Source organism: Taurulus bubalis, assembly GCF_910589615.1.
Source record: "Taurulus bubalis genome assembly, chromosome: 18".
NCBI lineage: Eukaryota > Metazoa > Chordata > Actinopteri > Perciformes > Cottidae > Taurulus > Taurulus bubalis.
Genome location: NC_136606.1, coordinates 5,242,101 through 5,303,048, shown reverse-complemented (window position 1 = coordinate 5,303,048; position 60,948 = coordinate 5,242,101). Strand labels below are relative to the sequence as shown.

At 40.7% G+C, this 60,948-nt stretch overlaps 5 protein-coding genes across 5 annotated transcripts in view; 2 read left to right on the top strand and 3 right to left on the bottom strand.

Moving 5' to 3' along the window:
* Positions 1–400: 400 nt before the first annotated feature.
* On the bottom strand, positions 401–5,338 carry LOC306750943 (coiled-coil domain-containing protein 106-like; the record flags this gene model as incomplete). The annotated part of the gene is made up of 4 exons (XM_079234433.1): positions 401–780; positions 2,931–3,137; positions 3,231–3,443; positions 5,131–5,338. 4 exons carry the CDS (start codon positions 5,336–5,338, stop codon positions 401–403), a joined length of 1,008 nt encoding a protein of 335 aa, XP_079090559.1.
* Positions 5,339–10,676: 5,338 nt separating this feature from the next.
* Positions 10,677–20,848, bottom strand: LOC306750747 (annexin A13-like; the record flags this gene model as incomplete). Its single annotated transcript, XM_079234220.1, has 14 exons — positions 10,677–10,823; positions 11,029–11,141; positions 11,595–11,670; positions 11,922–12,023; positions 12,110–12,178; positions 12,430–12,509; positions 13,954–13,987; positions 14,116–14,286; positions 14,409–14,503; positions 14,610–14,685; positions 18,597–18,719; positions 19,698–19,786; positions 20,683–20,738; positions 20,820–20,848. The coding sequence occupies 14 exons, from the start codon at positions 20,846–20,848 to the stop codon at positions 10,704–10,706; spliced, it is 1,233 nt and encodes a 410-aa protein (XP_079090346.1). The 3' UTR covers positions 10,677–10,703.
* Positions 20,849–22,319: 1,471 nt separating this feature from the next.
* lrrc34 (leucine rich repeat containing 34) lies at positions 22,320–25,612 on the bottom strand (the record flags this gene model as incomplete). The annotated part of the gene is made up of 9 exons (XM_079234219.1): positions 22,320–22,671; positions 22,741–22,867; positions 23,307–23,462; positions 23,566–23,720; positions 23,804–23,899; positions 23,983–24,111; positions 24,670–24,756; positions 24,889–25,150; positions 25,521–25,612. 9 exons carry the CDS (start codon positions 25,610–25,612, stop codon positions 22,495–22,497), a joined length of 1,281 nt encoding a protein of 426 aa, XP_079090345.1. The 3' UTR covers positions 22,320–22,494.
* Positions 25,613–28,649: 3,037 nt separating this feature from the next.
* On the top strand, positions 28,650–33,987 carry LOC306750891 (uncharacterized protein; the record flags this gene model as incomplete). The annotated part of the gene is made up of 7 exons (XM_079234370.1): positions 28,650–28,915; positions 29,331–30,343; positions 30,889–31,048; positions 31,682–31,860; positions 32,531–32,617; positions 32,802–32,927; positions 33,602–33,987. 7 exons carry the CDS (start codon positions 28,650–28,652, stop codon positions 33,985–33,987), a joined length of 2,217 nt encoding a protein of 738 aa, XP_079090496.1.
* A 19,522-nt stretch (positions 33,988–53,509) lies between these two features.
* pld1b (phospholipase D1b) overlaps positions 53,510–60,948 on the top strand; it is a gene marked incomplete at both ends in the record, with an annotated part of 16,543 nt that continues 9,104 nt past the window's right edge. Inside the window, 14 exons of the mRNA XM_079234574.1 lie at positions 53,510–53,648; positions 53,751–53,914; positions 54,414–54,556; positions 54,693–54,804; positions 54,896–54,961; positions 55,053–55,111; positions 55,436–55,528; positions 55,768–55,920; positions 56,550–56,699; positions 57,357–57,440; positions 57,895–57,976; positions 58,534–58,644; positions 59,184–59,366; positions 59,883–60,102. Coding sequence (XP_079090700.1) covers positions 53,510–53,648; positions 53,751–53,914; positions 54,414–54,556; positions 54,693–54,804; positions 54,896–54,961; positions 55,053–55,111; positions 55,436–55,528; positions 55,768–55,920; positions 56,550–56,699; positions 57,357–57,440; positions 57,895–57,976; positions 58,534–58,644; positions 59,184–59,366; positions 59,883–60,102 — 1,759 coding nt within the window. The remainder of the gene's footprint in view (positions 53,649–53,750; positions 53,915–54,413; positions 54,557–54,692; positions 54,805–54,895; positions 54,962–55,052; positions 55,112–55,435; positions 55,529–55,767; positions 55,921–56,549; positions 56,700–57,356; positions 57,441–57,894; positions 57,977–58,533; positions 58,645–59,183; positions 59,367–59,882; positions 60,103–60,948) is intronic.

Below are 60,948 nucleotides of genomic sequence, written 5' to 3'. Positions count from 1 at the left end.
AATGGAAAATTGACCATCCACCATTTTGGAGTAAAATGACAAGAGGAGTGATTTGTAAACATAACATAATATATGAGCACTGCCATCTTGTGGGTGTTTCTAACACTACACGCTCCTGATGTTAAATAATAAAAACATATTGGTGACAGCAGCTATTACTCATCTTGTATGGCTATTGAGTACAAAATAGACATCCTGAATGTGTATATGTGGATACTGAGATGCATAAACTGGAATTAATAACATGTTTGTTCCCCTTGAGGCACACATGTAACTTAACAGAAATGTCACATAAAACATTTGAATCCAGCAGTTCAGGTTGGTGTAAAAACAAACAAAAGAACATGTATTGTTGTGAAGGCATTATGTTTCACCCCTCCTCCATGCCTTGAAATGATCATCAACCTATCAAAATGCTCTCTGCAGCGCCCCCCAGCTGCTGCAGGTGAGAGTGCAACACCCTCGGCCTCTTCCCTGAGATGGGCAGCAGCTCGCCGGTGGCTTTCATATGGTCTATTTTCCTGGACAGGTCGGCGTCGCTGTCGATGACCAAGGTGCACCTGTGGGCGTAGCTGACCAGAGTCTCTTCTCCTTGGCGGAACAAGCCCACCAGGGGGACCATGTCTTTGCCGGCCAGATGGAGCTCGGCGATGGAAGCCGTGTTGGCGATGGTGTTGCGGTCGATTCCCAGATGGCGGAAGGCTTCGCTCATGCTTTTCTTCTTGATGAAGGCCGACAGGACTTGTTTGTAGCGGTGGATGACGTACTGGACACCCGTGGCTGGGTGGAAAGAATGGGACAAGGCTTGTTATTACATGGTTATTACAGAAGTGATGACATCGTAGTTAGTCATTGCAAACACAGTCTTGATCAACATGTGCAAAAACAACTTAAAACTTTTAACTTAAAGTTTTTTTTTTCATGCAATCAGTCTTAAAGTTTGATATTTTTCCTCACCTGAACTCTACTTTCCCATCTTTTTGTGTCTGTGATTATTGATGACAACATTTTTTTTTTTTAAGTATTTAGAGAGAGCGCTGCAGCCGACTGTAATGTAATCACTCGTCAATGTTACTGCTACTGACAACATTTTGGAGAGGAACCCTCCCGAGAAATACAACTTGCAGCTCGTTTAGTTGTCCCTCAATACTGGACCAATTTAAATTAAAAAGTAATTGGTCCAGTATTGAGGGAGAACTCACTTCTAAATTGTGGTCCTCATTTGTCACTTTGACCCAAATATATGAGAAAATAGGGTTGAGGTTGAGAAAGTTACCTTCTAACAATGTGTTACCCACCAACTTCCTGTCTTCCATCACAGTTTTATGTGGAATATTTATTCTCTCCACACCCTTTTCTAATTCCATCCAAATTCTGACAAGTACAAAATATTCTGATCTGCATTTCATACACATTTTGAAGCGGGATGGAATCTACAAATATCGAACATCACACGTTTTTTTTTTTGCTGTGACAACTTTAGATAAGCCTGTCACGACAGTTAGATTTTTTGTTGATGACGTGCTGTCCCAGAGGACATTTTAATAACACTGATATCATAGCAGATCATGTCTAAAGTTTACCCTTTAAAAGAGCATTTATTTTTTAGAATATTCAGATTTTTGAATTAGAAGGGGAAAAAAGAAAATAAAAACATATTCTAAATAAATAAATAAAATCACAACCAAACCAATAAATAAAAAATGGACTCCCAAACAGTGTTCCCTCTAAGCTGTACGCGTGCGCGGCCGCGCAGGCCAGTCGAAGTGGCCGCGCAGTAGATTTTTCAGACCGCACAAACGGTTTTTTTTCAGGGGTTAAAAATATTTTTTGCGGCAGTGTTTCTGAGATAGGAGTGAGCCATCTTCACAATAATAAGATCTTTGATGTGACGTGTCGAGTCTTCTTGGCCAATCAGCGTCCCGTTTCTCGACATGCGCTCTCTGTACCTCTGCTAGCGCTCTGCCTCCGTTAGCACCCCCCACCCCCGCTGTCCTCCTCCAGGCGCCAGGAGTGAAGCTCGCCCAGAGCGCCACATGAGCTCGGGCCGGCGCTGTTTAGGCTCCTCTTGGCGGGCCCTGCTCCAGCAGCTATAGGCTACCATGGCGAAAAGAAAGGCAGAGCAGGCGCCCCAGAAAAAGGTCTGCCTAACGTTCAAACATGAGTGGCTAGATGAAATAGTCCAAACTGACACTTTCAGACATATTTAAATATGAAGAATATGAAGTTATTAAATTGTTTATATAGGCTACCTTTAGGAAAAATTTAATAGGCCTATAATTATTGTTAAGCACTGCATTAGCATTTTTCTTTCAATGCAGTTCCACTTAAATGTTGTACCTGCTGAGAAATGACTAAACACCTTTGATACTTTTATTTTTTATATATATCATTATCAGTCATAACCAGTGAACCAGTCATAACCTCCCCTTATTGAAGTTCAACAAAGATCCTTTAAGTTCAACTAAACTGACTGGTAAAACACCATCATTAAAATGTTCCCAAAGTCCAGCCATTATAAAGGATATTGAATAAATATCAACCTTGTATACATATTGATGCATTTGCTGTCATCTCTTTGAATCCCCTATGGCTAACGCAGGCTTGTGGTCATTTTTGGCAGGTCGCATGGTTGCGAATTGCTCACAGTGCTGAAATGTGCGCTCAGAAAAAAAATTTTTTGCTCAGTGCTGAAAAAAATTAGAGGGAACATTGCTCCCAAACTCTGCTACTAATTATGTTTTCATGTTAGTGAACTTCTTATGTAAATGAACACACATGTTAACAGGCAATATGGAGTTCTCCTTCGATAGGTTGATAATGTAATTATTGTGATAGGCCCAACTGTAAATAACACGTATATACATGAGTCGTTAAGGAACAGTTATAAATGGTCAGTGACTAGCTTAAGGACTAGAAACGCGTATCACCTCTCTTCCTGCTGTAGTCCTTCCCTTTCTTTGATCTCTTCTTGTCCTTGTGGTGTTTCTTCCTCCTGTGTTCACTCGAGGCCGCCGACACTTCAGAGGATTCTGACGCCTCGGAGCCGCTGCCGCTGCCGTCCGAGGAGCAGGAAGAAGCTCTTTCCCTCTTCCGTGATCTGTTCTCCGAGTGCTGCACTTTGCTGGCTTTCGGAGCTGCGCGCGATCAACAACGACATAAACACACATGAATAAGAGCGTCCAGTTCCGATAACACGAGTCAAACACTCCTGCTCTCTGGACACGGACCTTCGGTCAGCGGACTCGGGGACGCGAAGGTCGGCACGACTCGGTTGCATGTGAGGTTTTCAATCTGGCTCCTCAGGAACTTGCGGTCCTGCATCAGGTCGTCCACCTGTCTCTCCAGAGCAGCGATGCGCTCCTGTTTGCTCTCCAGCATGCACTGGAGCTTGGTGATGGTCAGCAGCACCCGCGGGGGCAGGCTCTCTACATGTGGGGCAGCTAGAGGGAAGACAACACAGCCATGTGGCCGACGTTAAAACACACCGCTTATAGTCACATTGTGTAAAAATAACTTCTTTACAGGCTTCAATTACATTTGTAGTGTAAACCAGGAACCGTACAAAGTATTAAAACATGAATTAATCATCATTTTGACTATGAGGCATGAGTCTGATCATCATTTTTGCTCTTTAAAGCCACAATATTTTACACTATGTGCCAAAAGTAATGTAAATACTGTATGGCATGAAACAAAAAGTGTCCACTTTTCTTGCGACGCAAATAAAGCTGAAACTTTTTGTTCTGTTTTTTCGAGTTGCTAAAAGACAAATTGCTAAATCCATAAATAGGAAAAAGTATTATTTGCAAACCTCCTCAGTAAAGTGAACTATGACATGAAGCCCCATTTGCAGCATGTGGTCCACATTTTAATACAGACTGTGTTCACTCTGCAACAGGGACCACAATGATCTTAAACAGGGGCTTAAAGGGATAGATCAGATGTTTTGAAGTGGGGTTGTGTGAAGTACTTATATCTATAGTCAGTGTATTTGCCGACAGTAGATGACTGCTGGCACGCTTCCAGTTCCCAGTAGAAGTACCAGCACAGAAGCAAAGCATTGCACTGCTGTGGATCGCAACACTTATTTTAAACACAAAAAATAAAAAGACCCGCCTGGAAAATCCTGTCGGTTTAAGTGTAAGTTATATTCAGAATATTTATGTTGCTTCTTCCTTGCTGTGAGACAGCTATGCAGTCTGTTTCCGGCCGTTATCTAAACAGTGATTTTACCTCTGCAGGTCTACCTCTGATCATTATCGGACCAAACTTAGAAGTTGTCAAACGCTTGTTATCTTATGTAGTTTTTAAGATATTGATCAATTAACTTAAAAAAAGGAGTGGCTCAGCACACAACCAGACCTGAGTCAGCACTCGTTGTGCCAATCATCACAAAACATGCAGGATGTGTCCACGAGAGTACAGAAAACATACAATATCAAATCGGCTACTAGGGGGCGCTAGAATGCACAAAATGAGCACAACACAAATCAAACTGTTTGTCCAATCATCACAAAACATGCAGAATATGTTTCGTGACAATGTTGAACCGTTTGTGTAAAAGTATTTTGAAATCAATAGATGCTATTAGTTCCAAACATCACCAAACTTGCTGGATATTTAATTTGAATTAAGCTGACAAAACATGAACCCAAAATGCCAAGAAATATGACTGCCGTGAGTGTGCAGTTACTGAAAGGATGCGTACGTTGTCGTGATGAAACAAGTGTGTGATGTATTGGTCTCACTTCTTCTTTTGACTGAATTAAACCAGCTCAAGTGACTCTCCTCAGCTTTGTGAAGCCAGAAACCTGCGTTGCTGCTGCCTGCGGCTTTGAATTTGACAATTAAGCTGCTTCCTTCTGTTGCGCGAAAAAAAACAAACTTGAACCCAGAAGGTCCACTTGCAGCTATCTTTTGTTTGTGTTATTGTGTTACAATTACACAGACAAACTTACCGATGGAGGCGGAGGTTGACCAGCAACCCTCGTGTTCTGCCTTTTAAATTGGCTGTTTTTTTCAATGGACTCTGAGAGCATAGATGGATATAATAATCTGAGTTTGCCCTCGAAAGAGGACGACACAGTCTTATAAGATGCATGCGACAAAGCTGAAAACTGCTCTCACCAGACATGGCGCTGCTGGGCGTATTGTCTTGAACGGCATCGGCCGAGGCTCCCGATTGAAAGTTCTCCCACTTGATGATGCGCAGGTCATCCTGCTCCTGCTTCAGCCAGACCGGAGAGGTGAGTCGGTCTTTGCACCTCACGGAGCTGGAGTCGATCTCCACGCAGGGCGAATAACCGGACGGCTCCTGCTGCCACACGGACGCCATCGCTCCCGACCTGAGGAAGGACGAGAGGGGCGTTACACGGGTCATGTGATGGAGATGTGTCAGAGGCTTTCGGTATACTTATTATACTTATAAGATACTGAACTTGTCTAAACTAGCCTGAAAAAAAACTGCAAGGGCAAAACAAAAACAACTTAATTGTACTGGAAAAAAATAAACAATTTTGAATTAATGGTCATTTACTGAAAGAATATTGTGTAAATAATACCCAGAACAATTTACTTTGACTTCAAAAACTGTTCATTTGGGGTAAACTACTGTACATGAAAGCAGGGAGAAGAAAAAAAAAAAGTTCAATATCCGTTCTCCTTTCATTCTAGTTCTAGTTTTGGTGCAACTTAAGCCCTCCATTGACCACAAGTAAGTTAAAAATGTAAAATCTGTATTGTGGTTGACAGTCTAGGAGTTCTATCTGTTTAATTATGTAAAAACAAAGTAAGATGACGGGTTGGTGAGATGTAGAAAGCCAGGAACACTTTGTCGATGCCAAACAGCACACAGAAAAGTCTTTTTACCGATTCACATCTCGTAATTATGAGATCTGAATCTTATAATTAAGAGATAAAGATCTCTTTTATGAAGTACGGATCTTGTAATTATAGGATGCTCCATCAAAATTATAGAGATGTAAAACTAAAACATGACTCATCGAGCTTCAATGCATGAGTTGTGCCTATGAAGGAATACATTGAACTCTTGAATTGCTACGTAATGTTGCTGCAGCCTGATTATTCATCACGCTATAAATATGTAGGCGATATATGAATATAGGCGATACTTTAAGACAGGAAGTTGCTCTGCTGTTGGAGAGGTTTGGTTTCTTTTCGGATCCACATGACTGAACGATCAAATCTCATTGATTCTCTGAGAGATCCCACAACAGAAGGTCATTTCACACAGAAGCACGGTGCATTCAACTATGAAAAGCTGAGGTGTTATCTAGTCACTATGACAAATGTAACTTATCTTATAGATACAGGATAAAATATCATGATCACAAAAACAAGAACGAGTGTATATATTGTGTATACTCCCACTATTAATGTTTTTATCATACATTTATTGCAGGCTTTGTTTTGACAGCTGTTACAAAACATGGCAGTGTCGAAATATTTAGAATAAGGAGAGTAAATTAGCTCATGTGAGTATACAGAAATCATAATTCACCATTTCTGCCAAAAGGTCTACGTATAAAATGTAAGTATATGACAGTATAAAGTACCAGTTGCAATACAGGTGAAACGCTTTTTTAGGGAAACCGAATCTAACGGGTTACAGAATACAGCAAAACAAAGTTAATTAAGAGATACTTTCCCCATAATTATGAGATAGTGAGTCATAATTACAAAGGTTTGTGACTTCAATGTACTTTTAGAAACCCTCACAAGTTATGTACCTCTGTTTTCCAGTCTCAGTGAGTAAGTATGAACTACAGTAGTCCAAATAGGAATTTAAAGTAGACTACTTATGTGCAAAAAATACATTTATAAAAACAAAAAACAGCAATGCTTTTGATAAAGGCTCTAGTTAAAGCTTTAAGTAGGTTACGTTAATATGCATTCACACATATATTATTTACTTCTTCATGCAAAGCATTCATTCATGCATGTGAATCTTGATGAGAAAAGCATATGAACCAACAGCGACTAATGAACGTATCTGAATACAAGAACAATACATTAATCTATGCAGGGACTAAGATGTTTTCCTCGTTATAAGAACAGCGTTTATATTCAGCATGTCCTGCATTTAAATAAACATGTTACAGTCTGCATTAACTGCAGTTCCATGACATAGTCAGGTGTGACCCATCGGTTGATGTGGTGAACTGTTCACTAATGATGGACAAACAGTCCTTTTATTTCTGCGGCGTGCAACGCTTTTACCTTTTGTGCTGAATAACTTAATATAACTGAATAATTGATTAATCCTGAGCCACGTGAGTTCATGATTTATGAAGCATAAATACATTAATTAGAGCGGGATGAATCATGCATCAGTTAGGCATTCATTAAAAATGAGCAGGGAAACCATAGTTTTAGTGAATGTATTTTAGAAGCAGGCTGTTTAGACTTATAACTGATATCCGGTATGGTACTGTGCATGTGAGTCAGAATAAGATGAAGAGAAAGCTTAACTCTTTTATTCCAGACCATTTCAATTTGCAAGATAGTTTTTCCCTATTTTGTTATTATATTTATTTGTTTCTATTTGTATATATTTATTCTAGTGGGGGGAGAATAGGTCAAACAGCCAAGAAATGTCCTAATGTTTAGTCCCTGAGGCTCCAAATACGCTGAATCCTTCAATTCCCAGAATGCAACGCAACAGCATTCATACACGTCCTTATCTTCTGAATTACTTTATGATTTCTCAACGATAAGCAACAGATACACAGCTATGCATGTGTACTTTCACCCATATTGCACTTCTTAACCATAGATGGTTCCCGGCTGCAGAGTACACAGATGAGGTGGTGCATTCAGGTGCATGATACCTGAATGCACCATTGCAAATCGCATAACAGACAAAAAAGAATGGTTTTATCTGCTTGTTTTCGTCTGCATCGATGTGACAGACTCCACTATTCTTTAACATGTGCGAGCTGCAGCACGTAAACACACCATACTGCATTGATTAATCCGGCTTCAACACCTGACACAATGTGGAGTGAATTACTACCGCAGCCCGTGAAGGAATTTAACATTTGCAACCACTAATTAAGTGCGATAATGCAACGGCAAAGTCAGCAGGCCTTTTATCTTTATCTATATTGATTATATTGCAGGAATACTAGGTTTAAATCATTATATTTAACATGACATGCATTATAAGCCCTTATAACATTGTATAGTCTGTTGTTTAAAGGGTCTACCGTTCCTCCTTGCAGTGGTTTAATTAGCTTCCACCAAGATGGATGCTAATGACTATAATTACCTGCTAAAACGGGGGAAAGGAGCCACACAGCCGGTGAAACACACACAGAACAACGTACCTTCAAGAGGGTCCGGCGGACACAGCCGGTGCTGGAGGGTTTCCCGTGTCACTGTCGCAGTTAGTCTCAAGTCTCACTTCGCGTACAATGCCCCAGTTTTTTTATTATTTTATTTTGTATCAAAAAATATAAACACAGACGAGTGGAGAAACGCGAGACTACAGTACAACACGCATGTCTGAGGGAGGGGCGGCGCCGAGGCGACTGTAACGTTACGATGCCTTCACGGGAACAACTGAAAGTCGTAATTCTCCCGATCACTAGTCAGTAAATCGAGTTTTTATTGTTGTCATTATACAATACGAGATTGTACATGGAAATTCAGTTGTAGCCCGTTATCACGCCACACACATATAACATGTATATGTACACGTGTAATATTAGTATAATACGAGGTAAATTATGTTATAAAATGTCATGTTTCCCCTTATTCTTTCTCTTTTATTTCAAATTTGCATATTTCCGATATTTTTGAAGGCAGCAATGCAGCGGTGACAGGCTAGAAGGGGGCAAATTAATGAAACAACTCAATGGCTATTAGGCCTATCACTTCACAAAATATAGCTTTCTACAGAGTGAACAATTATTTTAGGATTTTATATATTTCAAAATGTCTTTTTTTGTCAATAAAAAATGTATACTGATAAGTTTTTATTTATTTATTGGTATTACTTCCCAAGAGTATCACAGTCAGAGATAAAATAAAACCAGACATGATGATGTTACAGGGAACTTTATTTGCTTTAGACTAAAATTCTTTGGCTATAGAGAGACAACAACTATTCCAACAACTCCAACGGATGCCCATGTTGCAACGATCTCATGTACAGCAGTACATGTACCTTGTTGCTCACAATAGTGGTACTTTTAACACATCTCAGCTGCCTTATAGAGACACACAAATTATATCAGACTGTCCAGATGTTAAATGTTTCTTCTCATATACTCTCTGGCCTAAGCAGTACACTACATTATATATATATTAAAACACTCTACTGTGTTAGTCGTAAAATACAAAACAATATATTTATAACAAGGTGAGGTGTATTTGGATTTGTCAAGTTTTTCTCGTCCTCTCGTCTGCAAATTAGAAAATTCTTAACATTGCATATCTTTCACGACACCGACTAAGATTCCTTCGTTTCATACGTTCACATTTCTTCATTCTGACAACACAAACTTCAAGCCACATGGAGTGATTGCATTAGTTGTAACAGCAGTGAACCATAACGGTCACTGAGTTTGGGGCACGGAGGGTGAAAGATATAGGATTAAAAAAATTAAACGTGAATAAAGAATAAATTGATCTAAAACAGATTAATACTTATATGATGGTGATAATCGTAACACTCCTATCTCCTTACTTTAATAAATGCAGCAGCAGAGAGACATACTGACTGTTTTTTCCCACAGTGTACAAACATGTTTACAATGTTATTATCCTATCGAGTTGCACCAGCTGATCAAATCACACTCGGTTTAATAACATCAGTGTGAAGACAGTTGGCTCCTGGAAATGTTTAAGTCTTGGTGCTCGTTAACAGTGACGGAGACTTTCTCACCACTGTGTGTAAATGCTGGTAAGTGTGTTAAGAACTGGAGCTCCAAATTGACTAAGAAATGGGCGATGCAAATTTCGTGATTAACGTCTGTGGAAAAAAGTTTAAAAAGAGAGCGACCCACATTCCCAGTAGCCAGGTTAATAATGATATTACTTCCACCCTCCTGCTGCCTACATGATGTCACATGGAGAGACGGAGCAGTAATTAGTTTGTTAAGACAGAAAACAGCAGCGCCCTCAGTATAAACATACTCTGCTGTCTCTGCCTCGGTTGTCCAGGTCCAAAATCTGCTAAAATCCCCAAATAAATATAAATAAATGATGTCATTAAATGTAACAGAAATAATATAAAAAATAAATATTAGGCACTAATTAACTGATAAAATGTGATAAATAGGTATTTTGGATTTAATTAGATTCTTCATTTATGAACCTTTGTATGAATTCCCTATATAGGGGAATTAACAATAGAAGAGTATATATATATATATATATATATATATATATATATATATATATATATATATATATATATACATACACTATTCTATTTTTTAAATCTATTTATTCACTATATATATATATATATATATATATATATATATATATATATATATATCATATAGAAGAAAAAAACTAATATCTATGTGTCACATTTTATCAATAATAATACATTTTTAATACAACTTTTGGTACATTTAATGGCACATTAATTAATTGTTTTAGTCATTTATCTATTTCTGATTTTGCCAGATTCGGTCCTCCATACATCCTGCTTAACTCTCAGACCTTCAGTGGCAGATCGCCAGGAGGAGGCGTTTAAAGTCTCCGCCGCACTCGTCCTTCAGGGCCTCCTTCAGAGAAACATCGTATTTCTCCAGGTACAGATCTTTGATGGTCTCCAAATCGTACTGTTGAAGAAAAAGCAATCACGCGTCAATCAGTGCTTTGATTCTCATTCTGTGAAACCTGATTTCTCCCAGTAACCCAGCAGTCAATACATTAATTAATTATTGATAAAATAGCATAACGATGTGGTTAAGAATGAGGTCAAGGCTGTGATGTCATGTCTGTAGCTAAACTCTGCTAAAAGTCGTGATGTCTTTCTCCACTTACCTCGGAGCGAGTCACGATGATGCGAATGAGCGTGTCCTCGTCGGTGCCCGCTCCCGCCATGGCGTCGTTCAGCCGCCTGGCGAAGTAGAGCTGAGGGTTCTTAGCAACTCTCACTGAGGGGAGGAAAGAAAGGCAGCCATTTAATTCCATTGCAAAGCAGGGGATTATATATCTAAATGTGCTCAAGACTTCACATGAATTAAAATCACGACACATGATCAGGAAGAGACAAACGTGTTGTTGCCCCTGTTAGCTAACCTTCCATCAGATGCAGTGATACAACATTAAAGGGATGTGGGAGACAACGCTCTGCGCCGGGGAAAGCTCCAAAGTGTGTGGTGAGCAAATACGACCCTGAATACATTAAATATTAACTCATAATGGCAGGTAGTCATGGGTGTAGGCAAGCAGAATATTTATTTTGGTTGTTACAGTGGCATGACATATATTTACAGCCCAGTTTAGCCTTTTCTCCTTTTTTTTTTAGGAAGGTGGTCCTAATGAATTCGGATCAAAGATCAAGTATATTGTGTTTTATTATTCAACACGGTGCATTTCATACTAACCAAGAGCGATGTAGCATTTCTTCAGCGTCCCAGAAGTCTCGTTCTCAAGGGTGTCCAGGATCTCGGTTCCAGAGAGCTGTGGAGAGGAAATTACTAGTTGAATCAAAGCACTGGCAATGCCTTTAAAGTACAACGCTTCATTCTCCTAATCCTATAATTGAAGCTGTTCGGGACACTTTAAAGCCCCATGAGAGTCCGTCTGCGCTACACTTCTCGAGGGTAATATAAAGACGCCGGCCCTGATCAACTCACATGCTCGTCAGGTCACGGACACTGACATGTAATATCGCCGCAGCTATCTATGGACGGCGCGACACCAAAACCTACCTGCTCGTATATCTTGAAGGTGGCCTGGAGCTGCAGGTAGTTTCTGGAGGCCAGCACGAAGCTGAAAGTGGACTCATCGGTTCCAAAGCAACCCTCGCCCGCCTGCGTTGAAAACAGCAAATATTAATATCTTCCAGCGTTAATGAATCTGCGATGAGGATATTGTGAATTTAATATTGAAACGGTACCTCAAACAGGCCGGTGGCGTCTTGCTCCGCCAGCTCCTCGTCCACGTCGTAAGTCTCATCTCTGTCGCCCTGGAGGACGAAGAGTGAGATGACTTTATCTGTGCGGCGAGTTCGACTGAAGCAGCTGTATCTGGCCTCCGTTTTGCTACTGAGAGGCTGTCTGGACTGTGGCCAGCGTGTGTGTGTGTGTGTGTGTGTGCGAGTGTGTGTGTGTACATAGGGAACGGTCGGGCCAAGGGAGAGTGAGCTCGATTTCAGTCCCAGAGCGGACGGGAGGATTTCTGTTACGCGAGTGGAGTAGAAAACTAAAGGCCATTTACCTGCAATAGAGCCATGAGCAGCTTTCTTACATCCCCGCTTGTGTCTCCCTCAATATCGGCTTCAAGATCACGCTCGTGCACTGAAATGTAAACACAAAAGGGTCAGATGAAATGACTAATACACTGTTTATTTTATGTCTCGGTATTTAAAGGGGAAGTCCACCCCGACAGTACTCTTGTACCAGATACAAGTCGATCATGTCCAGTCGTTTTTTTATTTATAATAACATTTTGGGTTTACCCACTTTACCTTAACCAGCCTTAAGTTCATAATTACCCTATTTTTGTCAAGGCTGACCTGATTTCCCTTTTTAAACATCTCAAGTCTTGTGACTGCAGTGTGTTTTAGTTCATCCACACCACCAGTTAGTATCTTAGCCTTGAAAGAATCCTTCACTTTATTGAGAAAACCAAACATTTACACATAAATGAGAAATTCCATTGTTCTCCTGCCCTCACTATGTGTGTGGATGCACAGCTGTGCAGTGAGCTAAACACACCTCCGGTTACAGTCGAAGGCGGCAAATTGCTTTTGAAATTTTCCCATGCAAAACTGCAAAAACAGTACTGGACAACAAATTCAATGATAATGTTTACACATCAGAAAAAAGACAAAATTACATTAAAAAAAGAGTTAGCTAAACCAAAAGGTACTTTCAAAATGAATTAGTACAGGGACGAGGAAACTGGATTCACATGGTAGAGTCTGGAGCTGTGTCCAAAATCACTCCCCTGTTCACTCATTCACTACTTCCTGTATGAAGGACACTCAATAGTTTACTCAATAGTGCTCTCCAGTGAAAGCTCAGCATTACGCCCCCCCCCCCCCAGGAAGTACATTAGATGAAGTATTCTAGTAAACATACATATAAAGTCTCCAGGACGAATGTTAAAAAGAGAATATAGTGGCTAGCTCGGTTAGCAGTGAGCTAAACATAGAGAGTTCTCAATTGGCGAAAAAAACCTTTGAGTAATGAACAAAGTAGATGTTAGTGAATAAAATCCGTCATCAACGCTGATGTCGGTACCATGCTAACATGCTAGCTAACCACAACCAGCTAACCACCTCATGAGCTAATTTAGCAGCTTTACCCGAGTCTTTCACAATCAAAAATACATTTTTAACTTTTTATACAGGATGCCTTAATATAAAGTGACAATGATAAAGTAGTATATTTGGAATATATTTAAAAGAATAACAGTATTCCTTCCACACGTTGCTACTTGCTAAGAAACTCCTGAGTACTGAATGAAGATGTTGATAAATGAATCAGCACTGGCGTTGTGAACAGGAAGTTGCAGCAGGATGGGTCTTGACTAAACTAAATGTGACTGTACTATTCCTGTCCCTTTAACTGAGTAATGTACAGTATGTTACGAGTGTAAATGAGTCACAATTACTCATTTCCCCCTGGGTTCATAACACAAAAAAGGGAAATAGTGACCTTTAGTAACAACGGGGATGAATGAAAATGTAACAACTTATAGGCGCCGAGTAGTTAAGTATATTTAGCAAGGGCTTACCTTGAAAGTAGCATTCCTTGAACATGGCAATGTCCTGTGGGAAACAAATATACAAAATTAATACAAATATTGTCAAAAACAAAAGTATCCAAACTCAATGGCACACAGACTGCTGGAAAATACGTTCTTAAATCATTTGGCGTTTTTAAATTAGTGACTGACAGCGTTGGTGGCGGTGCAGAGGATCTCCACCAGGACGTCTTCATCGGTGCCCGCTCCCTTCATGGCCTTCCTCAGCTCCTTCACGGCGTAGATGACGGGCGGGTCCAGCATGGCGAGGATGGCGTTCTCAAAGTTCCCCGACAACTCTTTCTTCAACACGTCCACCAACTCCTGTCACACAGGGACGGAATTAAATTGGGATAGGTGATTAAAAGGGGCAACGGAAAGAAAAATGGTTGTTGTGGCAAAAAGAAAATTACACAGTATTCTGTGTATTATTGAATGACACTCACATCATCATACTTTTCAAAATAGGCGTTTTTAATTTCCTGTCGCTGAGCCGAGCTGCGGTTTGCCAGGATGTCAATGATGGCCTGCTCATCAGTTCCTGTGGTGGGAAAACAACACACAAAGAAAGATGCAAAACAATGATAAAACAATGCAATAATACTTACAAGAGCGTTACTAGAACTACTGGAACATTTCCAACTCACCGAACCCTTTGCAGGCTTTGCGGATGGCTTTGATGTCAGCGACGACGTCAAAGTCCTCGTAGTGCACGATGGTGGGCTGAGAGGAGAACAGAAGATTGTTATTAACCTTAACCTTAATAATACGGTTGTATGTGATCATTTGTTTAATTAAGTGCAGAGGGGTTAATGGTAGCTATGCAGCAGCAGATGGGGGAGGGGAGGGCGATGACACAATGCGTTGGTTGAGGAATTTGAGGCCAGAAGACTTTAAACAAACTTGGTGGGGGCCCGGCGGTCGCAGCGTGCCGTGCAGGGGCCAACACAGGGTCTGGGGAAGACTAGATCACCCCGAGAAGAATTATTGTATGCCACTTTTTCTGTCCCATAACAAGGAGACTGTTTGGTAAATTAACTTTCATATTGTTATTGTGATGTAATCAATGTATTTATATGTTGGAAAACCAGTTGCTCTGATAATTGGATATTATTTGAAGTGTAAACCACTTTTAAAGTACCCTCTAAAATTATGCATTCAAATAAAGCTTTTTCTCTCTCCACTTTAATTAAAGTTACCAAGGAGGTAAATGAATTAACACATGAGCACAGAGGCACCAAAAAGACACCCTCCCCCATCTTTGCACTTTGGACTCTTTCCCAAAAACACCATGAGCCGACTCCCTCATTCATCCACATACAAGCGCGCGCGCACGCACACATCACGGAGCCGTGATGAAGTCCGCAGGGGAGTGGCCCTCTTCCTCTGCGTAAAACCCAGACGCGGTTGTCCGTCACACGGTGTCATTCGCTTACATTTAAAGAAACACCCCAACAAAAAGTCTGAAACCGACACGAATTGCTCTCAATGTCCGCTGGAGATCCTAAACACACTCATCACGCAGGTTGAATATCGGCGACAATGTTGCCGATCCATGAAGTCGCTACATTTTGCATTAAACACGTCATTATTTAGCGGATTTTCCAAGATTGAAACCCGTTAACTCGACACTGTCGCTCACACTTGGAGCAGAAACACAAACTGCTTATTATAAGATTATTTTCTCTCCATATATCTATCTATATATATATATATCCATATCCATAAATCAGTGCGTTTGTAACGCACACTCTCAGACAGCGGTACCTACTTGACAGTTGCCCATTTTCAGGATGTTTTACTGCCGGCTGCCGGGTGCTCTGTTGGTATAAAGCGGTGGAGTAAATAGTTCTCGGTACTGAATGTCTCGCGGATACGCGCTTCGGCCCGGAGCAGCAGAAAGCAGCGTCTGACGTCACCACGGACCGTTGGTTAACCCTTTACAGTCCACGACCACTGTAGTATCCCATGATGCACCTGGACAGACCTAGTGTACAACATGGCTGAAAAAAGTACTAGTACTACTACAAGTACTAATGTCACAGTGTAGAAATACTCTGCTATAAGCAAAACCCAATTTTTATAGATTTCATGTGATGTCGTCACTTTACTGCTTTATTTTATGATTGATATTAATATGTATATATATATATGTATGTATATATATATGCATGCATATATATATACATACATACATACACACACAAATATGTACATACACATACTGTATACATTATATATATATATATATATATATATATATATTATGTATACAGTATGTGTGTTATATGAAATTATCCACTCACTCTACAGTAGTTTTACTTTTGATACCGTAAGTATAAAATGTCAGAAATTACTTCTGCACTTTTTCTTCAGTAAGATCTTCAATGCCATACCTTTTACTTGTAATGGAGTATTTTTTTTTTTACCATAACTTTTATTGAAGTGAAGGTTCTATATACTTCTATCGCCACTGTCTTCCACAAGAGTGGATGTGGCTTTAGCTCATCTTGAGTTTTAACATTGAGTCTATAAGAATATGCCACATTCAAAGCTAAATATAAATAAAAAATAAAGTGTGTGTGTATGAATATATATATATATATATATATATATATATATATATATATATATATATATAAATACATATATATATATATAAATACATATATAAATACTGCTGACCATGACCTCTGACCTTCCTGGATATGGGTTGACAGCTCATGCTCTCATTTCTCCACTGTTCAAGCCAAGTTTCCCATGTTTGTAAATCAAGTCAATTATGTATTTATTTATCATTTAGAGGAAGTTCTAACTTGTTGAACAGTTTCTCTGCTTTAGTGCACACCATTTGCATCTGACAGCAATGGCCCAAAAAGTTCAAATCTGGTGTTCTACAGTATAATTACCGACCATGCCAGCCTACGCTCTCACCATTGGTATTTCACTGAACCTTACAACTGTCCCTACATCATAATTACTCACCCACTCAGGAGGAGAGCGGCTGCCCTTTAGCCCATGACGACTAAATGCATGCAAACTGCTCCAATCAGGTGCTCGCTAACACCAACAAAGCCTTGCAATTAGACGAGGATGAGTCATCTCCCTTCACTGTGTGATTATCTGGAGGATCAATCAGGGAAACTTTTTAGACAGTATCTAAGTCGGTGTAGTCTCTAAGTTTCTATCAGTATCGAATGCCACGATGTGACTCATATTCAGGATAAGATGGTGATCAGATCAGATTTTTAGTGATCTTACAACAGGGGAAACTCATTTGTTACGGCAGCTCAAGAGTCCAAAAGGATACATGTCATGCAGTGATGAATACAAACTAAACCAAAGAGAGAAATAAGTAAAAAATACTTTTGAAATAACACAACATAGCTTTAAACACTTTACACATCTCAATTCGCTCATAATACACACATGGTGTGGAGCATATTTCCCCAAACTTTAACTTCTCGATCGTTGTTGATTGTTGTTCTCAGTCACGCAGCTCAGTTGTTGAACATCAGAGTTGTAGACTTGAGTCTCACATGGTCCCCATTTAAAGGAGTAATTTGACATGTTGGGTGTAATATGCTCTCATGATTGGATGCAGCTGCTTCCTTAGCTTAGACGGACTGCGTTTGGACAAAGACAGCTAGCTGTTTTCCCTCATTTCAAGTCTTTATGCTAAGCTAAGCTAACGTGGAGCTGGCTCTAGCTACATGGTTACTCTACAAATGTGAAAGTGTTATCAATTCATCTCATGTAAAATGGCAAGTCCATGGCAAAATCGTGGCGTGGTTTCGGTGGACAACGCTAGTCCCAAAATGTCAGATGATTCTTGCTTGAACTTGACTGCTGAGCTGCATTGTGGGAATTGTAGTAATCAATACTAGAGACTAAACAGTCACAATATGTCAGCCTCTCCTGTTGCTTATGGAAGTATACTACTGTTAATATAACAGTAATACATGACGTGTCCTAAATGACTTAAATACACGTCTCGAGAAGAATCAACGAAGGCCACGAGTCCATTCCTGGTACACAAAGTGGAAAATGTTGCTGTTGCAGGCACCTGTTACTGCAGCAACACATGCACCGTAAAGAGGAGGCTCACTTGTTTCGTATTCTCCAGTTGTTCGTACTCCTTAGGTGGAAGTTTATTGACATTTTTCTTTTGCCGCCATCAGAATTTGCTGCTGTAACAGCCCAAATACCTGGATGGCTGCAACACTAACATGACTGGAAGACCAAAGTCAGAGGGCACCGTTTGCCCGGCTGCTCCGCAGCTCCCAAAGGTCTCAGGTTGGGGATGTTATGGTGTTCGTTTCACAGGCGGCAGAACGGGGGTCTGGAAACAAAGACGGCATTCATGAGCGCTTTACTTGCAGAAACATTTTTGGGGGCGGCAAAGCTCTGCAGGAGGCTGAAGTCTCAATGGGAGCAAAGAGGTTTTTTGTTTGTTTTTTTACTTCTAACTTTCTTGTCAATACCGCAGTATCAATGCATAAAACACAGTCCTCATTTGTTACGGAAAGCTTTGGCTGCAGACTCTCTCTTTTCGTTTTTTCTTTCCTTCCTTTAAGACACTGGGCTTTTGTTGCCTGGAACAATGCTGGACTCATACCCGGTGCTTTGTTCACCTGCTCCTGTGGCAAGATCCCGGCGGCGCGGAGGCATCCGCTCCGCCTCGCCGTGCCCAGGTGGTAGTTTGGCGCGCCGCTTCCCGGCATCCCCCAGAAGGTGTGCTGCATGGTGTCATTGTGCTGCAGGTGGGAGGAGAATTATGAAACCTTTAATAAACTTATCACTAATCTGGCCTATATCTTATCATGAAAGTACAGTGTCCTAATTTATACTTTTATTACATTATTATTGTTAATAACTAACCTTTTGCTCGTCAAAAACATTTCTATTTCTCTCCCTTTCCATCTGTTGTTTCCTCTCCTCTATCTGCAGGCAAAGGTCTCTGTAATACTGACTTTTGATATCCTAAAGAAAAAACATAAACCTTCTGTAACTACTTCCTGCATCAAATGTATTTTAATTGTCTTTATGCAGAGAGCAGAAGATAAAGTATGACCTCTCTGGTGATGTTGTTCTGGTTCAACCATTGTGCTCCATGCTGATGAGCAGCTGATACTGAAGCCTTTTCCTGGAAGAAACTCTCAGCTCAACCGTTTGCTCATATTTGACGTTGTTTCATGAACATAAATCACTACTTCCATCTAGTGGCCATATGCATGAAATGCAGTTTAAAAACGCCTTAAAGAATTGGTCTGGCAGATCCTGTATTTTTATTATCGTCAACAAATCCAATGAAAAAACTAAAACTAATAATCAATTGATCCGACTAACACTTAGTACCTGTATAATGTATTACTCTATATCATGTATTGTACCTCCAAAAACTATTAAAAACAGGGCAGTAAGCCACACTGTTGCACTAAAATGTGCATTAATCCTCTGATAAAATTATTCACTAGAAATATTGCCTCGTTAAAAAAAGGTTTTCTGAAAACTAAAGTACTTAACTATTGTAAAAAATAATATAACTTTGTATCATTCTTCAGTAGGGGCCAATGTGTTTGGGGTTGAGCGTCTGGATGGGGAACGTTTTGAGAGACGGACCGGTGCGTTTGGCTTTTTGTGGGATTTGTTAACAATAAGCTTTCAAACTTTAAGCCAAGGAAAAAAATGAAAAAAACATGGCAGCAATTTGGTGCATTTGCTCTGAAACATACGGTGATGGATGCGTGAACTGAAAAGGTCCTCCTGGGGTCAGTGCTCTCCAAACACATGGTCCCTTTGAGTGTTAGTGATGGCAGAGGAGCTGAGGGAGAAGAATACACAGGACACCGTTAAATTCAACTAAAATATGAGGTGGCATTTGTATTTGTACATTGTATACCCCTGTAAGTTTGAGAATATCTAGAGTCACTATTTTAGTCCTTTATCAAGCATAAACTGCCAAAACTCTCAAATGTGAGACCTCATTTGCTCGTCTACAATTTCTCAACAATGGAGTAAGCTCCATCTTCTGATGAAGATCATGTCATATGACCAAAAGCACCAGAAGAAGCTACTAAATGAACCTCGTGGCGAGATAGTTCTCTCATTTTATATAATCAAAAATATGTGCACTCCCCGACGTTCCACCCAAATTTGATTGTTGGATCATCTCATAAAAAACAACAATGGGCTTTAACATCCTCCACTGCTCTGGTTTCATGTTTCCACCTCAGGAACCCAGTAGCACCACTGGTTTGAGGTCCGGACCGGTCGAGTTCTTGTCCACATACTTTTGGCCATTTGCTCGCTCACATCACGCTTGTTTCACCTCCTTCTGAGGCCTCGCACATGCAATAAAGTTTCATTTTTATCTTGTTCATCCTTGAGGAATCTTTTCTTTTGAGTGTTGCGAGACACATATATATATATATATATATATATATATATATATATATATATATATATTGAGAGTGAATGACTAACAGTGTGTGAATGATCTCACATTGGTCCTCGAGAGAGGTCTCCTCGCTCTCATCACTCGGCCACCTGCATGCCTGGAAGCAGAAGCAGAGAAGATAGAGCACAGTTACCTTTTGGATATTGATATAATTGGGTGATTAAGACCGATGACGTCAAATGAAAGCTTTATTTATTTTTTTTACTGAATGAACGTTTGCTTAGCCTTCATTCACACGCGTCGGTGAGGCTGTGACTCACCAGCGTACCGGCCCAGGGCTTTGAGCTCGGCGTCTGTGTTTGTGCTGCAGCGATCGCTGGTGAAAGACGGAGTGAATTAAAAAGGCCACTTTCGCACCTAAGAAATCAAAACACATGGGATCATCAGATGAGTGGACCTGCCTTTGTCCTTTGTCCTCATGCTCATCATCCCTGTGATGAGCGCTGATATAATCACATGCATTCACTGAAGTCTATTTCAAGTACATCTTTACTGTTGGAGGACTTTTACCACTGTGACACTCACACAACGGGTCTGGATGTTTTAACCCCCGTTGACTCCTCACTCGTCACCTCCACAGTTCTCCTACCCTGTGGAAATCACATAGATCAGTGCTGACTATTATATAATTCACAAGAAAAGTTTAGTGATTTACAATAGATAAAAAGGTGCCACAGTGCAAAATGCAGTAAAATATCAGAGTTAATTTAGTTAAAAAAAGTCAGCTAATTTAAAAAACAAATAATTTCAAAGAAAGATTAGTTATGGGGCTTTTAATGTTGATTAATTATATCTCATAAATATCATTAATGTTTCTTTACTAACGGGTCCAAAGCAAGTTGAGGATCCCCGACATACATTCTCATGACACCGCTTACTTTAAACTGGAATTACAGTCAGGCGACAATGTAGTGAACATGTGTGGGGGAGAAAAGCCTATTGTAAGTTATTTTATTCCATTTCAAATGTTTACGATCAGGTTGAAACTCAAACAGCGAGTTCAGGTCAGAAAACAGCTTCATGCTTTTCATCATTTGTTGTAAAATTTAACAAAACACCAACATCTTGGAACTCAAAAACAAACTGTGAAGTTAAAGCATAATATCTTAGATTTATTTATTTTTTCCCTAGTAAATCCCATTGTATATGAATGCAGACGCAATAGCATACAAACCATTGCTGATGCAGCTGGGCACTGAGAAAAGTGTGACGGTGACTCCATGGTTTTCCTGAGATAAATACACATAGAAACACTATGTTATGCATCATAGTGTCGATCTTTGGGGTTATTTTTTGTGTTTTCATGCAGCACGTGAAACTAAACATTACATTTACAAACGGAGTTAGGTTTGAGGGATTATTAAAGCCCAAAACACGCAAAACAACACATTGTCCGCTGGTGGTGTCACATATTTACCGTTTTTGTTGTGTTTCGAGTTGAAAAGCTGCACCGGAAACTAATTCGAGGAAGATTGGAGCAGAATTCAGTTCGTAAACGTTTAAAAATCTGCAGTGATGACAATTTACGTCAACAACTCAGGACGTCATGACGTAACGATCTCCTGCCGCTAGAGGGCGCTGGTTTACACATAGGATTATTAGATGGAAAGAACTGAGAAGGTCCTCCTGGGGTCAGTGCTCAATTTGTTTTTCTTTTCTGGAGGTTGAAAACATTTCAAATCAGACAAGATGTTTTGGGGAAAAATGTTTTATTCTTTTTATATATATATTTCCACATAAAACAACGACACAGAAAGTACATAACACCAAATTAAACTAAGGGTTTATATATATATATATATATATGTGTATTTATTTATTTTTGTAAATAAATAAAATTAAATGCATTTCACAAAGTTATATCGTTATCATGTCACCTGATTGATATATTTCTTGTTACTGAGGGAATAGATCGAGATAAGTAGAATCATTTTCTCATAGACTTCTATACAACCAAAAATAACTTTTAAAACTCAAAAAACTAATCTCACAAGTTTGAGACTTCTGAAATTAATTTTTCTGGTTTAGTTGCATTGTTTTATTGGAGTTTATTGACGAGGTTTTGAAGCCCATCAGGACTGCAGGGAAACGAGCTGCTGGCTCTCAGCGTGAGGCGTGGCGGTGAAGTCGTGGCGTCTCCTCAAACCGCGGTGGACCTCAGAGAGGAACACCCGGCCGTCCACCATGTACGCACTGATGTCCGCCTGCTCCGGATGCAGGCGGCCGCTGGCGATCAGCTCCCCGAAGGCCTGAAGAGGGAACGCGAGAGTTAAAACATGACGGACCAGCGATGGGCCGGGACGTTTTGGACATGTTACCTGACAGACGGGCTCCTCCAGGTGGTTCCCCCAGACGTAGAGGCGGTTCAGGGTTGTGTTGGCCGTCAGCGCCCGAGCCAAAGACAGCAGACCCTCCGTCCTGATGTTGTTACTGCTGACAGACAGCCTGAAGGACGGAAAGGGTTTATCTTCTGTGTATGCTTCCTTAAAATAAGAAAAGACCGGATACTTTCTGCTCTTCAGACCTTTAAAAAATCTTAAATTAAGTAAAAACTGGATTATTTCTCTTCTTCAGACCTTTAAAAACAACTTAAAATTAATAAAAACTGGATTCTTTCTCCTCTTCAGACCTTTAAAAAGCCTTAAAATAACTAAAGACTGTATACTTTCTCCACCTCCGACCTTTAACAAACCTTAAAATAAGAAAAGACTGGATACTTTCTGCTCTTCAGACCTTTAAAAAACCTTAAATTAAATAAAAACTGGATTCTTTCTCCTCTTCGGACCTTTAAAAAATCTTAAATGAAGTAAATACTGGATACTTTCTCCTCCTCTGACCTTTAAAAAGCCTTAAATTAAGTAAAAACTGGATGTTTTGCACTCACTCTCTCAGGACGCACCCCGGCCAGGCGATGGCCTCGCTCAGGTACGCGGCTCCTTCATCCTCGATCCGATTGGACGACAGATCTATGACCTCCAGGGTCGGGTTCCTCTTCAGCATGTCGGCTAGATGGCGCACGCCGTCGCGAGTCACGCGGTTACTGCACACGACAAGAGACATGGTCAGGTGGGAGAGCGGGAGGGTTTTAAAAGGCTGGGGGATGTGGAGGATGTTAAGAGCGTGGAGGATGCTTGTGTCGCTACCAGCGGAGGTCCAGGTAGCGCAGGCTGCCATTGAGCCGCAGGCCTTCAGTCAGCCTCTCCATCCCCGTGTCCGTCATCTCCATCTTCCCCAGGTGGAGCTCCACCAGGCCGCCGTTCACCTTCAGCATCTCAGCGACGTGCACCGCCCACTCCTCCTGCGGGGACGGACGTCTGGACCCAATGCCGACCTTTGTATTCGCGAATCCAACGTGCTCTTTGATGCTCTGTGCGTTCGTACCTGGTGGCTGAAGAGCAGCGGCCGGCTGATGTCGACACAGCGGAGCGTCTGGTTGCTTTTCAGAGCGATGGCGAACGCGATCACGCTCTGAGTGTCCTGATGGGGCGGAGACGTCCCACAGATCAAAAGGAAGTACTTATTTTAGAGCATTCAGATAAGATATAACTATCTATATTTACCAGGTCACAGTTGGCCAGCTCCAGCTCCCTCAGGGTGCTGTTCACCTGCAGCATGCTGGCCAGGTGCATCGCTCCTCTGTTCTCGATCTTATTGTTGGACAGTCTGAGAGAGAGCAAGGTGCTGTTACACTACAGGGAGAGAGAGAGAGAGAGAGAGAGAGAGAGAGAGAGAGAGAGAGAGAGAGAGTGAGAGAGAGAGTAGCGCGTAAACACTGAATAATGACCCAAAATGTCACTTTGAATAAAAAATGTCCGACTTCCTGTCAGGTTTTGGGTATCCCTCCAAGAGGCTTTTAAAAAATTATATTATATATTTATGTTTTTTTTACAGATGAGCACGGAGCTGCAGACAGGAAGTCAGACGGCATTAAGAGACGGACCAACAAGTTGTTGTTTTCGTCTTTTCCTGTGGTTAGTTTGACAAGGTATTTAGTCCGATGGGAAACAGGAAACCAAATATACGAGTTGAATTGTAAACGTATACCCAAAAAATGTACTATTTGCAGTAACCAGATTCTGTAAAATACAATAAAATTCTGAAAACATGAAGGACTCGGCTGAGACCAACAGTCACGTGACAAGGATTAAGTGAAATTTCAACTGAACTAGAGGTGTGTGTGTGTGTGTGTGTGTGTGTGTGTGTGTGTGTGTGTGTGTGTGTGTGTGTGTGTGAGAAGGTTATAAAACCTGAAGGCTCTTGGCGAGAATTTCAGCTCCATCGCTCTGGATGTCGTTGAACATCAAGTCCAGAGAGAGCAGAGACGAGCCGTCCTCCTGCTAGGTGAAAACGGAAAAGAACATAATTAATATGAAATATGACCCCAAAAAATACATGAATAAATCACATGGTGTCACATCAACCATTTAACCAAATCTACTTAATCACATCCTCCCTTTCCTGCTCACCTGTAAGAGGTCAACCAGGTGCCCAATCCCTTCATCGGTTATGTTGTTGTACCTGAAATCAAGACCTGTTGGTACAGAGAAAACTACTTTTAGAACATACATAAACCATAAATAAAACTGTCCTACTGAGCTCAGGTGTTGCTGCTCACCTGTAAGCCTCTTGTTGTTTCTCAGACACTTTGAGAGAGCGAGAACGTCTTTGTCATGGAGTCGCTGAGCGTCTCTCAGATGATGGTTTCCTGGCAGCTTTATTGTCACACTACTGCCAAAAAAACAACAGCAACAACACTTAAATTGACTTCATGAGCAGACATTAATGCTGCCTTCAGGTGTACTGCGTAACAGCTTGATTCTGATTCTGATCTGAAACCTGACATGTTGTGTTGTGTTTTTTTTTCTAAATTAATGAGTCAGGACCAAAAGTAAAACCTGGCATGTGATCTATGTTTTTGACAGATGATTTGCCCATAGCATATAAGTATTAGTAATAACATTGTATTCATAAACTGTTGCGTAGCCTTAAATGATACCGGTATTAACCAGCAGCACATGAAGGCAACATTAACCTAAACTGTTCCCTTTTAGCTGAAAACGTTACCTTTCAGTCATTTAAATTACATTTAACTACTTACTCCGTGGCCGTGGTCTTCTCCAAAGCTTGTAAAACGAGTGGATTTACGTCTATCACGTGTTCCGCGCAGAAAGCGGCGTAAACCTCGAACATATTGGTGGAGTTTGGAGGAGTTTCTGTGGCAACAAGAGAAGACGGCGTCCCTCGAAGGACAAACGAGAAAATTATTTCTAACTTTCAATTGTAAACCAAAAAAAAGCACCATATATATATATATATATATATATATATATATATATATATATAGGATAGAATAATAAGTAAAATGCACAGTATATACAAAAAATAGGATGGAATCATAATAAAAGATGCATAATATATACAACAAAATAGGATAGACTAAATATTAAATGTAGATAATTATCTAACAAAGCAAGCAAAACAATAGTGCACAGATGTAGCCAAACAGCCAACAGTATAACGCTGTTATAGTTGATGAATAAAGCCCCAAAATCTTAAGTAGAAGCCATGATCTTAAAACAGTTGTGGATTGTTGTGTCTGTGGATTAGTATGTGGATTCATTCAAAGTGAATTGTGAATTTTTGGTAGTCCCATATTTTTGCTACAGCACCTTGTACATTATACATGCATTGTCTATTTTTATAATTATTCTATCCTATTCTTTTGGATACATTGTGCATTTTTATATTGTATTGCTTACCTGTATGCTGCTGCTGTATAAAATATAATTATATATATATATTATTGTGTGTATATTAATATATAGATAATACTGTAGTAAATATAATATATATACATATTATTATTATTATTATTTTTTGCTGCTGCTGTCCATCTACACCTCACTCTCGTCCGTTTTCCGGGGCGGTGTTCATCTTGACCAACCCAACTCGCTTCACTCGAACGAAGTCTCGCGAGAATCCCCGACGTCACGGGATAATGGCTGCAGATCGCGGATATTAGAAGGTACTTTTCTTCCCCTTGCTTTTATTTTACTTTATGCCGAATAAATAACGGCGCATTTACGTGTGCGATGCGCCGTAATCGACGACGCGTGTGAGCGATCTGTCGAATTAAATAGGCGTTTCTGACATTTTGAGCAGAGTTACGTCGACACACCGCCGGCACGAGCCGTCGAACCTTCGAAATAAGAGCACAATGTTTTCCGCGCTTTTTCGGCCACTACGACAGCCGTTGGTTTCGCACTTTTATCGCCCTGGTTACGCCGTTAACCGCCACTGTCGCACCTCGGGTGGCAGGTTAAGTCCATGAAGGACTCACCTGTCCAGGTGAATTGGGAAACGGCCACTTTAAGTGCGTTTAATGTGTCTACGACGCCGCTGCTAACGTTAGCTTCGCCCTGAGGCCCGCTACGGGAAGCAGGCGGGAGCTTTTATTTTCCAAAACTACGTTTTACATCTCACACCTGTCAAAGCTGAGGATTCAGAGAGTTACACCCATCCATTAGTGTTTGTAAACATGATACTTGCTTTTTAAATATATATGTATATACTTTAATTATGGTTTGTGTCTTCTTGCATGTCCTGATATTCTTTTTGTTTTTTATAGCCACAATTTAAGAGTTAAAGAAAGCGGAGGCGGTGAAGCAGACACACTACTGAGAGTAAGTTGACAAAGACACGGTAAAAATAATAATATTTATACATGTAATATATATATATATATTTAAAATAATATATATTAATTTAATACAATAAATATATTTATATATATATATATTATTTTACATTATTGTATATATGTGTGTACAATATTGCAGATATAAAAGTACATGAATACAAAGACATGAAAATGAAAGAATCATAAAAATCATAATACATCAAACTAAATGCAACAGTGCCCTCTTGCTCAAAATCGACATAAGTAAGGATTAACCTGTTTTCTTGTTCAGTGGTTTTCTAGACGTTTAGAGGACAGAAAGCTTGAAGCGGTTGTTTTTACGGATGTGAGACGGGTCCTTTCCGAATACTGTGAGACAGGAGATGGAGCCAGACAGCTCCATTGTTGTCTAAAAATAACGTAAAAACAACAAGCAGAGAGCCACACCGTTTCCTCCTGTCTGATCCTTTTTACTAAATACAGTAGCCGGATGTTTAGGGAAATTATTGAGCCTTTTTTTATTTATTTTTTTATAATTAAACTTTTCTATTTGTGAGCTGTGTTTAAATCTTCAGTAGAAAGTATTGAAAGACAGACCAACATTTCGTCTTTCCACCGGATTTATTGACATATAAAAATCAAGCAATATAAAATAAAAACGGAAACTTTATTTGTTTATTTTTTTGGATTTTCATCCTCAGTTACACAAAATGTACCCTTTTGGTGTTCAAAATGTCTCAAATTCTTCCAAAGTAATTAATCGACTATTACAAACCGCCATAATAGTTTTGTAGTAATAAGACAGCTGATTAACATTGTGTAATTCTTATCAACACGTGTTGTTTGATAGACGTTACAATACAATGTGTCACGGGAGGCTCGGAGAGTGAGGACCCAAATGCTGATGCGTGGAGCAAAAGTACAGTTATTCTTTCCAAAACAGGCAGGATTCTAAAAAACACAAAGCAGGATTCCGGCGGAACGGAAACAAAAGCAGAGACACAAACGAGAACACACACAAGCAAATACTCAGTACAACCCGACCAGGGGACAGGAGACAAACAGGGTTTAAAGGTGAAGGGAAGGTGCGGGTGATTGGACACAGCAGGAACCAATCAGCAGACAGGGCAGGCAATCAACAGACAATCACAGCGGCAGGAGGTGCAGGGGAACAGAGGACACACGAGGCAAGGACTTTCAACATAAAACAGGAACCCAGAAAAACCCAAACTGTCACACAATGACATTCATTTGTCTTTGGCTGTATAAGTGCAGCAGACGTTGAGATGTTTTCAATCAGACTAATCAAGACCATCCCATTAAACAAACTGTAAATATCTTGTAGCAGCAATAATTAAAAAAACATTGTGTTTTCCTTTTTGAGGCCATTTGTGGTTCATGAAGCTGATTTCCTCCCAAAATTCTAATCTCCTCAGTTGATTGTATCGCCCTGCAGCGCCCCCCAGAGGACAATAATGCCACTGTGATTTTTTTCATCCCTCCTCTCGTTGAGATAACTGTCTCTTCCGTCGTTCCCCAGCAGCAGAGATGGCTCAGGTCTCCAATCACGGGAAGCTGCTGCTGCAGCGCCTGCACCAGCAGCGGGAGATGGACTTCCTGTGCGACATAACCATCATGGTGCGAGACGTGGAGTTCAGAGCCCACCGCAACATCCTGGCGGCGTTCAGCAAGTACTTCTCCACTCACGCCGAAAAGGGCCAAGACGTCACCACGCTGGACCCCGATAAGGTCAGCCGCTACGCCCTGGAGAAGCTGCTGGAGTTTATTTACACCGGTCAGATGAACCTCAGCAGGTAAAGCGCCATCAAACACACCGTGGAATTCTTTTTTCTTTAGGACGTAAAATAAAAAAAGACACGATCATCCTTTATTAGTCCTGCAGCTGGGAAATGTACAGGATTTACAGCAACAGACATAGTAAAAACAAACAAGATGACAAAAACAAGTGTTATAAATAAGCAAATAAACAATTTAAAGAAACAGTAAAGAATCCACAATAACTAAACTATTATATATACAGACGGAATAACTATTATTGCACATTTATTGCAATACAATTTACTGTTTTTACTACTGTTTATTATATTACTTGTTTTCATTTTATTTGACTATGTGTCTCTTGTGTGCACAATTTCCCCACTGCGGGACTAATAAAGGATTGTCTTATCATATCTTATTGCACATGATTTGTTCAATGTTTGTTTCCAGCACCAGACAAGCAGCTGTGCGTCGAGCCGCCGTGTTCTTGGGAATATCTGAAGCCACGAAGTATCTGGTGGAAACCCCCCACTGGTCCGAGACGTCCCAGTCAGAGATAGATAAAGAAGCCGGTCTCTCTCCTCCCAGCCCGACCTCGCCCGGCAGCCCTCGCTCACCGCTCCCCCTCTCCATCGTCTCCGTCGCTGGGGAGAGTCGGGAGGAGGGGGCTGCGGCGGCGGCGGCGGGCGACGCGGAGCCGGGCGACGAGGCCGGCTACGTGGACGTCGAAGCGGGCGAGAAGAGTGACGCCGAATACACCCCCACCACGCCGAAGAGCACCGGGAGAGGAACGGGGCGGAAGAGAGGCAGGCCGAAGAGATCTAGCGGCGAGAAGGCGGAGCCGAGCAGCTCGGCAGACGGCGCCACGAAATCCCCGGTTTACAGGGGGAGGGGGCGGGGCCGAGGGAGGGGGCGGGGCCGGGGGAGAGGCAGGGGGAGGGGCGTCGTCAAGGCCGAGGCTCTGGAAGATTCTGACGGGAGCGTGAAGGATTTCGGCGACTTCTCCGAAGACTGGAGCCCTTCGCAGGAGGACGACGGCGACTACCCGGCAAAGAAGCCCCGGCTGAGCCTCGTGGAGGGGCGGAGGGGGCGGGGCCGCGGGAGGGGGCGGGGCCGCGGGAGAGGAAGAGGGCGGGGCAGGAGGAAGATCGTGGAGGAAGTGGAGAGCGGCGGGCTAGGGATGGACGACGACATCATCGGAGACGAAGAGGAGGAGGAGGAGGAGGAAGATGAGGATGAGGACGATGATGACCTGGGGGGAGTGGAAGTCGGGGAACAGGATCCGTCGGAGATTGACGAGCTGTCGCTGTCGTGCACCGAGTGCAACAAGATGTTCAAAGACGTGAGCAGCCTGCGGCGGCACGAGAAGATCCACAAGGGCCTGAAGCCGTTCGTCTGCATCTTCTGCTCCAAAAACTTCCGGCAGGCCACTCAGCTGAAGACGCACCTGCGCATTCACACAGGTGAGCTGACCCAGGACCAGCAAGTCACCTGCATGGGGATTAGCAGGAAGGGAATGACTTCATTCCCATCTATTTGCCAGTAGTTTTTGGGGGATTTATTGATTTAAACATTTAGCCTGTAACTTAAGTGAAATAAAGATCAGCTCGGTTGGCTTTAAAATAAATAATAATAATAATAATAATTTATTTAAACCGTCATCTCGTAACTGGGATCCATAATTTTAATTTTTTTTATTAATCAGTGCATCATGTCACACCGCCCGTAACAAAGAAACGCAGGGTCTTCTGATGGAGATAAAATAAGATGATCCTTTATTAGTCCCGCAGTGGGGAAATTGCAGGATTACAGCGATCCACAATAGCAATGTTATATATATATATACAGACAGAATAAAATGTATAAAAATGTATTTATATTGCACCCGTTGATGTGACTGAAGTGGACTCAATCAGGACTGCGGTGTTTCCAATCGAGTGCATCAAGCCGACGTCCTCGAGGGTTTTTACGTGTTCTCCTAACTCTCCGTCTCTGGCGTTCGTCGCAGGCGAGAAGCCGTTCAACTGCTCCAACTGCGACAAGTGTTTTGCTCAGAAGTGTCAGCTGGTCGCTCACCGCCGGATGCACCACGGAGAGGAGAAGCCGTACACCTGCGAGCGCTGCGGCTTCAAGTTCGCCACCTCGTCCAACTACAAAATACACATCAGGTACTTTGAGTGTTATTGTTATTATTTATTTGATGGTTTGTTTGTTTGTTGTGTCATGTATTTTGTATATTATTATTGTTATTATCATTTATTGATTTCATTATAGTTTATATTATTATTCATATTTCATTTGTATTATTCAAATATTGTTTTAATATTATTATCATTACTGTTATTATTAAAAAATATTATTATTAAAAGGCACAGCAGCGGCTTTTTGCATTAAAGTTCTAAAATAAATGAGAAGATACTTTTAATTTTATTGCAGTAAAGACAAATAGGCCTCACCCTGTGGTTATTTCATACACATTAGTTATTAATTTAATCACCAGAAAACACGCTGCAGCGGGATGTATTTATCGTTTTTGAGATATGAAATGATCTGTGTCTGAGATAAACAATCATCATGTTTGAAACAAATAGAAATAGAACTTTAACCGTAATAGTATCATCAATATATCAACATCAAATAATTAAACCGATGGTTGTTCTTTTGATTTTAGCATTTATCCGAAGAGTGTTGGGAGTAAATATGTATGGTATAGACGCATCCCGGACTTTTTGATTGTGTGTGTGTGTGTGTGTGTCTGTGTCTGTGTCTGTGTCTGTGTCCGTCTGTCCGTCTGTCCTCAGACTGCACAGCGGGGAGAAACCGTACGTCTGTGACATCTGCGGCCAGGCGTTCGCTCAGTCCAGCACGCTGACGTATCACAAGCGGCGGCACACGGGAGAGAAACCGTACCAGTGCGACCTGTGCGGCATGTCGTTCTCCGTCTCCTCGTCTCTCATCGCGCACGCCCGAAAGCACACGGGTGAGCGAGTTTTATGCTTCCTCGATTCTTTATTTATTTATTTTTTTTTTTACTGAGTTGAACGCTTTAAATTCATTTATTTTTAAAGACGATTTTTTTTTTAAATATTTTGTAAAGAAAGGTTAGGGTAGAATATAAAAAAATAAATATTTATAAACAAAATGTCTATTTAAAGACAACGTAACAGGGTGACCTCTCTAGTTAATAGTGCCAATAATGTCATTCATTACCTGATTTTCCTTTTAGTTTAGAGGATAAAATAATCCTAATAATAATTTTTATTTCATATTTATGTTCATTCTCATTATGTATTATCGGCCTCATAGCCAGTGTTTTGGTTTATGTATTAAAAGGTTACAGAAAAGTAAATAAAAAGTTTAAACGTAAAAAAAAGAATTGGCTAGAATTTCTCAGTGACTGTGAACACAGCATTTTGTTTAATATTTCATATATGTATATAATAATAATAATAATAATAATAATAAAAATCATATATTTTAATGGTAGAGCACTGTTAAAGGTACTCAAGGCACTTTACATGGTAAAAACAAACTATGGAAGCAATAATAAGAGAGATGACATAACAATAAGAAACAAAACAAAAAAAAACTTAGCTAGCATCACAAATGTCATAAATATTATATAATAAATATGTGTGTTTGTATTTCAGGCGAAACTCCGTATAAATGTTCACAGTGTGACGGAAGTTTTGTGACGTCTTCCGAACTAAAGAAGCACATGAGGCGACTTCACCCAGGTGAGTTTTTTAATTTAAGCAAACAACGTTATTCAATATCAGGTCGTGTGCGGTGCCATGAAAGATCAGATAATGTTTAAACACAGGGACTCTAATTCTTGTTTATTTTTGCCGTGTGTTTTATTTTAAAATGAAAGGAAACTGAAATGTTATTTTAAAACGTTGTCTATGTGTGCGTGTGCAGAGGGGAACAACGGAGTGCAGTGTCTGCTGTGTGGAAACCGCTTCGCCAGCGTGAAGAACATGATCAAACACCAGGAGAAGGCTCACGCGGATGAAGTGCGGCAACACAAGGAGAGAGCCAGAGCAGGTGTGTGTGTGTAAATATGTAAACAGTTGTGTAAATGTGTTTGTATTTCATAGTAATAGACAGAAACGATCAAACTTGCAATGTTTATATATATTGCCACTATATCTCCTCCCATTTATAGAAATGTTTTAGAAATGTTCATATTTCATATTATTTTATTTGTGAAAAACACAAATATTTAGATTTATAATAGATTTAAAGTTAAACATCAGCTTTGAGTGAACATCATTAAAAAAAAATCTAAATATTTATAAAGTTAGTAGTAAGTAGAGGTACTTCAAATAAAAAATGTCATATCCTATTAACTTTATTTCTTCTTTCAACCATGACCAGATCCACTCCTTCCTTTCTTACCTTTCACAATAAAAGCCCTGTCGCTGTTCACCAGAGAGATAACTCAAATTAACTCAGAGCATTGTAGCTTAGACTATACAACTTGCAATATACCTTTTTATTGATTTAAAATATTGTCGGTTGAGTCTCTTGTGTGTGTTGTTTATTCGTCACGTCTCCGGTGTGTAAAAAGATCTTTTTATTGACGTTTTTTTTTTTGCTCGTGTTCAAGGAAACCGAGACCGAAATGGAAGAACACTTTACCTGTTTGGTAACTTTCAGTTTTTTGTGTGTGTGTTGTGTCTATTTGTGTGTGTGTGTCTGTGTATGTGTGTGTCCAGTCGTCCTCCTGGCTTCCAGTCATCCGGTGACATTCGTCCAGAGCAAACTCACCCAGGAGAACCGAGGCATGGCTTCCATCCCGGAAGGCGGCGAGCCGGCGAACCCCGAGCCGACCACCCCCGACCCCAAAGCCGCCGGCGACGCTGCCGCCGCCGCCGCCATTCAGGACTTCAAGTCGGAGCCCACTCACACCGCCATCACCGCCGCCGTGGCCGAACCCGACCAGGTGACCTTCGAACCCGACCAGGAGCAGACCATCAACTCCGACACGCTGCACGCGCTGGTGGAGCAGCTGCGGCCGCCGCCGTCCCCGGCCCAGAGCCTGGAGCAGATCGTCATCATCCGGACGGTGGACAACGGCGAGCACAACCCTCCTCAGCAGTGAGTCTCGGCGGGGCGGAGCCCTCGCGTTCAGAGGCGTTCACGGACACTTTCATTACAACGTGGTGTTTTTTTTTTTCTTCCGTAATAATGACGCTCCGCTCGCCAACGCCGATGGACGTGAACAAACGCCGGTGAAACGGGGGGAAATTATCGAACAAATTCTCCGGCGTGAACGTCCATCGCCGACTTCCTGTTTCAGCTTTGACCCATCGCACCTGCCGCAGCCGCAGCGAGGGATGATTACCGACATTTCAGGTGCACTCACTTTTATATTCACCTCCAAATAAGCCTGAGTATATTGTTGTTATTGTTGTTATTATGCGCAGAAATGACGGTGGGTTTTCTGGTTTTCACAGAAAGCATTTGGAGTAGTTTTTTTTGGGGAAAACACACAACACATCTAGTTCCTGGTCGGGGACTATCGGGGTTTCGCTCTCTTGCTGCTTCCATTCAAACTGCAGAGTTGTGTCGACAGTATTTAGACATTGGCGTCATTTTGTAATCTCTTCATCTCACCGACGCTGATCCTGATGGGACGATTGAGAGTCTGAGATTCTTTTTTGACGAAAACGGGAAGTTTTAGAACGATCTTTGTTCCCGCTGAACACCAGATAAAGCTTACATTAAATAAACGTGTGAAACTTCTCCGCTGTACGTTTTCTCCCCTCGTTGCTCCTGATTTTCAAACCTCACCGGCTCCTTAATCTCCACTAATTTACCCCCCCACCCCACCCCAAAAAAGCCTAGAGGCTAACAGCTGATATGATCTAATATCAATAAACGTTTATCAGATATAAAACGCTCACATTGTTTTCATAGATGACGTAGTCGGTAGGCGACGAGCGATGATTTTATTAGTCTCAAAGTGTTTGAGTTGTGTTGTTTTTTTTTATTTTGTCATGTGATCACCACTCTGGTAATGCAAACAAGCGTTTTGTTTCAGTGTTATATAGTTTTTGTTTTATTTTTAAAAGCAGCTGTTTTAGCAGAAGAGTTTGAAAACTGCATTATATTTCTATCAACTTTAAACTTTCTTTCTTTTTTTCTTTTTTGACAAAAATCGTCTGCATTACTTGTGTACATAAATGTGAATCGCTTAAACAAGTTCACCGCTGTAAAATTAAAGTAAAGTCAAGACGGAAAGGGTCGATCAGACGTGTGTTTTGTCTCCGTGACGGCTGAGAATAAATGATTATGGATGACGGTTCTCTTCATGACGTTTCTTTCAGCATCGACTTGGTTTTTATTTGATGTCTTTGTGGTTTTAAAAGCATTTAGAAACAGAATAATTTTAACTTCTGTTTAAAATGTTCAACTTTGATGTAAAAAAAAAAAAAAAAGCTACTCAGAGTTAAATACAGTTATAATTCAATACATTTGTAGTTTAGCTTTTTATGCAAGGACTTTATATAATTGAGATAATTTCCCCAAAACATCGATTACATCCCTGCTTTTACTTTTGGGCAGACTTTTTTATTTTGAAAATAAAAACAAAGTAGTCGTTGAGGAAGGAAAAAAATGAAAATAGTAAAAGTATAGTGTCCAGATCATTTAATTCAAATACAAACATTCTTTTGTTGTAACAAATGAATGTGTTGTACATTCAAAGTAATAGAATATATTATATATATATATATATATATATATATATATATATATATATATATATATATATATATATATATATATATATATATATATATATACATATATATATACATATATATATTTCACTACACAAGTCAAGTTTACTTATAGAGCTCATTTCATAAAAACACAGAAAACATCAAAAAAAGAAACTCATAAAAACACCGATTGACATTTTATACACCAAACAACTGAACAATTAACAGAGAAAATAATCAGGTTCTGGTTCTCCCCTGACCCCCTTTCCCTCCAGGGGGGGGGAGGAGGAGGAGGAGGAGGAGGTCCGAGGCCCGAGGCTGCAGGTGAACTGCGTTTAACTGCGTTTGCATTATTCTTGGTGTGAACATGTTTAGCAGCTGAAAATGCAAATCTGAGAGGATGTTGACCACTAAATGAGATTAGAGTGACAGAAATGTTAAGCAGCTGGATCAGGATCAGCCTGTTGACGCATCACATGATTATCATTTTATACATCAACCAAACAGGAAGAGTTAGACTTCCTGCACTATAGTGTTGCTGAATGCACTTGGACATTGTGTGTGTGAGAGTGAGAGAATATGAGATAACAGTTTAACTTTCTCTAAAGTCACATCTATGAGGAGGATGATGATGATGTGGCCCAAATAGTTTGTCTGTCTTTCCTCCTGCAACATTGAAACAAATCTAAACTTTTAAATCCTTTTAGTTCTCAAGTTGAGATCAGTTGGAGGACAAACATCTTCCTGACGTCATTGATCCAGTTTTGGACACCAGGAATCTGAATGAACGAATGTTCTTTTTAGCCAGGCAACAAACATAAATCATTTTCCCTGTTCTGCTCCCTCCTGCGGATAAGAAACTGGAGGAGAAGCCAACATGGAAGATGACACTGATTCTGACCCTGGAAACTCATCTGACTTCCCGGTGAAACTCCCACATTACCAAAGACTTGTGAAGTCAGGCGACTGGATTTCTGTCTCTCTCCTCCTCCATCTTCACTCCCACATAAACACAGAGCTCCTGGCACATTAATTACGGGCTCCAGCTGATTGCAGACGTCAGCTCTGCAGAGAAAAAGAACGTGTGTGTTTAACAGAGTGCTTTCTCCCCATAAATCCTGGTCATGCTCCTTTAATATTCCTGCAGGAGAGTTAAAGTGCAGCAGCACGTTCAGTGTTTCCTCTCCTATGAAGACAAACCGCTGAGGTGTTTTTATTCATCTTATCTTCCATATGCATCATGTATTTATAAACATGAACTATGTGTCTCTGCTTCTCAGAAGCGGCAGGCGTGGTTTAGTGGAGGAAACCGCTGGAGCAAGTGCATCCGGAAGTTGCCCTTTTTGATTTTTAAAATATAATTATTTTTGTTTGTTTGTATTATTATACTTAACATATTGAATCAAACACGGTGTCAAAATACAAAACAACCTTTTTTTTGAAGAGTGTCTGATATTCAGTGTGGTATATTTATTCCAGTATTTTGCATATAGCTTGCTCAATATTTTGGGGAAACTCATTTGACTTCACGTTTGATGCAAATGAAAGACTCAGACTCAGTTTGGATAAGAGAATATTTTGCTGCGTTAACTTAACACGATAACGGATTCATTTAAAGTTTCTGACACGGAAAGAGAGTTTTATTTTTGTCGCTTTAGCTTTAGTACTTTTTCTAACAATTTTGACAACATCGATAATTTTAAAATGTGATCAAAAAGAATAATAATGGTAATACAAAAATCATAATGATAATATCACTCAAAGGCAAATCACATGACACATACCGACTGTTAATAACAAATGTATTTATATTATTCGTTAATAATCTGTTGTTTTAGTTGATTAGGATTTGTTTTGTTTAAATTAGTATTATCACTGTTGATCATTGTTATGATTAATATTATCAACATCATTGTCGTCATTATCAATATTATTATTTGTATTTACCATTAACAATATCATTGTTGTTTTTAAAAATTATTTTATCAATATTATTATTTATAATTAGTATAATCATGGTCGTTGTAGTTATTATTACTGATATTAGCATTATATATTATATTATTATATTATTAAATTGTCATGACAATGTGGAGACGAGAAGCTGAGAAATTCCAAACCTTCTGGATCCACTGACCCCGAAAGACAGTTTTATTTTGAAAGTGCATCCACAGGAAGTCCAGTCGCGGCTCACTGTCGTGGCTTTTACAGAGCTGCTGGATGTGGTGACCGCCTCAGAGCTGCTCCGGTCACTCAAACCAGCAGCTGCTGTCGCTTCAATTCATATGAGCAGGTAAGAAAACATATCCATCATTCCACCGTTTACCTGGGCGGTTAAGCTCACATTGATCCTTCTGCTGTCTGTGTGTGAGTGTGTGTGAGAGAGAGAGAGAGAGAGAGAGAGAGAGAGTGTGTGTGCGTGCGTGTGTGTGTTTAGGGTATTTAACCACATCACTGTTTGGTGAAGTTTGCTCCTGTTGAGGCAGCGCAGGTGCGTAAAACGCGTAATTAGTGGTCATTTGCGCGTAAAGTTGGCGCGTAACGAGCGGAACGGCGACGTGGCGTTGATGTTGCGGTAGTCTCTTTCCCTGCCTCTCTCTCTCTCTCTTTTATATAATTTTTTTTGGTGCGTGAAGGCATCTGTCCTGCTCCTCCGCAGTGGCGTCGGTGTGCGGCTGGATCGCAGCGGCCAGATGCCGCACTCACTGCCTCACGAGGATCCGACGCCCTGGCCGGGTTTCCACCCCTAGGAGGATCGGAACGGGTCAGACCTGATACGGAGGAGCGCGCGCCGCTTCTTCCTTATTTCCACTCGTCGATACTAAAGCACTTCCTCCGAAATCATTCAGGTCATGGACCATCACGGCTCATGTCCTCCACCGACACCTGATATCAGAGCTTATCGATCCCGAAACGAGCCCTCTGTCAGCTTCGCCTCACACTTTTAATTTGAAATGTTTCCTCCTGACACATTGATTGAATTGAGATGCCTGAAGCCAATAAGACAACCAGATGCATTGTGGGTCGTGGAATTCTCCACATTAGAAGAGGAATGTTTGGTCTGCCAGCACCGCGGAGGAGACGTGGACAGAATAAAGGAAACACTCAGTTTAACAGTTCAACACAAAATGAACATTATGATGTTATATTTATATATTCATTTAATTCATTTGTTGTACTGCAAACTTTTTAAAACTTATTAACGATACTTTTTGCCACAATTTTAAGGATACAAATCATTTATTACATTTTTTCTTTAAATATGAATGGTACATTTTAGTAAAAAACTAAATATTTTCACTCAAATAGCATGTGTTGCATGTTTGATTCATTTAGCTTTCGCTGGAAGATTGATCTACTTTGGGGATGCCAAACTAACACGTCATCCAGGGTTTCGCCCTGAACTCGTGAACCATTTGTATCTTTATAATTATAACTTTTCTGCAGCTTACTGAATAATTAATCATCCAAATCCCTGACTCATCTCCTCTCATGATTGATTCAGTCAGCGGAGGACTGACTTTAAAACACTGAGAAGAGGTCTGAGTGGTGATGTGTTTAGGTCGGCATGTAGAAGCTGAATCCACCACCAGGTTGTTTGATTGTGTCTTAAACCAGTTCATGAACAAATGTTAGTCTTTCCAGGTATTTTTTTTTTAAATAACAAAAGTTGCCTGCCTCAGCCAAACAAACACTTTGCATCGTGGCTCCAGACTGGTGCTTTTCTCGCTTTCGACTTCCTTCCTCCCTCAATAAATAAAAGATGTCAGTAGAGTTGTAGAGCGGGAGGAGTATTAAAAGTTGTATTTAATGACATCTTTAAACTCGCAATAACCTGCACCAGGAACAAACTGTAGACACTTTATTTCCACATCCAGTAGTTACTGAGCAACATGATGATTCATTCGGAGACTTTGTGTCCAATGTTCTCTCTTTTAGCTCCGTCTTCATTCTCCACCACCTCCTGATAGAAATATCTATCTCTTTATCTGCTAAATGCTTCACTATGTTCACTAGCTGCTTTCTAGCTGAGCCTGTCGGCTGTTTGCTGCTGAGCAGGAAGAGAACAGAGGCTTCTTACAGCTTCTTCTCTTAGAAAACGACGTGATGAGAGCCGGGAGAGTCAACCAGAACAGTGAAGTTGATGAACTGACTTTAAAGCTCCGTAAAGACGAGAGGAGTTGCAGATTCCAGACTGTTCTCACACACTGTTTGTCCTTTACCCGAGAAAAGTAATCCACTGTAATTTTTATAGAACCCACTTAATCAGTGTGTATGCAGATCATGTAATGGTGAGGTGACGTATGTCGGGGAGAATCTGAAGTTCATTTGAATGAAGCTGTATTAAGTTTTAGCAGGTTTTTACAACGGTTAATCTTTAGCTGCTGGTTGTTGTTGTTAGCAACATGGATGGATTACTGACCGGGCTTACAGGGTCAAGGGGTCTTACTCACAAAATCTGCTGGAAAAAAAACCTCAAAAACTATTTCAAAGAGACGCTTAATGACCACAACACAACTACAAACAACCCAAAACTACAACAGAGTAAAACGAACCGTAAAGAGACACAATACGACTTCAAACGACCCAAATGTACGACAAAGAGACGCAAAAAAACATAGAAATTGAAAACATCTTTATAAGGGATGCAAAACGGTCACAGAGAGACAGAAGAATTGCAAAAGATTAGATGCAAAATGACTAAAAATAGATGCAATGAGATGCAAAATTAGCATAGAGGACAGGTGACTACAAGGAGATGCAAAATGACTTAAAATAGATGCAAAAAGGCCACATAAAAATGTAAAATGACTAAAAATGGACTCTGAGAGTTTTGGTGTCTTGGGGCCCCTTTCATGTCTGTTCTCTGGTCCCATTGTCTCATAATCCGTCCGTGGTCAGGAGTGCTTTAAAGCTCTTTGAGGTGGCTTCCTGAAATGCACCTTGGGAGACTTCTTCTTCTTCTTCTTCTTCTTGAGTTTGTACATCCAGACGCATTGCTCTGCAGACAGGACCTCCGTTACAGTGTTGAAAGGCGGCTGCAACACCTGCTGTGGGGCAACTCCACGGCCGGTTTTTGGGGCCACGAAGACGTTGTTGTAACACCGCTGTGAGACAGGAAGTCTGAGGAAAGAGAGAAGAAGAAATAAGAAGGTCTTCTTTCTTTTCTCATTTGATTAACATTAACACATGAGTGGATGGGCGTGTCCATGAGTGACGAGTGTTTGAGAAGGACCTGCTCTTCCAGTCTCAAGTGTGAGTCATTTTAATTTGTTTTCTCACGAATTCAATGGGGCAAAGTTCTCCCGAGGAGGAGGCCGACCAATGGGCTTGTCTGTAGCGCTGTGCTGCTCAGGTAGAATACTGTGTGTGTGTTTGATCATATATTCAGATAATGGCTCTTCCAGCAAACATAGTGCACGGCCAAAGAGTGCTTAATTGACTTTGTGGGTGTGAGTGTGTGTTTTAGTACCCAACACACACTCACAGATGGACATGGGAAGCTGGAGGCGCGGTGGGAGAGGTCCGGCTTTTTTAATCCGTATTTTCAGCAGTAAAATGTCGTTAAACGAGAACGAGGAAGACGAGACCCGACCGGGACGACTTGAACGAGCAGCTCATGGAATGTCTGCAACAATATAACCTGTAGACGAAGTCGGAGGAGCCTCGGATGGTGACCCCACTAGAGGCCACGTTAATGTTTGGAATTCGAACAAAACTATTGGTTTCAGTTCAAATAAAATAAGAATGTTTGTTTCATAGACTAAGATACGTACGTAAGTGAAGTATTAATGTAAATAAAACAACATTGACTTTTGGTGGTGTCCTGGGTGAAAGTCCTGTGCTGGTTTCACCTCTGTTCGTCCACATTATTTTGTCCATTTGTGCAGGAATACGAGATCGGAAGCGTTTCGATTGACTCTTAACGGGTCTCAACATGTCGACTGTGAACCAGGTGGACATTACTCCACAATATCTTTACATGTATAATAGTCATTTGATGATTTATGAATGATCAGAATGGTAAATACACCAGTCGTCAAGAAGATGATTTCACTTGTATTTCCCCAAAGAGCCGTCTGTGAAGTCTGACTTATCTTAACTGAAAACACCCTTTTTAAAGTCGTATAAAAATCATTGAAAGCACCGACGACGCCAACAAAAACAAAGCAATAAAGCGACAGCCGACGAGGAGAAAGTAGCCGGTTTTGCAACCGATCTTAAATACTTGTATTCCCTTCAAAATCCAGTGCGAGGTGGTATTTCCATAATCCCACAACCGTACTTTAAATGGCTCTGAAAGGTTAAATCTGAAAGTGACTGTGGATCCGCGGTTACGGAGCTGATTGTGGAAGCTAAAGGTTTGATCTCATCTGCGGTGTCGAGTTGAATCAACTCTCCTTCGCGCTGAAGGACCTTCCCATCGGAGAAAAGCGACTCCCACTTCTTTCCCCCGCTCCCTCCATCATGTGCGGATCTGAAGTGTATTTCCAGCGTGTTTACATTCTTCACAGTCGTTAATCAGAAGGAAGTTTAGTCAATGTATTGATTCCAGCGCTCCACCGTGAGCAAACCTTTCTTAACAATCGGGTCACTGCCTGCAGGCTGACGGTCTTCAGTCTGCTGCCGAGCTTCTCACTTGTTGCTGGAAACGATCAGAGGCTGTTTATAGACGTGAACGTGTGGATGTGGACGTCTCAACGTCTCTCATTGGTTTGTGGCCATCGCCATTTTTGAAGTGAGCATTTTTAGATCATCCTCTCTTACAACGGTTCGTATGATATCCGACAAAGTTCAAGAAATCCAGCAACCGTGTCAATTTCTGCTCGTCTTTTCAAAATAAACTCCCGTCTTTACAGGAAACGACTCGTGAAATACTTAGTTAGGTTGAAGAAAAGATTGTGAAATAGGTTATAGAAAAGATTGTGAAATACTTAATTGGGTTTTGGAGAAATAACGTGAAATACTTAGGTTAAAGAAAAGATCGTGAAATACTTAGTTAGGTTAAAGAAAAGATCGTGAAATACTTAGTTAGGTTAAAGAAAAGATCGTGAAATACTTAACTAGGTTAAAGAAAAGATCGTGAAATACTTAACTAGGTTAAAGAAAAGATCGTGAAATACTAAGTTAGGTTTAGGAAAAGATTGTGAAATACTTAGTTAGGTTCAGGTTCTTAGTGGAAGAACTGGTATTTCAGCGGCCTGCGAGCGTCATCGTGTTGCATTTAATGTCTCGCAAGGTTGTGGGAGAGCCGAATGCCTTAAATCTCCCAGTCAGTTAAGGACACAGTCTGTTCGACTGGTGGTTGAACCAATGGGACATCTGGGTTATCTGACCGGCTCTGACACTCTAAGATTAAGAAACAGGAAGTGTGTCGCAAACTGTGAGTTGCACGTTAGTCGTATTCATCAAATGGTCCAATGTTGCTAAAAAAAGATGAGCGAGCAGGATGATGATGATGAGGCACGTGAACATTCAGACCTGATGGTGGTGAGGTTCATCCTGAGCAGGGTAATGAGACACAGACACGCAGAAGACCCAACAACCTCCCCGACAGTATGAGACGCTGACCTTTTGTGTCTCTTTGTAGTTACGCATCTTGCTGTGGTTGTGTATTTTTTATTCATATTTTGTCTGTGGATGTTTTGCCCATTTTGATTGTCATTGTGCGTCACATCGTTTTTTATCTTGTCTCATTGTAGTCGTAGAGTCTCTTTGTAGTCGTAGAGTCTCTTTGTAGTCACTTTGAGTGTCTTTGTAGTCACTTTGAGTGTCTTTGCAGTCGCTTTGAGTGTCTTTGTAGTCACTTTGAGTGTCTTTGTAGTCATTTTGAGTGTCTTTGTAGTCGCTTTGAGTGTCTTTGTAGTCGCTTTGAGTGTCTTTGTAGTCGCTTTGAGTGTCTTTGCAGTCGCTTTGAGTTTTGTAGTCGCTTTGAGTGTCTTTGTAGTCGCTTTGAGTGTCTTTGTAGTCACTTTGAGTGTCTCTGCAGTCGCTTTGAGTGTCTTTGTAGTCACTTTGAGTGTCTTTGTAGTCACTTTGAGTGTCTTTGTAGTTGCTTTGAGTGTCTTTGTAGTCACTTTGAGTGTCTTTGTAGTCACTTTGAGTGTCTTTGCAGTCGCTTTGAGTGTCTTTGCAGGCGCTTTGAGTTTTGTAGTCGCTTTGAGTGTCTTTGTAGTCGCTTTGAGTGTCTTTGTAGTCGCTTTGAGTGTCTTTGCAGTCGCTTTGAGTTTTGTAGTCGCTTTGAGTGTCTTTGTAGTCGCTTTGAGTGTCTCTGCAGTCGCTTTGAGTGTCTTTGTAGTCACTTTGAGTGTCTTTGTAGTCACTTTGAGTGTCTTTGTAGTCACTTTGAGTGTCTTTGTAGTTGCTTTGAGTGTCTTTGTAGTCGCTTTGAGTGTCTTTGTAGTCACTTTGAGTGTCTTTGTAGTCGCTTTGAGAGTCTTTGCAGTCACTTTGAGTGTCTTTGTAGTCGCTTTGAGAGTCTTTGCAGTCGCTTTGAGTTTTGTAGTCGCTTTGAGTGTCTTTGTAGTCGCTTTGAGTGTCTTTGTAGTCACTTTGAGTGTCTCTGTAGTCGCTTTGAGTGTCTTTGTAGTCACTTTGAGTGTCTTTGCAGTCACTTTGAGTGTCTTTGCAGTCACTTTGGGTGTCTTTGCAGTCGCTTTTGGTGTCTTTGCAGTCGCTTTTGGTGTCTTTGCAGTCGCTTTTGGTGTCTTTGCAGTCACTTTGAGTGTCTTTGCAGTCACTTTGGGTGTCTTTGCAGTCGCTTTTGGTGTCTTTGCAGTCGCTTTTGGTGTCTTTGCAGTCGCTTTGAGTGTCTTTGCGGTTGTTTTGAGTGTCTTTGCAGTCGCTTTTGGTGTCTTTGCAGTCGCGTTGAGTCTCTGCAGTCGCTTTGAGTGTCTGTAGTTGCTTTGAGGGTCTTTGTAGTTGGTCTTTTTGTAGTTTTTTCTTCGTCTCTTTTAGTAATTTTCTCTTTGTATTTGTTTTGTGTCTTTTCGTGGCCATTTTGAGTCTCTTAGCTGTCATTTTCTTAGTCACGACTCCCTTTTTTGTGTGCAGATGTTCTGTCTTTCTTTATCGTGTTTTTGTGTCTGTTTGTAGTCGTTCTATTAATTTTTCGTCTCTTATTAGTCGGTCGGGAGGCTCGGTAGGCCTCTTCCACGAGAGGATAAGAATGTCTGAATGTATTTCATGGCAATTCATCAGATGGTTGTTGAAATATTTCAGTCTAGACCAAATTGGTGGAAAATATAAAATGTTTCTAATTTGATAAATATGAAGAAAAAAAACTAGACACTTTGTTTTCTTTAAAATAATAAGTAGAAATATACTTTGAAATTAATTTATTATTGGAAACTTTATATTTTGTATACATTGAATTAGTGGCCTGCCTTTTATAACTCTTGGGGTTTTAAGTTATTAGCAGTCACTTCAAACAGAGTACATTTTAATTGTATGTTCTGCTCTTTCCTCTACACGTATAGTCAGTCAGCTCTTTATTTCTGCATTTCCTTTCCTGTACTTCTGCAAAGCGTGAAACCCCCCAAACTGGAAATACAAGATGTTCTGCAGGAGTGAAAGGACTCGCTCTCTGAATACTTTTACTTCTTTGAATACTTGGCGTAATCGTCTACATTTTTCATTTCATCTCACTTCAAGGGGTGGAGCCTGGAATAATTACAGACTTTTAATGTGTTTCATTATAATGAATGAATGCATTTGATGCACAAAAAAAGCCATATTATATAAATACATATTTAATTAAAATGTTGTGTTACAGTCAAACAAATGAAAACATCAATTCAGGAAACAAATGAATTAGGCCGACACATTTTAAACGGCCTTCACGACTTAATTTCAATCACAACTTGTAATTCAGAATGTAAAGACAGAATAAGTTAATATAATTATTATTTATACAAGATTTCAGACATCACCACTCCAAAACAATGACGGGAAATAAAACCCACGCTATCTGCATAGCAGCACGATAGAAGACTAACCAGCTGTGAGTCTGTTTTACAAGCTTTGTGAAAATGTATATATAAATGTGCAAATTACACATTAGAATATTAAATATGTGCTAAACATGAACATTGGATAAAGGATGTTGATATATTGGAGTCAAAGGTTTTTACTGAGGTGATTATGGGATAAAAGAATAATAATAAAATGTAGTATAAATGAGGCTCTGACTGCTGTGTGAACAAACCCCTCTGTAGAAAGCTTCAGAATAAGAGTGTGATAAGAGTAAAGTTTGGTGGATGTAAGAGCTGCTGAAGAGGAGATTTCTGGATCAGAGTCTGAGAACAAACTCATGGAGAGAAAACGTCCTTTAAACAGCTGTTTAGTTACATTACACTCATTCTGAAGAAGACTCTACTGGTGAAGAGGATAAAACATTAACTCATAGATATCACCATGAAACTTCACCACTTCATCCCTGACATTGAGAGTCGTTATTGTATTACACGTTTTATGGAGTGTTATGTTTAAATATGCAAATGAGTAGTATGCAAACATCCAAAGTAGTAAAGTAAATGTTTTATTTCCACGAGTCTGAAAGACGTGTTCAGTATTGTGCTTTGATGCTGCAACACATTTTCAATAAATTATTTCAAACAGACACATAATCTATTGAGTGCTTTCTACCACTAAGATTATCTGATTTATTACACAGTAAACAGTCCATGCAGGGGACCGAGCTGACCACTAGGTGGCAGTGCCACACAATGCCTTTACCAAATCATTGTTCTGCATCTGAGACTCTACTCTGAAATGTTTTTAGTGCATTTGAGTTTGAGAAGTTTCTTCCCCGCAAGGCTTTCCAAGAATTAAAATAGTAGATTTCTGTTCAGTTTTTATCGCGTTCTGAGCCCTTTTGATAACTTAATTATAATGAAATTCCAGTTAAATCCCCTAATCATGCAGAAAGAAAACCACTGCATAAGATAACAGCTGTCATGAAACCAGTGGAGGCACTTATCACTAAAGGATGAAGCAGGAACAATCAGCTCAGGATCATAATGGAGCTGATTGCTGAACGACGGAGACGATCGATCACGAAGCCGCTGCATCAAATGTCTCTGACAGCGTAACTCACTTTGTAAAATGCACTTAGCTCATGCATCTCATGATTAAACCAAGTGTTGTGTTTCTTAAGTAATCATGTGTAGTTAATTTGAGTAATTTAAACGTCTCGCGACCTGTCAGTTCTGCTGAAAATATTGGACTTTTTTGTTTGTTTGTTTGTTTGTGCATAAACAATCAAAACTGATGAACAGGTGAACAGTTTAAAGGGTCCAATACCTGCAGAACTAAAGACACTCCAACATCACACCTGCTACACACACCTGTTCCCTTTCACAGTTACTCGATAACACATCGTTTCACCTTCAGCATTTAATGATCCGTCATCCGACTCGTAAAAAAACAACTTCAAGGTTTTGGAGCCCTTTGTTGCTTAGGATGAATGCACAGAACGAACGGGGGGCAAATTAAGTAGTGCGAGGGCACAATTTGGTCATTTGAGGAAATTGGTTATTCATTTTAGAGGCCGAAATACTGAAGTGAAGGGAGGAAACGAGTATAGTGTGAGTGAGTGAGTCATTTTAGGAGATTATTAGTCATTTCGAGGGCAGGAACTACTGGGACAGCAACCAGACTCCATAGAGAAAAGTAGCAATTTAAGTGATTGTGCTTCAGACATCTGTCTGCACAATCTGACACATTGTTTCCATTCTACAGTGTGTGTGTGTGTGTGTGTGTGTGGGGGAGAGGAGGGGGGGGTCTGAATGCTTTGGTCCTTGTCTGGAATGTCAACAATGAGTTGTTCTGTAGAATCCACTGGTTGAGCCAGTTCTCAAAGTTAACATTAAACCATATATCTATCTCCATGTTCATAAATGTATCTAATACAAAAACATCATCATGACATTTAAGGACTTCAGCTTTAGGAAATTGCAATATTTTTAATATTTTGTAGTATGAAATATTATATAAAAGCTATCATTAATAATTTGACAATGAAAATTATCATTAGTTGTGTCCCTAGTTTTAGCAGTAAATGTTGCTAGTTTTTGAAATATTCCAATTTGGTTTCTAGCAGAAAAGTAGACTGAGACTAGAATTGCGTACTATATGCTAAATATGAAGCTAGTTAGCTTAGCTTAGCATGAAGGCTGGAAACGGTCTGCAGCCAGACAAGACATTAATGTGTTAATTTATGGACATTAATGGTGATCAAAAGCTGAATTTTCTCTACGTTTAGCCTGTGATGAATATTTAATTGAATTATTTCCAATATTGATGAATCTGCCGATTGCTTTCTGGATTAATGGTTTGATCCTTAAAATGTCAGAAAATGGTGATAAACGCAAATGTATTTGGCCAACAGTCAAAAATCCAAATATGTCCAAATATGTTATAGACAAAGAAAAGCTGCAGATGTTGCTTGAGCTCAAACAATGAATCGATCATCAATACAGTCGCAGATCAATATTCTGTCGATCCAATCAATTGATCAAGAATTGTGGTTAAATTGAAAAGTTGGTTGGAATTTTCTTGAAGTGGCACAAAGCCTCTTTAACACAGACAGGTGCCTCAAACAGGAAGTCTCACCTCCCTCCTCTCTCTTATTGGCTGTCTTTGAGCTCCCGAAGCCTCTCTGGCCAATCACGGCTCCTCCCTCCCCTCTAAGTCCCGCCCACCTGAAGCTTCCCGTCCTCCGTCTGCGTCGCTGCTGCACTCCGCTCTCAACCTCCCGGCCTTTCTGTCAGGGGCTCAGAGAATGTGTGTGTGTGTCTGTGGATGTGTGTGTGTGTGTGTGTGTGTGCGTGTGTGTGCGTGTGTGTGTGTGTGACACAGAAAAGACACTGCAGAGGAGAAGAGTGTTGTGTTTTTGAATTTGTTGCGTCACAGAGGGACACTTCAGGGAAGTGATGATGATATGCTTCCCCCAGCCTCCACGGGCTCAGGTCAGTGGATGCCATCACGTGTGTGTGTGTGTGTGTGTGTGTGTGTGTGTGTGTGTGTGTGTGTGTGTGTGTGTGTGTCTGTGTACAAGAAAAGGAAACTAATTCTCCTCCTCATACTGTGTTTTCCAGCCCGTTGCTGGTTTCTAGTTTCCAGCCTGAATCTCTTTGTTTGTGTGTTTTTTATGAGCTGCCAAATGTTTCTACAATAAACTGTTATTTGAATTATCAATGACATTACTACGTTTTTCTATTCATCTTTTGAGATTGTGAAATGTCAACAATAACAATAAATGTCGTCACAAGTTCTCAGAGCCTAAAGTAACGTTTTCAAATTTCTTATTTTTAGAGTGTGGCTGACCTGAAGTTAGCCTTATGTAGATATTACGTTAATAACAACACATTTCTTAAAATAATACTGCTGAGTTAGTGAGTTGTAGTCACTATCGCTGCAGCGGCCCCTCCCAACCGGGTCCGGTTAAAGGGAATAACCCAAAATATTACACATGTTGTTGCAGCAGATTGATAGATAAGGCGTGGACAGACACAGAGATGCACACACACACACACACACACACACACACACACTCATGATCCTCCCTGCGTAGATAATAACTGATATTTTTGTCACTTATTCAACACTCTAAATACCATTCGAACGTGTAAACATTTGATCGGTAAACGCGTATAAATGTGACGGTGCAACACATCGTTTCCTTTCTCAGCTGTTTGCATGAGTGCAAAACGTCGTGAACACGTTCACAGGGCTTCAAAAAGCTTGTTTTGTTTCACATTGGGTCGATTAAACCACGTGGAGTTAAAAATCAGAAGGTCAAATATGGCTTTTCTGCCCACTGAGATGTATTTTTGGCATCATTTTAAAGGTTTTGTGTGGTTTATTTGATATATACATGTGTGTGCATTGCTTAGAATGTCTCTTTAAGTACCTGTTACCAGTTGCACACACGTTTACGGGGCTGTGTGTGTGTTTTCACACCCAGCTGCTAAACATGTAGTACAGTCGCGGTATTCTGCAGTGAGACGATACACAGGATAAGTATAGTCTCCGCTGTGTCACGTCTGACTCTTTTTGTTTCCTTTGTCTCTGCACGGGCGACCAAACGCTACCTGTGGACTCCAGATCGATCAATCATATTGATCTGTGTGTGTGTGCGTGTGTGTGTGTGTGTGTGTGTGTGTGTGGAGTCAGCAGCAGGCTGCCACCTGGCTGGCGAGTGATGCACTTTGGGATGGTGCTCCACTCTGTACTCAATTAGTGTGAGTGCTCACTGGGCCGGTGTAATGCACACAACCGCCACGATTAATCATCTTAAAATATGTTCTTGTCATTTCCAAGTTCAACAGCGATCCGCTCAATTTCCTCTCATTGTTTGTCCTGTCTTTTTTTGGAAAATATCCATCGGCTCTTTTTCATCTACATTTTATTTGTGGTGGCATTTAATTTCATCTAATAGGAAAAGGGTCGGCTGTAGCTCTGAACCCACAGAAGGTTCCCACCATGCAGCGCTGCAGAGCTTTGTAAGCCTCTTTTAGGGCTTTGTTTTGATTGGCCGGTTCAGTTCTGATGCTGCTGCTCACTCAGTTTTAGACCAATGAATGAACGGCGTGGAGCATTCAGCCGCTAAAGAGACGGACACGTCCCTCAGGAGCTGGTGGAGACCCAAAACGAAGCTAAAAGAGAGCGATTGTGTTATGAGTTGTGAGTCGGCCCCACTTTGTTAGTTTCCTGCACATCAAGTTTCACCAGATTTTGTTTTGCTTTTTCCTACAAAAGTCCAGCAACTCTGCTCTTTACGTGCTTTTACAGTCTTTTCAAAAGAAACTTCCGTCTTCGCAAGAAACAAGTTAGGTTGAGACAACACAACTAGTTAGTTAGGTTAAGAAAAAGATGGTGAAATACTTAGTTTCTCTTGCAGGAGTTTTTGAGTCCTCGAATTACAACCTTCTTACGAACGGGAAGTGAGAAACGTCTATCGTCTATTGTTCAAATGTGGAGGAAAAGGAGGTCAGGTTTGTGTTCCAGTGTGATTTATCAGCGCTGATAGTATTATTTCCTCGCACACAAAAGACAAAAGAGTGTTTATGAGCGTGAAGCCAGCGGTCCGAGCAGCGAGGACCGGACCTGCTGTCCCCTCCCGCCGCTTTATGTGATTCTGTTTGTGTAATCTCTGGTTTCTTCACTCGCCCTCTTTTGCACTCAATCCTGCTGGCTCTATTTTTTTTTTCTTCAAATTCCCTGCATCACCGGTTCCACCAGGAAGCCTTTGTTCAGACCTCTGCAGACACACCTCGGACGCACTTTCACACACATTTCACTGCGACACTCAGGATCCTCAAGCTGTGGATGCTTTGCATGCAGACTGTACTGTACTGTACTCTGTGCCTGTCATGGAGGGACAGTCAATGTTGCTGCATTTGCATCACATTTGTTTGCAGTGAGAAACATTAGCGGCATGTGAGGGAACTGAAGGGTAAAGCCGATCTATAAATCCCTGTATATTTATATTTATATTTGAAATACCAGATGTTAGTCAATTCAATTCCATTTATTTGTATAACCCGATTTCACAAATCACAAATGCAGTGTGTTTTGTGACTTGGGACTCCCAAAATTCAGTTTATTTAAATTGTTTTGCAGAATATTGTAGTTTGACCTTTTCTGGCCTCTAAAAATAAATAATCCGAGAGGTGAAATTGAGCATTGGGACACATTTCTCCAATTCAAAAGTTAGAGGCTTCATTCTAATAATGAGTTACCGCCTCGCTTCTCACAAGCCTTTTTGTTAAAATGCAGTTTAAATGATGCACGGCGACATTAAAGAGCGAGAAGAACAATGTGTTCCTGCTTTTATTTGTTCTACCGTCAGTATTTCCTGTTCACGAAGCAATTTTTTTATGTGAAAAAAATCAAAAAGGTAAACAATCAAACCATTAAATGATCACCACTTTGATTAAATGTTAATGAATAATTGGTCAAAGTACAAAACTTCAATGACGATATGAAATGAAACCTAATGGTTCTACATTTTGCCTTTTATCAGTTCAGGTGTAAATCATAAAAATAAACGTTATATATAACAAAACTAACTGCGCTTTAAACCGCAGTGTGAGCCTTTAACCCTCTGTGGTCGTCTGGAGGAGGAAGTGAAAGCAGACGGACTTCAGTGGAACCACAGTGGAACCACAGATTCACTGCGGAACCAAAACACCAAATAAAAGTCGACTTCCCTGTTTGTGAAACATATTCAAAAAAATCGTTTTGAGAGGCAGGAAATGACCTCATCGTGCTGACTGCTTCTAGAAGAGTCACTCATTTCACTAAATTACTCTAAAAACCACTATATGTGCCAACATTTATTTAGTCATTTAGTACAACAGAAATATAAAAATGCTGCATGTAAAACATTTTATACGCACTGATTCTGAGATATCAGCAATAAACTAAATCTGTATGATTCAAATTAATCTCTAATTTAAATCATTTGTTTTCTTTATAAATTGTCAACTGAAAACTTTCAACTTTTTTTCTCTCCAGGAATTTTACATTTCAAACATAATTTGTTGTTGAGTGAGTGGACACAGTATTTGTTCTGGAGGATGAATTATAAATATGAAAGTTTAAAATAAATGTTTTAAATTCAAATGTAAAATCTGCCACGAGTTTCCATTCAGACTTTTTACTCAAGTAAAAGTACAAATACCACAAGTTAAGGTCCTGCATTAAAATATATTTTTCTTCAGTAAAAGTATGTACATTTAATCAGGATAATGTACTTGAATTATTGAAAGTAAAAAGTACTCTTTTACAGTAAGCTGTAAAAAAGAAATAAAAACATAATAATTTAATTGAAAAGCTGCAAATGTTCACATCCGTGATTTCTTTACATTTTAAACCACAACATTCTTGCACTGAAAAATTATTAAATTATCTGTTAATCCACTAATTACAAAGCAAAATATTTTTATTAAACTCTTAACATATTTTGTGTGCAAAAAACTTTGATTTGCAAAGTACCTGCAGCTTTCCGATAAATGTAGTGGAGTAGAAGTACAAATTAGCATGAAAACAAAATACTAATATTAAAGTACAAGTACACAACTTAGGTAATTATACGTTCCATTCATCTGCAGCAGCTCCTCTCTGATTGGCTCACAGGTTTTTACAGCATCACTAATGACGGGTGACTCATTGACTTCCTGTCGTCATCGTCTCTGCATGTTTCATTCATGTTTCTGGGTCAGTTTCTGTTTTTAAAAAATCCCTCCAGTTAATCCTCCTCGCTCGCCGGAGGACACACGAGCAGCGCCTGACCCGCTTGTTTCCGACACGCTCGTCATCGAAGGAATGCGGTTGCATCGCATTCCTGCGCTTCCCCTCCGCTAATCCGGTGGTTTGGATCGGCGTCTCCTGTGAGGAGGGACGGAGGGGAAGAAGTGGACGGAGGAAAGATGGGGGGGGGATTTAATGCTGCCGATCATAACTGAGGATTGTATACTTTTTAAAGACGTGCCAGTGGTGCCGAAATATCCACGAGTTGTGTTTTTTTTTTTTAAATACCTGAAAATAAGCATTATTGATTGATTGTCCGGATAATATCGTCCCGTTCCGACTTAGATCACACCGCACGAATTGAGTCAGATGTTTTGAATGAAAAACAACAAATTCTTCTCGAATTCTTTGGGGAAGTATTCTCTTTTTTAAATTGCCGTGTGTCTTGATTACTAAAACTGGATGTAGATCAGAGTGGGACGCCTGCTTTTCGCGTTGAAACGAGCCACTTCCGGAGGTTTCTGCCTCTAAATAAAAATGATTAGATTAGATAATTTAGTGTTCCACCCTTTTAAGCCCACTTTCCGTCCCTTACCTGTCCCTCCAGGTGAGCCTTGGGCTCCAGACTGAGTGCTAGCCATGCTGCGGCAACAGGAGCCGAGCTCCAGCACCCTGCAGCTGGTGGCCAACGACATGACCGAGATCATGGACAAGCTGGACAGCCGCGAGCTCGACCTGGAGGACGGCGAGTACGACACGGCCGAGGGCCACGCCTCAGGTGAGTGCATTGCACCATCGGCGTTGTCACACACAAACACACACACACACACACACAGATCCGTGTCACACATCTGTTTTGTGTGTGTTTTTTCTCCTGCAGCCGAGCGTTTGCCGTTCAAGGCGATCTACCACCTGGTGGGCTTCAAGGAGTCCGAAGCCAACGTCTTCCTGTCCTCGCCGGTCACGGCCAAGATCCTGGAGGTGGAGCGCTTCACGTCGGCTCAGGACCGCTTCAACGTCACCACGCAGAGGAGCGTCAACAAGGTGCTTATTGGTGTTATTGTTGTTATTAAGCTTCAAGTTCTGTTGCTCGGCTCGTATTCTATCTGCAAGATGCTGCAAGAACAACAAGAACCCAAACTGTATTTCTCCTTCAGTTGTTGGAACAAGCTTTTTTTGACATATTTACACATTTTGCACAATCCAGATTCTCACCAATACAACGACCTACATTAGAAATAAAAAGACACGAGCAGATGAAACATAAAGAACAGTGAAGCTGATGAAGCGTCATTAGTTTTGCAGGCATTTTAATAAAGTTTAAAGTATTTGAACAGTTCGATTTTACGACTACGACACCGAACCGGCCGAGGTTTTGGTTTTATTTCCTCAAACAAACGTACGAGCGGTGACGTCGTCGGCTCTGACTCACTGAGGAGACCAGTGAATCCGAAGAAGAGAAAGAAGAAGATGCCAAACGCGGAAAACTTAAAAAAAGTGAAGCCTTGAAGGTCACTCTCTGACCTTTTGTGTCTCTGCTCAGGCGTTGCCGGCGGTGTTTAAGATCGAGATGAAGCACGGGGAGTTCACCTGGCTGGTGAAGAGGAAGGAGAAACACTTCATGGACCTCCACCGAGAGCTGAGGAGCTACAAGACCTTCATGAAGCTGCCGCTGCCGACGCGGAGGTAAAAGAAAAACAGATGATCTCTGGTTTAAATTCAGTTGAACTCAGACTAGAAGCGACGTAGACGACTTATTTTTGCTCCGCCGACCCGGGGATTTGAACCGGCGACCTCTCTCCCTCTCTCTTTCTCCTTGCAGCCACACGATTAAGAGGCAGTCGGCGGCGAAGAGCGAGGGGAGGCAGATCCCCAACCTCCCCCGAGGGGGCGGAGACGAGCTGGAGAGAGACGGGCAGGTCTCCAGTCGCCGGGTACGCCGCCAATCACCCGCCGGATTTCACTTTATTGAGTCTGACTTTTATTGTTTGTTATTGTTTATTGTTTATTGATCCCATGTTCCAGAAACAACTGGAGGATTACTTGAACAACCTGCTCAAGACGCCGATGTACAGGAACTACCACGCAACGGTATGTGAATACGTACAACAAAAATGTACGTATTAGAAGTTATTAATAATAAATGTTATTGCCCAACAACAAAGTGGTTTCTCTCTCTCAGATGGAGTTCATCGACATCAGCCAGCTGTCTTTCATCCACGACCTCGGACCCAAGGGCCTGTAAGAACACGTTACCTTCCCTCTCTAATGTTAATGACGCTCACCTTGTGTTCCATTCATTTGCACGTCGATGTATTTCAAGTTAAACTTTAATGCACGTTTAAAAATCAACCAAAGTGCTGAACACGATGCAAATGTATTACAAAAAAAGCAAATGTACAATAAGAACAAAAGAAAACATAAACCTAGCGAGACAAAAATAAAGCAAAATAGTTCTCATTAAGGAAATCAATCATTTGATAAAGAAGCAACAATACACTATAATATCTAAAGTTTTATAATACACATATTTACAGTATTTTTTATTTATTTTCTGTCTTCCAGAGAAGGGATGGTGCTGAAAAGATCCGGCGGCCATCGAATCCCCGGCTTGAACTGCTGCGGTCGCAGCCGGATGTGTTACCGCTGGTCCAAACGGTCGGTGATCAAACACACGGTCATCGTTCACTTTGATCGCTTTGATCGTATTGATCATATTGATCATAAGATAGAAAGTCACTTTCTTTCTTTTTTTTGTCCATCCAAGTATGATATTTTGAAATTATGTAAATATTTTTGTTCGAAAGAAGCTTGGCTCTGAGTGTGTGTGTGTGTGTGTGTGTGTGTGTGTGTGTGTGTGTGTGTGTGTGTGTGTGTGTGTGTGTGTGTGTGTGCAGCTGGCTGGTGGTGAAGGACTCGTTCCTGCTCTACATGAAGCCGGACTCGGGCGCCATCTCCTTCGTGATGCTGTTCGACAAAGAGTTCAGCATCAAGATGGACTCCAAAGAGACGGAGACCAAACACGGCGTTCGCATCGACAGTCTGTCCAGGTGAGAGGCGCACCTGTGTGTGTGTCTGTGTGTGTGTGTGTCTGTGTCGCCGGCCTGTGTGTGTGTGTGTGTGTGTGTCTGTATCTGTGTCGCCGTCACGTCAAGTGGAACCTAAAAACTTGAATAATAGAATAATACGTACAGACATGTATGATGTTTCTGATTCGTTTTGTTCTGAATGTTTCATTTTCATTTGATTTTTGATTTTCATTTGATATATATATATATATATATATATATGTATTTATTGTATTTATTTATTATATTTTTCCAACAGTCCTTAAACACTATATATATATATATATATATTATTTTTTTACATTTATTTAATTTAATTTTTTTCAGATTCTCAAATTTCCAACAGTCCTTAAGTTAAACTCTTCTGATGGGAAACAGGAAACCAAATATACGCTTAGAATTGCAAATTTCATCAATATCACTTCATTCTAAGTGTCTCATTTAAACGTTTTCCCAAAAAATAAACTATTTGCAGTAACCAGATTCTGTAAAAAAAAATATTAAATTCTGAAAACATGAAGGACTCGGCTGAGACCAACAGTGAAATTTCAACTGAACTGAAGGTGTGTGTATGTGTGTGTGTGTGCGTGTGTGTGTGTGTGTGTCCACAGATCCCTGGTGCTGAAGTGCACCAGCTACCGACACGCCCGCTGGTGGGGTCAGGCCATCGAGGGCTTCGTCCAGAAGCACGGCTCGGCCTTCCTCAAAGACCACCGCTTCGGCTCCTTCGCCAGGGAGGAAGTGAACATCCCCGCCAAATGGTAACCAAAAAAACAGTGTTCACCTTTTTGACATTTTAGCTGACTGATTTTAGCATCGGTGTTCTTTTACGGTGAAACCTTTTTTTTTTTTTAAATGGAGGAAAACGAGTTCACCGGCCGCAGCCAGCGGTCTCAAAGTGGCATAAATTAGTGGCGAGCACCAGATGTTGGTGAAAATGTCTAGACGAGGCTCCCAAGCAGTTGGAAGAGTGTGCACATGCGCGTGTGTGTGTGTTTGTGTGTGTACGGGTCAGCGTGTGTGTGTACGGGTCAGCGTGTGTGTGTGTCTGCGCTGGAGTAACCTGACACAAAGAGAGAGAAAGTGAGCCTCACCTGCTCATCACCTGTCTCCCAGCTGGGCAACACTATACTGTCTGTGAGACTGTGTGTGTGTGTGTGTGTGTGTGTGTGTGTGTGTGTGTGTCTGGTGTGTGTGTGTGTCTGGTGTGTGTGTGTTTCTGGTGTGTGTGCTCTTTTAAAAGCATAATAAAATAACAGAAGATGGAGAGGTTGAAAAGTGAGAGGGGGGAGTGTTTGTTTGGGTTGTTCTTGCTGTCTAATGGTGTGTGTGTGTGTGTGTGTGTGTGTGTGTGTGTGTGTGTGTGTGTGTGTGTGTGTGTGTGTGTGTGTGTGTGTGTGCGTGTGTGTATTCTACAGGTATGTGAATGGACAAACATACATGGAGGACGTGGCCAACGCCCTTGAAGAAGCCAAGGAGGAAATATTCATCACAGACTGGTGGTAAGTTTGTGTGTGTATGTTACAAAGAATGGGGATTTGTTCCTTTCTGTGTTTGTGTATTTGTGTGTGTGTGTGTGTGTGTGTGTGTGTTTGTTTGTCTCAGAGTGCAATGAGTGATCAGAAACCTCCTCAAGAGGTGACCGCCAAGTGCAAAGAGATCTGTTACAGTCTGAGGGCTCTGACTACTGTTATACTAGTGCACACACACACACACACACACACACACACACACACACACACACACACACACACACACACACACACAAGACACACAGACACACAGCATGTAGTATTGAACTGTGTGTTTGTGTGTGCGTAAGTGATTTACAGTGTCTGCAATATTGGAAGAAGTACTCCTGAGTAAATGTTAGTACTGTAGTCCTCCTATCAATACAGTACAATAAAGTACTGCCATTAAACTATATAAGGAAAGTAAAGTATTGTCGCTCCACAGGTTGAGTCCAGAGATCTTCCTGAAGAGGCCGGTGGTCGAGGGGAACCGTTGGCGTCTGGACTTCGTATTGAAACGCAAAGCGGTGAGCAGGAAGCGGCTGAAACTATGAGCTATGAGAAGTGATGGTGTGGAGGACTAAAGCTGCCATTATAATAAATAAATAAATACATATTTAATGAAATAATGGAGAAAGAAAAAAAATAATACTATCAAATACACGTGCACGTTAATTTAGAAATTAAATAAAATGCACAGAAATTGAAAAAGAAAAAAACATTTATTTTCCTACTTAATTATATTTAATTTAACCAGTTAATTATTTTCTGTTTTTAGAATTGTTGCTACATGACTGTTGGTCATAGATGAACTCTTCATGGCTTCATAGTTCCACTGAGGAGCTCAGAATTTAATGTTTTTACAGAATCTGTTTAAAGTAAACGGTTTATTTTGGGCAAGATTTTAAATTAGACTCGTAGAATAAAATGTTTTTGATAAAATATCACATTTTCAAGCTTTTTCTGACACATGATGTGTTCAAGGACCGTCAGAAAGATGAAAATATGACAATAATGAGTCTTTTTTGTGTGTGAAGAAAACATGGTTTTCAATCCTCGCTGTCGGTTTTCGTTGTTTCCACAGCAACAAGGCGTGCGGATCTTCGTGATGCTGTACAAGGAGGTGGAGTTAGCGCTGGGCACCAACTCTGAATACAGCAAGCGGACGCTGCTGACCCTGCACCCCAACATCAAGGTGAGGCGCTGCATTAATGTACCTCTGCATGTTTATCATACAAACATGTTCTGTCAAAATGTATTTCTGTTTTTATCCGTTTCCATATCTATTTATTTTTATTTTTGTATTTCTTCACCCATAGGTTAAATATGGGACAACATGAATAAATTGGGATGTGATTAAGTATCTAAATATTTATAGATTTTTTTTTTTTTTTTTTTTGTATTTATTTATTATAATAAATTACTCATTAAATGAATAAATTAATTCACGGCAGCTTTAGTTCTCCATAGCTTTAGCACAAAGACTGGAAGTATTATTTCAACCCTTAATATATATATTACGCAGATGAATGGGTCATGAATGGGGATATTATCTATAGAGTCCAAAACTGTTTTTAATACCAGGTTGTAAACATGTTTATTTCTGCTGTAAAGTTCAGCATTTTAACATAGAGGTCAATGGGGATTGACGTGATTCTGGAGCCTCAAGTGGCCATTTGAGGAACTGCAGTTTCCTGTCTGAGTTCTTGCATGTTTTTATTTCTTTCTCCAAAGGTGATGCGTCACCCCGACCACGTCTCCTCCGCCGTTTACCTGTGGGCGCATCACGAGAAGATCATCGTCATCGACCAATCGGTGGCCTTCGTCGGTGGTATCGACCTGGCGTACGGTCGCTGGGACGACAGGGAGCACCGGCTGACGGACGTCGGGAGTGTTACACTCTCACACTTGGAGCAGGTCTCATATGCACACACACACACACATGCACGCACGCACGCACACAGACACACACACACACGCACACACACACACATTGATGCCCGGACAAAGTCATATATCTTCTTCATACTCTAATGTCTAAAGAAACTCCAAAACCCATTGATTTATCTATAAAAATACATCGTCGCAAAGCTTAAAACAAGAAAACATTTATTATTTTAACTTCACATTTCAGAGGATTCCTGATTGTTTTTTATTTAACTAATGATACAAATTGGATTTAATCATCCAATCTTAGATAACATTATTTTGTTTATAATAACTATATTATACATATATATATATATATATATATATATATATATATATATATATACATGTATATTATTATTATATAATACATATATGCATATATATATATACATATATAATAAATAAATATATATATGTATTTATATATGCAATGTAGTTTCAGTGCTTTTGTTTTGACTCCACCACCCTGATTAACGCTGAGCGTGTTTAAATGATTCTCAGACGGAAACGGCCTCTTCCAGCATGGCCGCCCCGGCTAGCGGCGGCACCGGCGGCGCCCAGACCAACGGGAAAGCCATCTTCACGGTGACGGACTCGGCGGACCAGCCCAGGCTGAAAGGTCAGGGGAGGCTGAAGAGGACCAGGTTCAGCATCCGGAAACACCTGCAGAAACACGGACTGGCCCAGGCGGACAGCGACAGTGAGCTGGAGGAAGAAGAGAGTGAGTGGATATATATTTATTTCATGTGTGTGGTTGTATGGGGTACATGTCCATAGTCAGTGTATTACTACAGTATTACTACAGTGTATTACTACAGTATTACTACAGTAGATGGAGTATCAGCAAGGGAGCAAAGCAATGTTCTGCTGTGGACGTATTTCAGACGCCTAAAAGAATCAATATCAGTTAAAGTGAACGCTATATTTATAATATTTTCACCACTTTACTTTGCTGTCAGACAGGCGTAAAAGACACAGGACTCCATTGACAAAAACTGTGATTTTACCTCACAGAACACAGGAGCAAAAACAAAATCTTTAAAATAGGAGGCAGAAGGAGAGCAGCAGCACCGTCAGTCTCTAAGTAAGTCTCTATGACAGCAAGTTAAAGAGGAAAAAACATTCTAAATATAACATAAATTAAACTGATATTGATTCTTATGGGTGTCTAAAATACGTCCATGGCAGAATATTCCAACCCCACTTAAAACAATCAGAAATATCCATTTTTATTGTTTGTCAATACTTGTGTTTTACACGGTGTAATAGTTGCTCTCAGTGGTGAGGTTGTGTGCCCTCCGGCAGCCATGTTGGCCCCAGAGGCCATGGTGACAGCAGCGGCCATGTTGGCTCCGGAGGCCCTGGTCACAGCAGCGGCCATGTTGGCTCCGGAGGCCCTGGTCACAGCAGCGGCCATGTTGGCTCTGTGAGCCCTGGTCACAGTAGCGGCCATGTTGGCTCTAGGAGCCCTGGTCACAGCAGCGGCCATGTTGGCTCCAGAGGCCATGGTCTCAGCAGCGTAGTCGGTCTAAGACGTTTGTTGGCGTTTTTTAAAGCTTCTCCTCCG